This window comes from Cetorhinus maximus, chromosome 1, assembly GCF_964194155.1.
Source record: "Cetorhinus maximus chromosome 1, sCetMax3.hap1.1, whole genome shotgun sequence".
Taxonomy (NCBI): domain Eukaryota; kingdom Metazoa; phylum Chordata; class Chondrichthyes; order Lamniformes; family Cetorhinidae; genus Cetorhinus; species Cetorhinus maximus.
This window is the reverse complement of record NC_135879.1, coordinates 231888934-231961022: the sequence shown is the minus strand read 5'-3', so window position 1 is coordinate 231961022 and position 72089 is coordinate 231888934. Positions and strand designations below refer to the sequence as shown.

Here is a 72089-nt window from a genome sequence, read left to right as displayed (position 1 = left end):
TCTGCCTTGCGTTCCACTCTGTCGAGGGCCTCTGACACCTCTGCCTGATATTCCCCCGCCTCTTGCTGACTCTCCAGCAGCATTTGGAAGGCTGATTCCAGAGGTCTGTCATCGGACTTAAACCTTGTAGATGCCTCTTCTCCAGCACTCCTCTAAGTGCCAGTGAGCTCGGCTGACCCTGCCTCCTCCTGCTGTGGACACGTGGCCTTGCGGTGACCACCAGATTGTGAGACCCTTCCTACACTAGAGCTAATACCCACCGAGGACTGTGTCTCTGGGCCGGTGGAGGGTGAAGGTGCCTGTTGTGATGCCTCTGCAGTTGCACTTCACTCTTCTGTCATGGCCTCACTCCTCCCCGGGCTTGGGCTTGTGTTGGAGCTTCTTGTGGCTAGGCCTTTTGTCCTCTTCCTGGTGTCACCTGTAAATGAGAGAGGAGAGAGTGGGTGACAGCATGAGCTGCCTCCAACATGGAGGCACCCTTGGCCATCAGGTTTCTATGACATGCATGGATCTTCACTGGTCGGAGGCTGAAATCCAGGCTCCCCATCTCCAATGGCCTGGTCCCGCCCCACTCCTGTCAGCTGGGCTGCCCACTCCTCGAATTCTGTTGTTTCTTTCAAATGTAGCCGACCCCCTCCCGTCTTCTCCCTCTCTTGGTGGCTATGGCTTAACTGCTGCTGCTCAAAGAGAAGAGAGGAGATGGGCTTGAGAAGAATTGTATTTAGAATCCATTTGTACACAGCAATTTCACGTTCATTCCACGTGCTTCCAGTCTTAGAGATAACCCACTGGATTGTGTGGCATGTGAGTGATGCACTACATATTGTCCAGAAGGGTTCTGGGCCAGCACCCTCCAGAGTGGTGAACCCATCCACATACAAGGATGAGGCTCGGCGGGGGGGGGGCATGTCATTTGCGGAGCTTGCTCGTGCTCTCAGCACCTGAGCCCCTTCCCCCCTCCCCCTTCCAGACAGCATGTGACTGACCTCTCTGTGTGGAAGGGCAAAGGAGGCACAGTGGTGTCTCCAGAGTTGATGGACTGCAGTGGGGCTATGAGGCATGCCCATATGGCTTTACCCCTGAGGCCCATGTCCCCTGCACCATTCGCTGTGGTTAGTGTGAGCAGCTGAGGGCTCACTTACCCTGGCGATGTGGATGAGGTTGTTCATTCTCTTCCGGCATTGGAGGGCTGACCTGTGCTGGAGGCTCTGGGTACTGACTGCGGTGGTGGCCTGCTCCCTTACAGGGTTGGCTTCCCTGCTCAGCTTCCTCCTCCCAGCAGCTGGTTCCTGGCCTCCACCTGGTTGAAGACGATGCCCAGGGATGAGTCACTAATCTTTGGCGTCGGAGGTCCGTGTCCCCTTCTTGCCATCTCAGTTGGCGCGGCTAGTAAGTTTCTCTCTGGGTGCCTTTTAAATATGGCGCCCAGATACGTTTGGGGGGGGGGGGTGTGGGTGGGGTGCACGCCATCCAGCCTGCCCCGCCGTGCGATACGTGGGAAATCCCCGATTGCATAATTAATTAGATGGGGGTCGCACAATACTGGCCGAATTCCCATCAGCCTCCGCGGCGGGAAGCACTCCCCTTCCCTGGCCCCGCCACAGGGCTTAGTCCCAGTTGTAACCATCGGACCATAGAAAACCTACAGCACAGAAAGAGGCCGTTCAGCCCATTGTGTCTGCACCGGCCGACGAGAGAATTCCGCCCACAGTTTCCCTCTACCCCCTTTAACAAAATCATCCATAGCTTTGAATATCTCGGGAAAACAAGAGCACAAGAACTAGGAGCAGGAGTAGCCCACATGGCCTGTCAATTAAATACGATCATGGCTGATCGTGGGTTTCAACTCTACTTCTCTGCCCATTCCCCAGATTCCTTGATACCCTGAGAGGACAAAAATCCAAAAATCCTTAAATGTATTCAACAACGGAGCGTTCAAAATTCCTCTGGGGTGGAGAATGCCAAAAATTCACCACCCTTTGAGTGAAGCGATTTCTCCCCATCCTCAATTTGCTCCTTTTCTGGCACGCTGTGATATGTTGGCTACTTAAAAACCCCAAAACTCTCCTAGGGACTCTTGGATCTCCTAAACCTTCCCTCCTTACAGAAATGGAATCTGCTGTTGGGTGAATGGGGTGCGTCCTTACAAGGCAAGGAGTGTGACCTCCATACTTGCATGTATTTCTCAATGCTTTGGCTTGGAGACTCGTCAGCATGGAGATAGATTTCACCTTATGTCAGGCACCCAGCCGACCAGAGCAGAAGTACGCAACTTAAATTGAGGCACCAGCAATCTTCCCCTCTGCAGTTTGCACTGTGTTGAAACGTTTCACCTTATTACTCAATTTGGAGATTCGCTATCAGTTGGACATTGCCTCTTTTTGCAACTCATGCAACAAGTTCAATAATCAGTAACGAATCACACTTACGCACACAATTTTGATCCTATTTACTGTCTTAGCTGGATCAAATGACTCAACACAGAGTGAGGAACAAACCTGGGGCCTCCTCATCTGTATAACTTAGTCGCGCGTTGGTTAATCCCCATTACTTATTAAGTCATCAAAGGAGATTGCGAGCAAAAGCGCAATTACATTATTGAAAAGAAAGAAGTTTAATTTATGTTTAAGTTGAAGCAAAATACAGCAGATTCTGGAAATCTAAAATAAAAAACAGAAAATGCCGAAAAACCTCAACAGGTCTAACAGCGTCTGTGGAGGGAGAAACAGAGTTAACATTTTGAGTCTGTATGACTCTTCTTCAGAGCTGTTCTGATAGTGGCACTAAAGTGTCAGTCTAAATATTTGTGCTCAGGTCCCTGGAGTGGGAACCATGATCTTCTGCCTCAGAGGTGTGTGTGCTACCAACTGAGGCACACTTGCAGCTCATAGTCCACTGTAATAGTGAAGTGTTTTAAGTTTCTTGTGTCAATATCTATCTAACTTAATGACTGCCCATCTGAGTTCTTAGACTTATTCTGGCTTTAATATCTCAGCCTCAAGCCTGAGCAGACTTTTTATTGCGACATTAACATCGGGTGTTCCAAGCTGACTTTATAGGTAAGTTCCACGTTATCCCAAAGATTGCATGTTGGCACGGATAGAAGATTGGACAGGAAACAGAGAGTTGGCATAAATGGGTCTTTTTCTGGTTGGCAGGTTGTGATGAGCGGTGTGCCACAGGGATCAGTGCTGGGGCCTCAACTTTTTACAATTTATGTAAATGACTTGGATGAAGGGATCAAAGGTATGGTGGCAAAATTTGCTGGTGACACAAAGATTGGTGGGAAAGTAAATTGTGAAAAAGAAATAAGGAGGCTACAAGGGGCATAGGTAGGCTAAGTGAGTGGGCAAAGATCTTGGAAATCAACTATAATGTGGGCAAATGTGAAATGGTCCATTTTAGCAGAAATAATAAAAAAGAAATGTATTATCTAAATGGTGAGAGATTGCAGAGCTCTGAGATTCAGAGTGTTCTGGGTGTCCTAGTGCATGAATCACAAAAGGCTAGGATGCAGGTACAGCAAGTAATTAGGAAAGCACAATGGGCACCTTCCCATACAATCGCAGAAGGTGCAACACCTGCCCCTTAACCTTCTCCCTTCTCACCATCCAAGGGCCCAAACACTCCTTTCAAGTGAAGCAGCATTTCACTTGCACTTCCCTCAATTTGGTCTACTGCATACGCTGCCCCCAATGTGGTCTCCTCTACATTGGAGAGACCAAACGCAGACTGGGTGACCGCTTTGTCCGCAAGCATGACCCAGACATTCCTGTTGCTTGTCATTTCAACACACCACCTTGCTCTCATGCCCACATGTCCGTCCTTGGCCTGCTGCATTGTTCCAGTGAAGCTCAACGCAAACTGGAGGAACAGCACCTCATCTTCCGACTAGGCACTTTACAGCCTTCCGGACTTAACATTGAGTTCAACAACTTCAGATCATCAACTCTCTCCTCCATCCTCACCCCTTTTTGATCCCCTTTTTTCAAATATTTATTTTTTAATTTATATATATATATTTTTCCCCACGTATTTCTATTATTATTATTTTTAAAATCTATTTCCATTCAATGTTTTATCCCCACCTTTTAGCCTATTTTGATCTTTCCTCCCACACTGTCCCCTCCCCCACCCCTCCCCCACTATGGCCATCTGTCACTTGCTCATTCTACTTTCTACTCTTAATGTCACCATTAGCCAGTATCACCACCATCAACACCCCTTCAACCTTTTGTTTATGACATATTTTGCAATCTCTCCTTTGCCTTCACCTATCACTAGCCTTCCATCCAACTTCACCCATCTCAACCCCTTAAACAGTATATATTTCACCACATTTTTACTTCTCTTTAGTTCTAAAGAAGAGTCATACGGGCTCGAAATGTTAACTCTGTCTTTCTCTCCACAAATGCTGTCAGACCTGCTGAGTTTTTCCAGCAATTTTTGTTTTTGTTACAAAGGTAGGGAGGTTATGCTTCAGTTGTATAGCGCATTGGTGAGACCACATCTGGACTATTGTGTACCTCAAATGCAAGCAGATCCTTTACGAAATGTGGAGACCAAAACTGCACACAGTACTCCAGGGCAATCATCTCAGTCCCAGGGTTCCTCAGGATAGTGTCCTAGGCCCAAAAATCTTCAGCCGCACCATCAATGACCTTCCTTCCATCATAAGGTCAGAAGTGAGGATGTACGCTGATGACTGCACAATGTTCAGCACCATTCATGACTCCTCAGAGACTTGGTCTGACAAGTGGCAAGTAACACTTACGCCACACAACTGGGGGGCGATGACCATTTCCATGAAGATAGAATCTAACTATCGTCCCTTGACATTCAATGGTATTACCATTGCTGAATCCCCCACTATAAACATCCTGGAGGTTACCGTTGACCAAAACTGAACTGGACCAGCTATATAAATTTTGTGGCTACGGAGCAGGTCAGAGGCTGGGAATTCTGAGGCACTTAACTCACCTCCTGACTCCCCAAAGCTTGTCCATTATATACAAGGCTTAAATCAGCAGTGTGATGGAATATTCTCCACTTGCCTGGATAAGTGCAGCTTCAACAACACTTCAACCCAGTATTCAATAGCTTGTTAATTACGATCATTAAGTATCACACAACAACTTGCATTTATATAATGTCTTTAATATAATAACTGAACAAACAACACGCATCAACTCAGCCGCATGGAAAACAATTTTCTTGTTCCATCCTCTTTTTTAAAAGAGGAGTTCTGTCTTAGAACTATTTAACTTCAGGTAGAATAAGTTGACACAACAATTATTGAATCCGTGGCACGAGGTATCTCTCATTATCTGAGCAACTAGATAAACCCAAAGGATCACTGATCTTGTCCAAGGAACTAAGTTTGATTTTCTTGTTATCTGATAGAAATGGATGTTACACCTGAATCAGCGTTATTTGGTGTTAATTTCAGTATCTTACTACCACTGAAGGAGGTCAATATAATTTTGGTCTGTGTATTTGTGGCTCAGGGTCAGAAAGATTAATAATCCAAGGTCATTATTCTCATCTTCAGTCCTCAAAATAAATATGATATAATATGCCTTCAAGTGATATCAGCATATGTCCTGTGATCTAGTCTTAGTTTCACTTTTGCTTTGTGCAGAGCACACACACACACAGCTCTGCTGCCTTCAGGCTTTATACCTATTTTTAACTTTTCTCAGGAGCCTAGTTTAAATAAATCAACCCAAAATGTGTTTACCCAATTCCTTATGAGTGAATGGTGCCCAGATCATTATAATAATGTGACATGGTGCTCAGTGGAGGTCAAATAGCATGGCAGCAAGATTAAGCACAGGGACTGCATGGTGAACAGTCTTAGATCCTTGGTATGAGAAGACCATCAGCGTTTTGGTCAGACCGAGGGTAATGTATGAGAGGCTTTATGATTTGTGTGTCCTCAGGCGACTCAGCAGGCCAATCCTGGAGCCACAGCTCTTTGGGCAGAGAAGACAAGAGTTGCCCTCAGAAAAGGGGGTTCAGGAGCCAGAGTTCTGCTCTTTCTCCTTCCGCTTTCATCGCTTCTCCACAGCTAGGTCTATGTGGTCAGTTTTTCACTGTGTTGCGGCTTGTTGGATGAGGTGCCAGCACATGGCATGGTTGGTGGAAAGTTCCTCCCATGCACAGTGTCAGTTTGTTCCTTTCTCAATGAGACCTTTGATCTTTGTTGCTCGACAAACCCAAGAAAAGTATCTGGAACAACACAGAGTGTGACACGGCTTTTATTGATCTGCCAAAGGCCTTTCACTCCATCAACCATGAAGCCCTTTGCAAAGTCCTCCAGAGTCTTGGAGGTTCAGTAAAATTTGTTCCTAGCCTGCGATTCTTGCATGTTGGTATGACAGGAACCATCCTTTGCAATGGAATGGATTGGAATAATGTAACATTTACAATTGTAAAGGGAGTGCAGGGGCAGAAGGACCTGGATTTATATGTGAATAAATCACTGAAGGTGGTAAGATAGGTTGAGAGAGCAGTGAATAAAGCATTCAGTGTCCCAGGCTTCATTAATAGGGTCATAGAATACAAGAGCAAAGAGGTTAGGTTAAACTTATATAAAACACTAGTTCAGCCTCAGCTAGAGTATTGCATCCAGTTCTGGGTGCCACCTTTAAGAAAGATGTGAAGGCATTAGAGAGGGTGCAGAAAAGATTCACAAGGATTATTCCAGGGGTGAGGAACTTCAGTTACGCAGGTAGATTGAAGAAACTTGGACTGTTTTCCTTGGAGAAGAGGAGGTTTAGAGGAGATCTGAGAGACGTATTCAAAATCATGAGGAGTTTGGACAGATAGATCAGAGAAACTATTCCCATTGGTGGAAGGATCGAGAACGAGAGGCCACAGATTTAAGGTAAAAGAGGCAATGGAGACAGGAGGAGAAACTTCTTCACTCAGCAAGTGGTTAAGACCTTGCATGCGCTGCCTGAGAGTGTAATGGAGGCAGGTTCAATCGAGGCAAAAAGAATGGGATTATTTTCTGAAAAGGAAGAATGTGCAGGGTTACAGGGAGAAGGCGGGAGAATGGAACTAGGTGATTGATCATTCTGAGAGCTGGGGCAGACATGATGGGTCAAATGGCCTCCTTCTGTTCTGTAAAAGTTCTGTGATTCTGTGATAAGGAGATTTTCGGACAGATAGAAGCTTGGACTAAGAGTTAGGGTTAGGAAGCATCTTAATGAAGGAGATAAAGTTAGCCGGATGAAGAGGTTTAGAGAGGGATTTCAAGAGCTTAAGAACTAAGCAATTGAAGGCACGACTGCCAGTGGTGGATTGGTTATAATCAGGGATGGACAAGTGGCCATAATCAGAGGAGCGCAAAGATCTTGGAAGGTTGTCAGACTGGAGGAGGTTACAGAGACAGTGAGGTAGGTGATCGAATATTAATTGCCGCTCATATCTTCCCAGTTCTCTAGGGATTCCTTCACTTAACTTCTACTCTTCTCTGTTAACCTTTATGGCGCTCCTTATCTCTTTAACATACGAACATACAAATTAGGAGCAGGAGTAGACCACTTGGCTCTTTGAGCGTCCTTTGCCATTCAATAAGGTCATTGTTGCTCTGATTGTAACTTCAACTTCACATTCCTGCCTACACCCGATAACCTTTCACCCCCTTGCTTATCAAGAATCTATCCACCTCTGCTTTAAGAATATTCAACTGTCTTTTGAGGAGTGGGGTTGCAAAGACTCACAACCCTCTGAGAGAAAAAGTTTCTCCTCATCTCTGTTTTAAATGAGTGACCCTTATTTTTAAACAGTGACCCCTAGTTCCAGATTCTCCCACAAGAGGAAACATCCTCTTCACATCCACCCTGTCAAGACCCCTCAGGATCTTACATGTTTCAATCAAGTTGCCTCTTAATCTTTTAAGCTCCGGCAGCTGGAGGGGAGGTGGTGGCATAGTGGTAGGACTAGTATTCCAAAAGCCCAGGGTAATGCTCTGGGGACCTGGGTTTGAATCCCAGCTTGGAAGATGGTGGACAATGATGGTCAGGTAAATGGTGAACAAGGTGGGGGTGATCACACAACCTTATTTGACCCCAGTCTGGATGTGAAAGGTACCCATTCCAGATCCTCCACTCAGGACGGTGGCGGCCATGTTGTCATGCAGGGGTGTCAGGATGGTGACAAACTTCAACGGGTAACCAAAGCATTGGAGGGCGACCCATAGATCTTCATGATTTAAAGAACCAAACACCTTGGTCAGGTCGATGGAGGCGAGGAACAATTCTTGATTTTGCTCCCCACATTTTTCCTGGATCTGTCTGGCCACAAAGACAATGTCCACAGAATCCCGGGATGGTCGGAAGCCACACTGGGTTTTCGGAGGGGATCTCCTCAGTGACCGGGCGAAGGTGGTCAGGAGGATGTGGGCAAGGATCTTACCCGTGATGGACAGGAGGGAAATCCCCCAGTAGTTTTCACCATCAGGTTTGTCCCCCTTCTGGTGGATAGTAATGACGTTACCCAATCCAGTTCTTGAGATCCCGGGGGAAGTCCTCTTCATCCCAGAGGCAGAGGGTGAACTGGTGGAGTCGTGACGTGAGTTGACAGCTGCTGGCATGGTAGACCTCTGCGGGTAGACCGCCTGGCACACCAGCTTTGTTGGTTTTCATCTGTTGGATGACCCGCTTAACCTCATTGGTGGCTGGTGGATCGCTGAGGGAATCCTCCATAGGGTGTTGTGTGACTTCTCCTCCGATACGATGGAGTCCCGATTGAGGAGTAGTTTGAAATGCTCCTTCCAACACTGACGGATGATGTTATTGTCCTTGAGGAGCCGGGAGTAATTGGAGGGGGTTTTGTCCGGTCAAGTGGAGTCTATAGGTCATCTTGGTTGCCTGGAAGAAGTTGCGCATGTCATGCTGGTCAGCGTAGACCTGAATCACATGGCCTTCTCCACCCACCAATTGTTCTTCATGTCTTGAATGCGTCGCTGGACCTCAGTCATCAGTTGGTGGGACACTGCCGTTGTTCACCGGGTATGTGGGAGACTTTGCCAGGAGATGAAGGCTGCTCACTTCTTCTCAAGATCTTGTATCGCGGTGACATTGGCATCAAACCAGTCCTGGCTCCATCGTGCTGCAAACTTGATAGTCTGTGTACAGGTGTCTAGGACAGCGGACTGGGTGGAAATGGCATCAGTGGTGGGATCTTGCTCTCATGCACTGAGCACCTGGGCCTGGAACTCTTCCTGCAGTCCTGGATCCTTCAATGTTGCAACATTCAGATTTCTCCGGGCGGATTTTTGGGTCCTCTGGGCAGATGCTCATCACCGAGCACCGAGCATCATCGATGGTCCGTGGTCTCTGCCTCGGACAATGATGTAGTCCAGGAGATGTCAATGCCCCAACCTCAGGTTCCTCCACATGGCCTTGAGCTGGTTCTTCTGGCGAAGTCTGTGCTCGTCACGATCAGGCCTTATTGCTGCACTTGGTCAAGAGTAGGATGCCGTTGGCCTTCCCCACGACATTCTTGCTAATAGTTCCACCCCAGATTTCATTGTCACGTCCAGTTTGGGCACTAAAGTCACTAGGAGGATGACCTTAGACTTGTAAATCTTCTCTGAACTGCCTCCAATGCACTTACATCCTTCCTTAAATAAGGAGACCAAAACTGAACACAATACTCCAGATGTGGTCTCATCAGTGTCACCAGGTCTTAATCAAGCTATTGGTATTCTGTCCGAGTATCTTACATGGTTCAGTGCCACATTTTGACTGATTCCAATGCTATGAAGTATCTTGTGACATTTTGCTACATGTTGCTATGTTTAGGGGGAGGTGATGGGTAATGGTATTGTCACTGGATTGATAATCCAGAGACCAGCATAATGCTCTGGGGACCTGGGTTTGAAACCTGCCATGGCAGATGGTGGAATTAAAAGGCTGCTGATGACCATGAAATCATTGCTGATTGAATTTTTAGTGATTTGGTACGACTGAGTGGCATTAAAAATTCAATGCAAAGGAATGAAATCGGATGGATGACCCAGCATTGACCTAGGCACCGGAAATGCCAAACGTAAACCCAGCCCTGTCGACCCTGGAAAGTCCTCCTTACTAACATCTGGGTGCTAGTGCCAAAATTGGGAGAGCTGACTCACAGACTAGGCAAGCAACAGCCTGGCATAGTCATCTTCACAGAATCATACCTTACAGATAATGACACCACCATCACCATCCCTGGGTATGTCCTGTCCCACTGGCAGGACAGACCCAGCAGAGGTGGTGGCACAGTGGCATACAGTCAGGAGGGAGATCCCTGGTAGTCCTCAGAATTGACTCTGGCCCCAGGAAGTCTCATAGCATCAGGTCAAACATGGGCAAGGAAACCTCCAGTTGATTACCAAGCACCCGCCCTCCCTCAGCTGATGAATCAGTGCTCCTCCATGTTGAACACCACTTGGAGGAAGCACTGAGGGTGACAAGGGCACAGAAAGTACTCTGGGTGGGGGACTTCAACGTCCATCACCAAAACTGGCTTGGTAACACCACTACTGACCGAGCTGGCCGAGTCCTAAATGACATAGCTGCTAGACTGGGTCTGCAGCAGGTGGTGAGGGAACCAACAAGTGGGAAAAACATACTTGACCTCATCCTCACCAACCTGCCTGCTGCAGATGCATCTGTCCATGACATTATCGGTAGGAGTAACCACCGCACAGTCCTTCTGGAGACGAAGACCCGTCTTCACATTGAAGATACTCTCCATCGTGTAGTGTGGCACTACCACCATGCTAAATGGGATAGATTTTGAACAAATCTAGCAACTCAAGACTGGAAATCCACGAGGAGCTGTGGGCCACCAGGAGCAGCAGAATTATACTCAAACACAATGTGTAACCTCATGGCCTGGCATATCCCTCACTCTACCATTACTATCAAGCCCAAGGGATCAAGCCTGGTTCAATAAAGAGTGCAGGAGGGCATGACAGGTGCAGCACTAGGCATACCTAAAAATGAGGAGTTTACCAAAGCCAAACCACAGGACTACTTGTGTGCCAAACAGCAAGCAAGTGACAGACAGGGCTAAGCAATTCCACAACCAACCAATCAGATCAAAGCTCTGCAGTCCTGCCACATCCAGTCATGAATGGTGGTGGACAATTAAACAACTTACTGGAGAAGGAGAATCCGCAAATATCCTCATCCTCATATGATGGGGGACCCCAGCACATCAGTGGAAAAGATAAGGCTGAAGTATTTTCAACAATCTTCAGCCAGAACTGCTGAGTGGAGGATCCATCTCGGCCTCCTCCGGAGGTCCCCAGCATCACAGATGCCAGTCTTCACTCCACCTGCTATCAAGAAATGGCTGAAGGCACTGGATAGTGCAAAGGCAATGGGCCCTGACAATATTCTGGCAATAATACTGAAGACTTGTGCTCCAGAACTTGCCGTGCCCATAGCCAAGCTGTTCCAGTACAGCTACAACACTGGCATCTACCCGGCAATGTGGAAAATTGCCCAGGTATGTCCTGTACACCAAAAGCAGGAAAAATCCAACCTGACCAATTACCGTCCCATCAGTCTTCTCTCCATCATCAGCAAAGTGATTGAAGGGGTCATTAACAGTGCTACCAAACGGCACTTGTTCAGCAAGAACCTGCTCACTGATGCCCAGTTTCGGTTCTGCCAGGGCCACTCAGCTCCTGACCGCATTAGGGCCTTGGTTCAAACATGGACAAAAGAGCTGAACTCCAGAGGTGAGGTGAGAGTGACTGCCCTTGACATCAAGACAGCATTTGACCGAGTGTGGCATCAAGGAGCCCTAGCAAAACTGGAGTCAATGGGAATCAGGGGGAAAACTCTCCGCTGGTTGGATTCTTACCTAGCACAAAGTTGTGGTTGTTGGAGGTCAATCATCTTAATTCCAGAACATCACTGCAGGAGTTCCTCAGGGTAGTGTCCGAGGCCCAACTATCTTCAGCTGCTTCATCAGTGACCTTCTTTCCATCATAAGGTCAGAAGTGGGGATGTTCGCTGATGATTGCACAATGTTCAGCACCATTCACGACTCCTCAGATACTGAAGCAGTCCATGTCCAAATGCAGCAAGTTCTGGGCAATATCTGGGCTTGGGCTGACAAGTGGCAAGTAACATTTGCGTCAGACAAGTGCCAGGGAAGACCATTTCCAACAGGAGAGAATCTAACCATCACCCCTTGACGTTTAATAGCATTGCCATCGCAAAATCCCCCACTATCAATATCCTGGGGGTTACCATTGACCATAAACTAAACTGGGCCAGCCATATAAATACTGTGGCTACAACAGTAGGTTAGAGGCTAGGAATCCTGCATGAGTAACTCACCCCCTGACTCCCCAAAGCCTGTCCACCATCCACAAGGCATATGTCAGGAGTGTGATGGAATACTCTCCACTTGCCTGGATGAGTGCAGCTCCCACAACACTCAAGAAGCTTGACACCGTCCAGGATAAAGCAGCCCGCTTGATTGGTACCCCTTCCACAAACATTCACTCCCTCCACCACCGACGACCAGTGGCAGTATTATGTGCCATCTTCAACATGCACTGCAGAAACTCACCAATGCCCTTTAGGCAGCACCTTCCAAACCCACAAACACTACCATGTAGAAGGACAAGGGCAACAGATACATGGGAACACCACCGCCTGGAAGTTCCCCTCCAAGCCACTCACCATCCTCACTTGGAAATATATCACCATTCCTTCACTGTGGCTGGGTCAAATTCTTGGAACTTTCTCCCTAACAGCACATTAGGTTTACCTACACCGCATGGACTGCAATAGTTCAAGAAGGCAGTTCCACACCACCTTCTCAAGGGCAATTAGGAATGGGCAATAAATGTTGGCCTATCCAAACAAATTTGAAAAATTAAACCCACCATATAAAGGTAATATTTTGTTGTTGTTTTTCTAACTTCTCTAGTGTTGCTAGTGGGCTGAGAAGGAAGGAATATGTTGTGGGTTCAAGTCCCAGTCCAAAGGCGTAAGCACCAGGCTGTCACTCCAATGCTGTACTCAGGGAGTGCTGCATTGTTGGAGGTGTCATCTTTTGGAGACGTTAAGCAGAGGCCCCATCTGACCTCTCAGGTGGCTGTAAAATATCCCATAACACTGTTCACAGACAAACAGGGGACGTCTCCCTGGTGTCCTTGCTAACATTTCTCCTGAAACCACATCACTAAAATAAAGATGACCAGGTTCTTGCAGTTTGTGCAACCTTGCTGTGTGCAAATTGGCTGCCATGCTTCCTGCATAACGAGTGTAGCTATGCATCAAAAGTATGCTTCATCAGGTTGTAAAGAGCTTTGGGATGCTTTGAGGTTGTGAGAGGCGTTATATAAATGCAAGGGAAGGCGATGGCATAGTGGTATAGCTGCTGGATTAATAATCCAGAGACACAGAGTTTAAATCCCACCTTGGCAGAAGGTGGAACTTAAATTCAATAAAAACCTGGAATTAAAAGTTTGATGATGACCATGAAACCATTGTTGGTTGCTGTAAAAACCCCTCTGTTTCACTTATGTCCTTTAGGGAAGGAAATCTGCTGTGTGGTTGACGCTTAAATGCCCAATGAAGAAGGGCAATAAATGCAGGCCTAGCCAGCAAAGCCCACATCATTAGGTGCAAGTGAATGAGAAATATTTTCCCCCTCACCAAACAAACCACCACCTTCATCACATACCTAGTAGGGTGTTGATTATTTCCTGTGTGATGAAGTCCTGCCTGACCACATTGGTATAAGAGCACACACCAACCCCCATGGCCCCTCATAATCTCCATGCCAACCTATGCCCCTCCACCCAACCCTATTTCCTTTATAGGCTCTGTGCCAGCTAAGTGCCAACTCACACCAACCCATGGACTTTCACCAGTTTGAAACTGTGCCTCAATGTTTTATTTCGCTGGAGACAGAGCTCCGAGTTTGCCTTCTCGTATCACTCATTCATTAAGCAGATTAATTTAATCCAGTGATAATAAGTTGATTGTGCCTGTGAAACAATGTTCAAAGGGAGGGGGGAAAATTGTTGGGTGATAAGGTGGTGGGTGCAGATAGAAAAATCTTCACATTGAGGTCTGGCAATGGTTTGTAGATTGAGGAGGAGTAAATGCATTAAATCCAAATAGTCTTATCACGTTTATTATTATCAGGTTACATAAAAGCCTGAAATGTAATTGCAAAGCTTTGTTATTAAGGTGAAAGGTACACAGAGTTGAGCAAACCAAAGTACAATCCAGAGCACTTTGCCTCTGATGGGGAGATGTGCATGTGGCAAATTGGTATTTTGTGTTAAATAAGCAAAATCTCAAGGCAGCTTTCCATGAGAGGACAGAGATGAAATGATTTAGTTTGATACAGTTCATTATGAGAAGCTTTTACAGGCTGTCTCTTTTAAATGGAGTGGGGTATAAAAGTAGGGAAGTCTTGCTACAACTGTAGAGGACATTGGAGGGACTGCACCCATAGTACTGCATAGTTTTGGTCTCCTTATTTAAGGAGTGATATACTTGCATTGGAACCAATTCCAAAAAGGTTCACTAGGTTGATTCCTGGGACGAAGGGGATTGTCTTATGAGGAACGGTTATGCAGGTTGGATTTATACTCATTGGAGTCTAGAAGAATAAGAGGTGATCATGTTGAAACATAAGATTGTAAGGTGGGTTAACAGGGTAGGTGCTGAGACGATGTTTCCCCTCATGCAGGAGTCTAGAACTGGGGGGCACTCTTTCAATATTAGGGTCTCCCATTTAACACAGAGATGATTTTATGATCCAACTGATGTTACTACTGGACAAGCCAAGTCCCAGGTATATAACTTTTATATCTTGGTTAGAAACATGGAGGGCAGCTACGGAACAGGATCACAGGAGACTGGTGGTGAACATTTAACAAAAGAGTAAAACATTTATTAAACAAGAAACGGCTAACTATATTACAATACTCCTTCGCCCACCACTATACCTTTACAGATTTATTCAGATTCAAAAGCTACCTCATACTCTCACGTTCACAGGAATTACACAGTCCATGTAAACCAATAGGTGACCTGTGGTCAGACATACCACACACTGAAACCAAGTGACAGACGTCACCCCAAACAGATGCTATGGATCTCTCATCAACTCTGCCCCAGATACTTGTCACATCGTGAGTCAACCGGTCTCACTGAACTCCCTAATTGCCCCGAGGGTTTCCAATCTTTGCTTTCAAGGACTTGGTTTGGAATCTTTCTCTTGGCCATCTTCCACAAGGGCCCACCTCCAGCATTTTGAACATTACCATCACTGCATCCCCCCACTATCAACATCCTGGTGGTTACCATTGGCCAGAAACTGAACTGGACTAGCCATATAAATACTGGGGCTACAAGAGCAGCTCAAAGGCTAGGAATCCTGCGACTGTTAACTCACCTCCTGACTCGCCAAAGCCTGTCCACCAACTACAAGGCACAAGTCAGGAGCGCGATGGAATACTCCCAACTTCCCTGGATGAGTGCAGCTCCCACAACACTCAAGAAGCTTGACACCGTCTAGAACAAAGCAGCCCTGCTTGATTGGCACCACATCCACAAACATTCACTCCCTCCACCACCGACGCATTGTAGCAGCAGTGTGTACCATCTACAAGATGCACTGCAGGAATCCACCAAGGCTCCTTAGACAGCACCTTCCAAACCCACAACCACTACCATGTAGAAGGACAAGAGCAGCAGATAGATGGGAACACCACCACCTGGAAGTTCCCCTCCAAGCCACTCACCATCCTGACTTGGAAATATATCGCCGTTCCTTCACTGTCATTGGGTGAAAATCCTGTAATTCCCTTCTTAACAGCACTGTGGGTGTACCTACATCACATGGACTGCGGCGTTTGAAGAAGGCAGCTCACCACCACCTTCTCAAGGGCAACTAGGGATGGGCAATAAATGCTGACCCAGCCAGCGAAGCCTCCATCCCATGAATGAAAAAAAAACAAGGCTTCAGTACTACGGCCAGAATATTCTCGGGGTCCATAGCCTTTGCAGTGTTCAGTGCCTTCAGCCGTTTCTTGATATCACGTGGACTGAATTGGATTGGCTGAAATCTGGCATCTTTGATGCTGGGGACCTCAGGAGGAGGCCGAGATGGATCATTCACTTGACACTTCTGGAGATGATTGTTGCAAATGCTTCAGACTCATCTTTTGCACTGATGTGCTGGGCTCCCCCATCATTGAGAATAGGGACATTTGTGGAGCCTCCTCCTCCAGTGAGTTGTTTAATTGTCCACAACCATTCATGACTGGATGTGGCAGGACTGCAGGACTTGGATCTGATCCATTGGATGTGGAATTGCTTATCTCTGTCTATCACTTGCTGCTAATGCTGTTTGGCATGCAAGTGGTCCTGTGTTGAAGCTTCACCAGGTTGACACCTCATTTTTACATATGCCTGGTGTTGCTCCTGGCATGCCTTCCTGCACTCTTCATTAAACCACAGTTGGTCCCCTGGCTTGATGGTAATAGCAGAGTTGGGGATATGCTGGGTCATGAGGTTACAGATTGTGTTTGAGTACAATTCTGCTGCTGCTGATGGCCCACACTTCCTGATAAATCCCCAGTTTTGAGTTTTTAGATCTGTTCAAAATCTATCTCATTTAGCACGATGATCGTGCCACACATCACGATGGAGGGCATCTTCAGTGTGAAGACTGGTCTTCGTCTCCACAAGGACTATGTGGTGGTCACGCTTACCAATACTGTCATGGATAGATGCAATTGCGACTGGTAGGCTGGTGAGGATGAAGTCAAGTAGGTATTTCCCTCTTGTTGGTTGCCTCATCACCCGTCGCAGACCCAGTCTAGCAGCTATGTCCTTTAGGACTCGACCAGCTCGGTCTGCAGTGGTGCTACCGAGCCACTCTTGGTGATGAACATTGAAGTCCCCCACCCAGAGTACATTCTGTGCCCTTGCCACTCACAGTGCTTCCTCCAAGTGGTGTTCAACATGGAGGAGCACTGATTCATCAGCTGAGGGGGGATGCATTATGTGGTGATCAGCACGAGGTTTCCTTGCCCATATTTGACCCTGTCTCATTAAACTTCATGGGGTCCAGAGTCAATGTTGAAGACTCCCAGGGCAACTCCCTCCTGACTGTATACCACTGTGCCGCCACCTCTGGTGGGTCTGTCCTGCTGGTGGGACAGGACATACCCAGGGATGCTGCTGGTGGTGTCTGGAACATTGTCTGTAAGGTTTGATTCCATGAGGATGACTATGTCAGGCAGTTGCTTGACTAGTCTATGAGACACCTCTCCCAATTTTGACAGGAATCCCCTGCTGTTAGTAAGGAGGACTTTGCAGGGTCAACAGGGCTGTGTTTGCTGTTGTCATTCCCAGGTGATCCATCCCGTTTCATTCCTTTTTGTATACTTTGTCATAGTTTTGATACAACTGATTGGCTGGCTAGGCCATTTCAGAGGGCATTTAAGGATCAACCACATTGCTGTGAGTCTGGATTCATGTATAGGCTAGACTAGGTAAGATGGCAGATTTCCTTCCCTAAAGTACATTAGTGAACCAGATGGGTTTTTACAACAATAGGCAATGATTTCATGGTCATTATCACTGAGGCTAGCTTTTTAATTCCAGATTTATTAATTGAATATAAATTCCACCATCTTCCGGGGTGGGTTTCGAACCCATGTCACCAGAGCACTGGCCTGGGTCTCTGGAAGGAATTTGCATTCCCGAACCTGGTAGTCCATATATTGTGAATGTGGATGGCATAATGTCTCCAAAGCTTGCACAATTACATTCAACTCTTAATGCCTCATGTCTAATTGCCTTAATGTCTATTGTTAACATTTTATTAATGTCATCCATCGCCCAGGCACACCTCTCGTAAAAATAAATTATCATGTCACCGTTGCCATTGACGACCAGCAAATCAGCCAAAATTACTTTAATCACATAGTCTTCTAGGGGCTGTTGGTTCTGTTATGTTCATTTCTATTTGTTAGGTGGTAATCACCGAGGAGACTGGGAAGCCCATGAATAACAAGAAGTAGCATTTGATGATAAGAACATAAAACCATAAGAAATAGGAGCAGGAGTAGACCATTCGGCCCCTCGGGCCTGCTTTGCCATTCAATAAGATCATGGCTGATCTTCTTGCGTTTCGATTTTCACATTCCCATCTACTCCCGCTAATCTTTTATTCCCTTGCCTAACAAGAACCTATCTACCTCTGCCCTAAAAATATTTATTGACTCTGTCTCCACTGCCTTCTGAGGCAGAGAATTCCAAAGTCGCACAACCATCTGAGAGTAAAAAATTCTCCTCATCTCTGTCCTAAAAGGGCGACCCCCAATTTTAAAACAGTGCCTCCTAGTTCTGGATTCACCCACAAGAGGAAACATCCTTTTGACGTCCACCTTCTCAAGGCTGTTCGGGATCTTGTATACTTCAATCAAATCACCCCTCACTCTTCCAAACTCCAGTGGAAACAAGCCCAGTCTGTCCAACCTTTCCTCATAAGACAACCCACTCATCCCAGGTATCAATCTAGTAAACCTCCTCTGAACCACCTCCAATGCATCTACATCCTTCCTTAAATAAGGAGACAAAAACTGCACACAGTATTCGAGGTGCAGTCTCAACAATCCCCTGTATAATTGAAGCATAACATCCTTACTTTTATATTCAATCCCTCTCATAATAAAGAATAGCATTCCATTAGCCTTCTAGGCATCTGTAATCAAACAAAAGTGTAGCATTTTCTCTTTCATAGTCTTTAACTGATTAATTACCACTTTCTATCTTTGCTCCTCTTTTCTTTCCTTTTTCAATTTGTGCCAGGTCTACAGCTGGGTTTAACTTGTCTATGATGGGAAATGGACCCTTCCACACATTTCCTTTTTGCTGTAATTCAGCGCCGTGATTAAATCTCCAGTCTTATATTCGCAAGGTCTTATTTTTATTCCAAAATACATTTTAATTTTATTTTTTCGAAACTCCCAAATTCAATGCCACATATTGATTTAGCAGGGCTGTTTGTTCCACCATTTGCTCCAACCATTTAGAACTTGCATGGCTTCTGTGTCATTTAACCTGTTGCTGTCAGTTTTAAATGTCCTGGAGTTCTCGTGACTCCCTGTCATTGCCTGGTAAGGAGAAATTCCTGTCGTTCTATGAGGTGTTGATCTCATAACCATGAGGCACAATTGTAACATGTTAATCCATTGAGTAGGGTGATCTGTACACAACATTTTCAACATTGCTTTTGAAATCCTGCTCCCTCTTTCCACCATTCCAGAAGACTGTGGATGGTGACTGATGTGTAATATGTGTGCAATTCCCAATAATTTTTGCATTTGAACAAAGATTTCTCCTGTAAAATGTGAACAGACACAAAGTAATCATTTAGCTTCTCTGCCTTTTCTCTATTTCCCATTATGAATTCTTCTGACTTTGCCTGTAATGGACCCACATTTGTCTTAGCCAAGTGTTTCTTTATTACGTACCAATAGAAGCTTTTACGCTCCATTTTTAAGTTTTTTGCTAGTTTACATTCATATTCTGTTCTCCTTTTATCAATTTCTTGGTCCTCCTTTGCTATATTCTCCAATCCTCAGGTTTACTGCGATATCTGGAAACTTTATCGGCCTTTTGTTTTAATCTTAATCTTCTTAGCCATGGTTGACTGACTTTCCTTTTGGGTTTTTTGTGCCTTGAAGGAAGGAACTTAACTCTGTGGACTTAAAGATCTTCCATCTGTCTCTTTATCTGTAGCCAACTTGTGGATAGTTATTATTAAGTATTATTTCTCCCAGGTTCTTAATTGTCTCAATCAAAATTTTATCTAATTTACTTTTTTGAATTCTTTCATGGGATGTGGGCTTCACTGGCTGGGCCAGCATTAATTGCCCCTCCTTAGCTGTCCTCGAGAAGGTGGTGGTGAGCTACCTTCTTGAATAATACTCACTCTGACCATTACCAATTTGTTTAATTTTACGAACATACGAAATAAGAGCAGAAGTAGGCCATTCGGCCCCTTAAGCCAGCTCTGCCATTCAATAAGATCATGGCTGATCTGTTTGTGTTTTGAGTTCCATATTCTCATCTACCCCCAATAACCTTTCATTCCCTTTCCTAGCAAGAATCTATCTACAAAGATAAAAGCAAAATACTGAGGATGCTGGAAATATGAAACAAAAACAGAAAATGTTGGAAAAACTCAGCAAGTCTAACAGCATCTGTGGAGAAAGAAACAGGATTAATGTTTCGAATCCACTTGACTCTTCTTCAGAGCTTTGAAGAAGAGTTGTGCACTCTTGAAATGTTAACTCTGTTTCTCTCTCCACAGATGCTGTCAGACCTGTTGAGTTTTTCCAGCATTTTCTGTTTTTATTTCAAGAATCTATCTACCTCCACCTTAAATTATTCAGTGACCCCGCCTCCACTGAGGCAGAGAGTTCCAAAGTCGCACAACACACTGAGAGAAAAAAATTCTCCTCATCTCCGCTCTCTAAGGGCAACCTCTAATTTTAAAACAGTGCCCCCTAATTCTGGACTCACCCACAAGAGGAAACATCCTTTCCATGTCCACCTTGTCAAGACCATTCAGAATCTTATTTACTTCAATCAAATCACCCCTCACTCTTGTAAACTCCAGTGGAAACAAGCCCAGTCTGTCCAACCTTTCCTCATAAGACAACCCATTCATTCCCGGTATCAATCTAGTGAACCTCCTCTGAACCGCCTCCAACGCATTTACATCCTTCCTTAATTAAGAAGGTCAAAACTGCACAGAGTATTCGAGATGCAGTCTCACAAATGCCCTGTTTAACTGAAGCATAACATCCTTACTTTTATGTTCAATTCTTTTCATAGTAAAGGACAGCATCTCATTAGCCTTCTTGATTACTTCCTGGACCTGTTCACTAACTTTTTGTGACTCGTGAATGAGAAAACCTAGATCCCTCTGCACCTCAGAATTCTTCAGTTGCTCTCCATTAAAGTAATACTCTGCTTTTCTATTCTTCCTACCAAAGTGAACAACTTCACATTTTCCCACTTTATACTTCATCTGCCAGGTTTTTGCCTACTCACTCAACTTATCTATATCCACCTGCCAACTGCTCATGTCTATTTAATTCTGTCCTGATTGTTTTAAAGTCTGTTTCTTTATGGAGTATATGTATATGCCTTTATGATTTAAAAATGTTGTCCACTCTACTGTCCACATTAACCATTTCATCCGATGCTGTTTGTCAGGTAGTTGCACATGCCTGAGATCTGTTTCTCGGAGCATTTCACCAAGTATTTCTGCATGTTAGTTACTTTGCATGTAAGAATCTGCATAATCAGAACAAGTCAACATGGTTTACATGTCCTGTTTGACAAATTTATTAAAGTTTTTTGAGGATGTCACTGGTTGGGTAGATAAAGGGGAATCAGTAGATGTTGTATACCTGGATTTCCAAAAGGCATTCAAAAACGCGCTACACAGAAGGTTAATAGGCAAGAAAATGGCTCATGGAGCTGGGGGTAGTATATTGGCATTGGTAGAGGATTGGTTAACAGAGAAAAAGCATAACAAGTCTTTTTCAAGTTGGCAGGTGGTGAATAATGTAGTATACAAGGACCAGTGCTGGGGCCTCAGCTATTTACAATCAATCTATATTCATGATTTAGATGAAGAGACGGACAGTATTTTATCTAAGTTTGCTGATGATACCAAGCTAGGTGGGATGATAAGCTGTGGGGAGGACACAGAGAGGATGCAAAGAGATATAGCCAGGCCAAGTGAGTGGGCAACAAGATGGCAGGTATAAAGTAGGGAAGTATGAAGTTATTCACTTTGGTCAAAAGAATTGAAAAGCAGAATATTTTTTAAAAGGTGTGAAACTTGTAAATGTTAATGTTCAAAGAGACTTGGGTGTGCTCGCACAAGGAATGTAGAAAGTTAGCAAGCAGGTGCAGCAAGCAATTAGGGAGGCAAACGGCCTGCTGGCCTTTATTGCGAGGAGTTTGGAGTACAAGAATAAAGAAATCTTGCTGCAATTGTACAGGGTTTTGGTGAGACCACATATGGAGTACTGTGTGCAGTTTTGGTCTCCACATTTAAGAAAGGATATACTTGCATTGGAGGTGTTACAGCGAAAGTTCACTAAATTGTTCCCTGGGATGAGGAGGTTGTCCTATGATGAGAGGCTGAGTAAATTGGGCTTATATTCTCTGGGGTTTCGAAGAATATGAGGCAATCTCATTTAAACATACAAAGTTCAGATGGGGCTTGATAGAGTGGACACTGAGAGATTTTTCCTGCTGGTTGGGGAACCTAAAACATGGGGGCACAGTCTCAGGATAAGGGACCAATCATTTAGGACAAGGATGAGGTGAAATTACTTTGCTCAAAGAGTTGTGAATCTTTGGAATTCTCTACCCCAGTGTGTTGTGGATGCTCCTTCTTTGAATATATTTAAAGCTGGGACAGACAGATTTTTGGCCTCTCAGGGAATTAAGGGATATGGGGAGTGGTTGGGAAAAGACAAAATGATCTTGAATCCCAAGATCAGCCATGATCATATTGAAAGACAGGGCAGGCTCAACAGGCCATGTGGTCTACTCCTGCTTCTATTTCTTGTGTTCTTGTGTTCTTACATGGTATGTCAATATCATGCCACACATTCTTCACTCTCATGTGATCTTATTAAATGATGAAAAAAAGGAAAAGTGGGGTAGTGGGTGGTGTCCGTCTAAAAACCTCTGCTTATTTCTCTCTGTATGGTCCTGATGCCTTGGATCATGGTCAAACTGTCAAATTCAGTTGTCTTAAAAAGCACATAGACAGGGAGACAAATATCTCCAGGAGGAAGTGATGATCTTACTAGTCTCATCTATGCTTTCCTTTCACCAGAATGTACATCAATACAGATTTATATATTCCATTGAATTACATCCAAGGTAAATCATTCAAGTTCCCATTTTGTGCTATGTTTTTCCTGCCTCTATTTTCCATCTGAACAGGGCATCCCATTAATTACCATTCTATCTCATTCATGAGCCCAGGAGAAATGTTACAGTCCAATATGTTGGTATTTTGTTTAAAACAGAAATCGAGCATTCCCATTTGATTCTAAGCTTTAACCTATTTTACTTGTAGTTATTTGGTAGTACAGAACGGGAGTGTTGCTGAGAAAAGACACATTCTGTTGAAACTTTTCATCTTTCACTCAAAAGGACAATTTGCAGGAAAATTAATACTGCACGAGAAGAGAGTGCTGATTGGTTGGTAATAGACTCTAATTGGTTGAGGCATTGTCATGGAGGCATATTAACTGATGGCTGACAGTTAACTGCCAATATTTGTTTAAAATATAACCAGGCAGGTTGACTCTGATTGGTCAAGGCATTGCCCTGGGGAATGAACCAGGGAATGGCTGTAACTATTTTGCATAGTTGAGAAACATACATGTTCCTTTTGTCTGCAAAGGACACGGTCCTGCGTGTGAATCTATGCAGCTTCTAGCATGTGTAAGTGAGCCAGACTGTGAGCCTGACTGATAATCTTAAATTGGTTGTCAGTGTAATTCTTACCAAACTCAGGATTGTTTAGCAAACGTTGTTCAATCGCGGAATCACATCTAATGTTGGACACGATGTTTTGAGTTTTGCAAGCAAGGGCTGGTTGGTTACGGTCAGTACTTTCCCTGTTGCAAACAGCCAAAGGGACAAGCTGCTGATATGATCCGCCAGTTTTTGGGACATATGTTCCATATACCTAGCATCACATTGACACTGAAATTCAGATACCGCATTACTCATTTGTGTGATGGGCAGGACATCCTTTTGGCTTGACGGCAGCATCCTGTTACTAGCCAATACCACTCGTGTTCCCATTGGATAGTAGCAGCATGAAGCCTGTTGTTCACATTTTTGAGATACCTTACTCTTTCAGGGTAATCTGAGATAGGCTTTAATTTTCAGGACCAAAAGTGATGGCCTTAGTCCCGTTCATGAGTTTGCGCAATATATAGTGAGGAACGATCTGATCAGGGTAGCTATTATCCTGCAGGATGCCTTTGATGCGCCCTATTTCAGCATCAAGCTTGCAAATCACTCAGGCCCTATTTACGAGGTTGCCAATAAGACCAAACTTATATCACATCGAACTGCAGGAATCCCAATGTGTATATTGACCAGTGAAGGTAGGCTTTCGGTAGACAGCAGTAGAGAACCCACTGGCAGATTTCTCAACCAGCACGCCAAGGAAAGGGAGCTTATTTGACTGCTCCCTTTCAAAGGTGAATTTGAGCGAAGAATGGAGCCCATTAAGACATGGAAGGAAATTCTAACATGAAGCTGCAGATTCAAATATAGTAAATGTATCATCCACATATAGATCCCATCCCATCGAAGACGCGTTTCTCGTGGAAGCCAACAAAGATGTTTGTGTGAGCTGGGCTGGAAGGGATCCCAAGGCAACACCATTTATTTGGGCATACATGGGTATAAAACTAAACTCAATTGTGTTAGTTGCTGAGTTCTTAAGTTCAATGAATACTGGTTCAGACAATGCTGGAGGGTCTAGATCGCCATGATATAGTGCCATGGTGCAAATGTCTATGGCTTCCTTGAGCTAGGAATGTCAAATGAGCACATGGACATGGTATTGCTGTCGATATGCAAATTCTGTATGGTCTTCACAAAACTGAATGAATCCTTCGCTGTGTATGTAGAAAACTTGCTCTGAACTGGTTGTAGCAACTCACCGAACCATTTGGCCAATTCATGCTGTGCAGAGCCTGTCATAGTTAAGATAGGGCGTAAAGAGACATCACCTTTGTGTGTCTTGGGCAGCCCATACATACGTGAATGCAGTGAGCTGTGAGGACGAGTCCTATCATATATATCACCTGGCAGCTCATTGCTCTTACACATGTCCAACAAACGTTTTTGTAACTTGCTTTCAAGCAGGGCTATCTGGTCATGTTGAGCGGCAGGTCCAATGGATATGAATTTGGACACATCATTAAGAATGGCATGCATTTTGTTGATATAGTCACACTTGTTAAGGATAACTATTCCAGCTTCTTTGTCGGCTTTACAGAAATATATGTCTTGGTGGTGTTGAGGCTTCGCAATGCTACCAGACATTCATATTGCATGTGAAAACCGGCCAAGTCATTCAGAGTCCCGCAATATACGTGTGCTAGATCAGCTAGGCGCGCTTTCAAGAATTCAGCGTCTTCAGTGGATGCTAGTTTGTGGGGTGGGATAGCTGGGAGTAGAGGAATTCAATCTCAGCAAGTACCTCTCCCTGTTTGACGCCGGATGAAGGCACACCAAAATTGAAGCCATGAGCAAGAACAAACTCTTTGCTTTCAGGTAGTACATGGTCAGAAAGATTTACTATATGTTTGATGGCATCGTTAATTGTGTTGCAGCCAACTGCCCCTTAAGTGAGTTTACAGTGCAGGCGTGTTTCTAGCAGTTATTGTTTATGGTGCTCTCATCCCTTGAGGAAATACAGTGGCACAAACGGATCAAATCGAAAAAAGGAAGGAAATTTGCACAACTCAGACCAGGCACAGTGTAGCGCACAGTGTAAATTAGTAACCCTATTACTAATCTGTTCCATCTCATCTTTCATTAACACTCACTCAACCGTAGGACTGTGTCTCATTTTAGCATTATCAATAAGGTTGGAAATGAACACCGGCACAACCTTGGGTCTAATAAACTTTCAGAGCAATTCAATAGGTAGCTTACCTGTTCTTAACTTACCTGTGAATCAAACTATGTTGTTGGTGTCCCAAATTTGGTCTTTGTTGTAGCTCTGCCTCAGGTATACAAATATTCATTTGGTCGTACAAAATTTGAGTACTGCTGAAGAAAGACACATGTGATGTCTTGTTTTTTTACTTGTTTGTTCCTTATTTTAAATAGCATTTTTATTTCTCAAAAGTAACTTGCGAAATTACACTGGACTTTATACCTAAAATAAACTTTATTCCTTTAGATATAAGAACAAGTTTGAGTGTGTGTGTGTCTCTGTGTGTGTGTGTCTGTGTGTGTGTGTGTGTCTGTGTGTGTATCTCTGTGTGTGTCTGTGTGTGTGTGTGTGTGTCTGTGTGTGTGTGTGTGTCTCTGTGTGTGTGTGTCTGTGTGTGTCTGTGTGTGTATCTCTGTGTGTGTGTGTGTGTGTGTCTGTGTGTGTGTGTGTCTGTGTATGTGTGTGTGTGTGTCTGTGTGTGTGTGTGTGTGTGTCTGTATGTGTATCTTTTCATTAGCTCCTTTTTGAAAATTTAAAGAGCTTGCATATGTTCACCTCTTGTTTTTCATGTTTTTATTTATTATTCATGTGGCCTTCGCTGGCTGGGCCAGCATTTATAGTTGAGGTGAGTTGAGATCCATTGTCAACTGTTCTAAAAGAGAAAACAAAACAAAAATCTATTTTGATTCTAGTTAGGAGCCCAATGGGTTAATATGTTTGACCATGTTTAAGACAAAACTGTCAGCTGAAAGGGTTAACCTTTCCGCTTTGTTTTCCAAGGGGCAGAGCAAATATACATTGTGTAACCTTATGTTTCAATTGGAAAAGAAACAAACTCCAACACGTTTTCCTGGTACGATCAGATAATTAATCCTTAGTGGTCAAATCTCAATTCACATGATTGAACATTTAAAATTTAAAACTGCCAAGCTTTAGATGTGAGTCTTATTATTTGAATTTAAATACTCCCACACACACCTTGACATTATAACTAGAATGTCAGTGTATTAAAAACCCCGTGTCTGTCTGCACCATCTGTTAATCTATGTAATATTATAAATTCCTATGTCTTCCATTTGTAATAGACATTTACTATGCTGTAATTGTACCCCACTGCCAGATGTGGGGCTGCTGGAAAGAGGTAGGGACAGGATTGAAGGGCACAGCAGATCCTTACAGCCAATAGCCTTCTCTGCAGCCTAATGCTGCACCTTGACTGCAGATATTCTAGCCACAGATAACACCAGCTCTGCAACTGGCTACCCTCTGACTTGAATTACTTGCAAGAACCCATTTCCAGAGGTAGGTTTAGCCCTGCCTGTAAATATGGAGCAAAGGATTCAGACAGTTTGCACTGTCACGATTGGCCAAACTTCCTTTCCTTCTTTCTCGAAAAAAAAAAGATGTGAACAAACTTGCACCAAGTCCCTTTCACCCAAATCCCCTCCACACAACAGCCTATATTAGCTCCTCATGCAGACAGTATTAGTAAATGTGCACTGTTACTGAAAAGCACAGCCAAGGTTTGGGAGGGTTGCATTGCCATTTCAGAGTGTGATCCAAAAGCCTGTTGAGGCTTTCCTGTGTAGAGGGTGCTGTGCGGGGAGTTTGAACTATCAATAGAGCTTGGCGCTCTTGTTTCCAGCTGTCATTAACATTGGTGTCAGGCAAAGTCTGAAGAGCATCTGTTGTGTTACCATCTGCTGAAAGTGAGTATAAAAGGAGTTATGGAAGGAAAATTATAACCAGTGATTTAAACACTGTCAAAGCGGGGAGTGAATTGTGAGCTCAGCCTAGGATCACTGACACTTTCCACCATTATAATTCCATCTGAACAATCTCCATGTTACAGATCAGAGTGACCAGTAAGAAATGTTTAAACAGCCTGTGCTGTCGAACTCTTGTGTGACATATTAACATATTTATACAGGCCTGTCAGCTCTGAAGGTGACATTCACTGCTGTCTGCCACTGTCACCGCGTTGGTTTGACATCTGTGCTTTGCTGAGGTTGGCAACTGACTGTCACTGAAGGTTATCATTTTCATGGCTGACCTGGGTATGACAGAGCTAAGATTGAAACTCAAGCGTGAAGTCGCACACTTCTGTTACATTGCTAACCTGAGCATCTAACCATGCAAATTTAATATTGTTAAGGACTTTGGCAGGATTGTCTATAGGGGCCATAAATATAAGAAAGTTGCTAATAAATGCAAAAGGAATTCAGGATAAAATCATTACTGTTGAGAAAAGAGATATGTTAAAGCTTTTTGTTTTGCACTCATCAGGATACTTCACAAGAATAGCAATATAAGGGGAAAGCAACCATTTATACTGTATGTGAAAAGAGTGCTGATTGATTGACAAGTGGACTCTGATTGGTCGAGGCATTGCCATAGCGAATGCATCAGTGATGGTGACTGACAGTTAACTGCCAAGCATTGTTTAAAATTTAAACCAAACAGCTTAACCCTGATTGGTCAAGGTATTGCCCTGAGGAATGCATCAGCGAATGGCTGCCACTTATTTTGTTTAGCTGAAACAGGCGCAATGGATGTACATGTTCTTTCTCTCTGCAAAGAACAGGGCCCTGTGTATTAATATATGTAGCTTCCAGTACACACAAATGCACCACACTGCGAGCTCAACTGACAATCTTAAATTGGTTGTTAGCATAATTCTTAGACACTGAGGAGTATTTAGCAAATGTTGTTCAATCGTGGAATCACATCTCATGTTGGGCACTGGGTTTTGAGTTTTGCAAACATGGGCTGGTAGGGTAGGGAACCTTGTCTGTTGCGAACAGCGGATGGGACATGCTGTTTGATGCGATCCGCCAGTCTTTGGGACATACGGCCTACATACTGGGCATCACACTGGCACTGAAATTCATATACCACATTACTCATTTATGCGACGGCAGAACATCTTTTTGGCTTGACGGTAGCATCCTGATAGTGATGAATACCATTCATGTTGCTACTGCATAGTAGCAGTGTGAAATAGCTAGCTTCACCTGTTTTTCAAGATTTTGAGACAACTTACCCTTCCAGGTAATCTGAGGTAGACTGGGCGCTTTTTGGGGCTGAAAGTGATGGCCTTAGGCCTGTTCATGAGTTTGCGGGATATACAGCGTGAAATGATTTTGATCAGGGCAGCCATTATCCTGCAGGATGCCTTTGATGCCCCTATTTCAGCATCAAGCGTGCATGGTGAGCAAATGACTCGGGTCCTATTTACAAGGTTGCCAATAAGACCAATCTTATAGCGTGCGGAACTGTAAGAATCCCAACGCAGAACTTGACCAATGAAGGTAGTCTTGTGGTAAACCATGGCAGAAATACCTCTGGCAGATTTCTCAACTAGGACCTCAAGGAAGGGGGCTTCATTTAACTGTTCCATTTCATAGGTGAACCTGAGCGTAGGATGGAGCCCATTAAGACATGTAAAGAAATTGTTACATGCAGCTGTGGATTTAAATATAGCAAACGTATCATCCACATATCGGAAATATGCAAGGGGTAGGAGGTTAGGTCTCTTTCCATCGAAGACGCGTTTCTCATGGAACCCAACAAAGATATTTGTGAGAGCTGGGCAAGAAGGGATCCCATGGCAACACCATCTATTTGGGCATACGTGATGTCATTGAAGCTGAACTCAACTGCGCAAGTTGCCGAGTTCATAAGTTCAATGAATATTGATTCACGCAATGATGGCGGGTCTAGATCATCATGATATAGTGCTGCAGCGCAAATATCTATGGCTTCCTTAAGTGGAACATTGGTGTATAGGCTAGCAATGTCAAATGAGTACATGCACACAGCATTGGTATTGATATGCAAGTCCTGTACGGTCGTCGCAAATGTGAATCACAAGGAGAGCACCTGTAGAGAATTGGAAGATGTTACCAAGGGAGGATAAGTGGTAGTTCTAGTATTTGCTGCATTACCACACAATGCTACAACATGTTTACAGGCCAGAGAATATGAATGGTAGCGTAGTGGTAATGTTACTGAACAAGTAATCCTGAGATCCAGGCTAGTGCTCTGAAGACATGAGTTCAAATTCCACCACAGCAGCTGCAACCTAATATTGATTAATAAACCTGGAATAAAAAGCAAATCTCAGTGATGATGAGCACGGAACCATCAGATTGTTGTAAAAACCCATCTGGTTCACTTATGTCCTTTAAGGGAGGAACTCTGCCGTCCTTACCCAGTCTGGACTATAGGTGACTCCAGGCCCACAGTATTGTGGTTGACTCTTACCGGCCCAATGAAATGTCTGAGCAAGCCTTTCAACTGTATCAAACCACTACAGAAAAATTGAAAAAGAATAAAACTGGACAGACTACCCGGCATTGACCTAAGCATGGGAAATGATGACGGCACACCCTGCCAGGATTGACTGGTCCTATAAAGTCCTCCACAGCAACATCTGGAGTCTTGTGCCAAAATTGGGAGAGCTATTGGACAATAAACACTGGCCTTGCCAGCATTGTTCCTGTCTCATGAATGAATACAAAGAAAACAGAAAACTTACCAAATCTTCCCCGAATGTACTGTGGTCTACATGCTCACCCTCTTTCCCTCCTCTCATAATGTACATCGCACTTCACACTAGAACCTTCACTTAGTGTCCTTTCGTGTACAGCCTGACATGTGATCATCTTATTAATAACTTAACGTGGAATATAAGAATATACTTTCCATTCCCACTGATGGGAGTGAATGAAGGGGCAGAAGCCAATCTCCTGAAATGTAGTGATGACCCAGATCCTGGTGTTTTCTCATCAGGCAGCATCTGGGAGCAGTAGGCTGCTGCTCCAGTGTACCAGCCTCAATAGAGCTTTGAAATTTTACACATTCAGGGAGGGGCTTCCTTCTGCCATACTCGCTTTTCCACCCCCTTTCTACCTGCTTATATCCTTATCCAATATCTCTGCTGCAACACACACTTCAACCTGTTGTTTTGAGAAGACAGATGTAACATTTTCCAAGTGATGCCAACTGATGCAAAGTGCCCTCGGCCTGCACAGGCAGGTTTCCTTTCTCATTCTTACTTTTCCCTTTTTAACTCTTGTCACGCAGGTGGAGCAAAATGAAATACACGAGTACACGAGGTGAATTGACCGACGTGAGCTTTGAGGAGGTCATTTTTTCTGGCTATGCCCCAGATGGTGGCCTTTTCATGCCTGAAGAAATCCCAAGCCTTACCTTGGCCACACTGAGGACATGGAGCGCTTACAGTTACCCCCAGCTGGTCGAGGAGATTTGCTCACTCTTCATTTCCAGAGAAGACTTGCCAAGGGAATATTTAAGCGGTAAGCTTTACTTTGTCTTATTTTTACTGTTTCCTCCCTCCTTCTCGTAAGGCCATGATGGGGCGCAGGTTCATTGCTGCCAGGCAGTCTGGAGTGACTTGCCCTTGTGCCCATTCTTCCTGCATCAGTGATATGGTGGTTCACAGAATCATGGAATAGGACAAAACTAAAGGAGGCCATTTGGCCCATTGTGCACGCACTAGCTCTTTCGAAGAGCAATCAAGCTAGTCCCATTCTCCATATTCCCTATATCCCTGAAATTTTCTCTCCTGCAAGTATTTTTCCAATTCCCTTTTGAAGGCTACTATTGAATCAGCATCCATCGCCCTTTCATGCACTACATTCCAAATCCTAACCATATGTTGAATAGAAAGAAATCCTCAAATCTCCCCTGGTGCTTTTGCCGAACATTTTAAATCTGTGACCTTTGACCCTTCCACAACTGGAAACAGTTTCTCAGTATTTACTTTGTTTAAACCCTTCGTAATTTTAAACACATTCATTAAATCTCCTCTCAGCTTCTCCTTGTATCTATAACTCCCTCATTCCTGGAATCTCCTCTGTACCCACCCCATAGCTTCACAATCCTTCCTAAGGTGTTGCACCTTGAATTGGACACAATATTCCAGCTGGGGTCAAACATTTTATGAAGGTTTAGCATAACTTGCTGCCCTTTTGTGTTCTGGATAGGCAGATTAATCTATGGAAAGGGAATAGCTTCTTGGGTCTCTTGACATTACCACTAGGACATAGGTATCCAGGATTTTGTCTTTGTTTGCTGCATGATTGTTCCATACCATGTCAGAAAGAACTCTCATTGTTATAGAGCCTCATTAGGTCCCAATGAATGATATAAAACTGTAGCCACTGATGCAATGTCGGCAGAATTTAACAGATGGTTTGAGCACAGCAAAGTCTGGAAAACAGGACATAGGAACAAAGGAGCGGGAGCAGCCATTCAGCCCATCAAGCCTGCTCCGCCATTCAATATGATCATGGATGATCATCCACTTCAGCGCTTTTTTTCCACACTATCCGCATATCCTTTTATGTCATTGCTATTTAGAAATCGGTCAATCTCTACTTTGAACATGACTCAGTGATTGAGCTTCCACGGCCCTCTGGGGTAGAGAATTCCAAAGATTCACAACCCTCTGAGTAAAAAAAGTTTCTCCTCATCTCAGTCCTAAGTGGCCTCCCCCTTATTTTGAAATTGCGTCCCCTGGTTCTAGGCTCTCCAGTCAGGGGAAACATCTCACCTGCATCTACCCTGTCTACCTCTTTAAGTATTTTATAGGTTTCAATGAGATCACTTCTCATTCGTCAAAACTCTAGAGAATACAGGCCCCGTTTCCCCAATCTCTCTTCACAGGACAGTCCTGCCATCCCGGGAAAAAGTCTGGTGAACTTTCGTTGCACACGCTCTATGGCAATAATGGGTGGGAGTTTCCGGCCCCGCCCCACCCGCTACAGGGATCGGTCACTCCCACCGAAAGCCAGTGAACTCCTGGCTGGGCTGCCGAATCTCCTGGGGCAGGTACTGCCACGATGAGACCGGAAAATCCCGGCCAATGTCCTCCCTAAGGTAAGGGGACCAAAACTGCACACAGTATTCCAGGTGCGGTCTAACCAAGGGTCTATACAATTGAAACAAGCCTTCGCTACTCCCCTCCTCAAATCATCCTGCGATAAAGGTTAACACTGCATTAGTCTTCCTGATTGACTGCTACACCTGCATGTTAACCTTCAGTGACATATGGACAAGGACATCCAGGTCCCTTTGTACATCTACACTTTCTAATCTCTTAACATTTAGGAAATACTCTGTACATCTGTTCCTTCTACCAAAGTGGATAACCTCACATTTCTCCACATTATATTCCATCTGCCATGTTCTTGCCTACTCACTAAGTCCATCCAAATACTCTTGAAGCTGCTTTACATCTTTCTCAACCACATTCCCATCTAGCTTTGTGTCATCTGTGAACTTGGATATATTACATTTGTTCCCAACATCCAAATCATTAACCTATATTGTGAACAGCTGGGGCCCAATTATTGATTCCTGTGGTACCCCACTAGTCACAGCCCGCCAACGCGAGAATGACCCATTTATTTCCCACTCCCGGTTTTCTGCCTGTTAGCCAATCCTTAATCCATGCCACAACAACTTTTATTTATGGAGCACCTTGAACCTAATAAAAGGTCCCAAGGTGCTTCACAGGAGCATTTTCAAATAAAGTATAACACCAAGACACCATGAGGAGATGTTAGGCCATATGACCAAAAGCTTGGTCAAAGAGATAGAGTTTAAGCATTGTCTTAAAGGAAGAAAAATGAGGTAGAGAGACAAAGAGATATGGGAAGGGAATTCCAGAGCTCAGGGCCTAGGCAACTGAAGGCACGGCCACCAATGGTGGAGCAAATATAATTGGGAATGCACAAAAGGCTAGAATTAGAGGATTGCAGATACCTCAGAGGGTTATGGGTTTGGAGGAGAATACAGACATAGGGAAGGGAAAGGCGATGGCAGGAATTGAAAACAAGGATGAGAATTTTTAAATTAAGGTGTCGCTTGATTGGGAACGAACGTAGGTCATTGAGCACAATGGGTGAATCGGAGAACAGGGCTTGCTGCCAGTTAAGACACGGGCAGCAGAGTTTTGGATGACCTCAAGTTTACGGCTGGTAGAGTAGCCACTCCTGGCTTTGGAATAGTCAAGTCTAGAGGTAACGAAGGCATGGATAAGGGTTTCAGCAGCAGGTGATTTGGGACAGGCATGAAGTCAAGCAATGGTATGGAGGTGGAAATGGGAGGTCTTAGAGATGGCAGGAATATGAGTGTGGAAGAAAATGCTGTACTTCCTAAGCATTGCAGTTGTCAGCCTTGATTCCCAGCTCAAAAATGATGTTTGAGGCCACAAACATCTGACACAGTGACATGAACACTACCATTGACCCAAACTTGCACAGGGACCAAATATAAGAGTGAATTTTCTCAGGCCATTTAGCATGTGACCTCTCAAAATTTATTCTGTACATTTTAAACCCATGTTCCAATTGTTTGCACCTTTCTCACCTTGTTGATACCAATATTTCTTGGCGTTGTGATTTAGAATTTTTCCACTGAAAAGGCACCAACATTTGCCAGCTTTACAGGCCTACATAGCCTCGAGGTGAGGAATGTGTAGCTGAAGGAGTTCAGGGATCAAGCGAAGTGAGCATGTGCATCAGGGGACAAGGTAAAAAAACTAAAAGTATTGTCAGCATGAATGAAGCCAGTATAACAGTAAGTGCATTAATAAGAGAATTAGTACAGAGTATGTCTAGAGGCATTAGATAAAATTAATAGTTTCAACAAGATAATAGCAAATTCCAAAGGAGAGACTAGAGATTTTTTTAGATCATGGATGGACATCTGAGACCTGTTGCTTGCAATTCCTGTGCCACGTGGGAACTTCAAGATGCTTCAGGGGAATTTTATGGAGTCAGCTGGTGTCTGGGCCGTCAGCTGAGGAGCTGGCGAGAGACCTGAGCTGCCTCCTGCTGGAAAAGTTACTACTGTACAATTGGTCCTGATAAAAGGTCATCTCGACCTGAAACATTAACTCTGTTTCTCTCCACAGATGCTGCCTGACCTGCTGAGCATTTCCAACATTTTTTATTTTTAATCCCCCCTGATCGCCATCACAGAGATGTGGCTGCAGGATGACAAGGATTGGATCCTGAATATTGAGGGGTATATGACATTCAAGAAGAATAGGAAGCTAGGTAAAGGTGGACCGGTAGCACTGTTAATCAAGGATGGCACTGGTACAATAGTTAGAGATGACCTTGGTTCGGGGGATCACGATGTCGAATCAGTTTAGGTGGAGATGAGGAATAGTAGGGGAAAGAAGCCACTAGTGGGAGTGGTCTACAGGCCCCCGAAAAGTAATCAAATGTAGGATAAAGTATACAAGAAGCAATATTGCGTGCTTGTGATAAAGGGATGGCAATAATCAGGGGTGACTTTAATCTACACATAAATTGGAAAAATCAGTTTGGCAGTCGTAGACCATGAGACCCATAACACGTTGGAGCAGAAGTAGGCCATTTGGTCCATCGATTCTGTTCTGCCATTCAATGAGATCATGGCTGATCTGATAATCCTCAACTCCAATTTCCTGTCTTTTCCCCGTAACCCTTGATTCCCTTACTCATTAAACATCTATCCATCTCCACCTTGAATATGCTTAATGACCCAGCATCTACAGCCCTCTGCGGTAAAGAATTCCACAGATTGACTACCCTCTGAGAGAAGAAATTCCTCCTCATCTCTGTCTTAAATGGGTGACCCCTTACTCTGTGATTATGCCCTCTGGCCTTCCCACAAGGGAAATAACCTCACAGCATCTACCTTGTCAAGCCCCCTAAGTATCTTATATGATTCAATAAAGTCACCTCTCACGAGTACAGACCCAACCTACTCAATCTTTCCTCTTAAGAAAATCCCTCTTTACCTGGGATCAGCCTAGCGAATCTTCTCTGGACTGCCTCCAATCCCAGTATATCTTTCCTTAGATAAAAGGATCAAAACTGTTCACAGTATTCTAGGTGTGGTCTAATTAGTGCCTTGTATAGCTTTAGCAAGACTTCCCTATTTTTATACTCCACTCCCTTTGAAATAAAGGCCAACATTCCATTTGCCTTCCCTATTACCTGCTGAACTTACCTGTGATTCATGCACGAGGACCCCCAAATCCCTCTGTGCTTCAGCTTTCTGCAGTCTTTCTCCATTTAAATAATATTCAGCTTTTCTATTCTTCCTGTCAAAGTGCATAACCTCACACTTTCCCACATGAAAGCTGAGCTATCCAAAACGATCTGGGACACTAGGCTAGGGGATAGGTCAACAGAGAAGCAGTGACAGATAGTTAAGGGGATATTTCAGGATCCTCAGAATAAGTATATTCCTACTCTAAAGAAAAATTCTAAAGGAAGGACCAATCATCTGTGGTTAACTAAAGAAGTTAGGAGAAGCATAAAACTGAAGGAGAAAGCATCCAACTCTGCAAAGATGAGCGGCAGGTCAGATGATTGGACAGGATATAAAGAATGGCAGAGAATGACTAAAAGATTAATCAGAAGAAAGAAATTAGAGTAACTAGAAATGTAAAACTGGATCGCAAGAATTTCTACAGGTGTTTAAAAAGGAAAAGAGTAGGCAAAGTGAGTGTTGGTCCTCTTGAGAGTGAGAATGGGGAGTTAATAGTAGATAATAAAGAAATGAACAAATTTTTGCTTCTGTCTTCACTTTCGAGGATACAAAAAATGTTTCAGTAATAGCTGCAAATCAAGAGGTGGAAGGGAGAGAGGAACTTGGTGAAATTGAAATCACTAGGGTAACGGTACTGAGCAAATTAATGGAGCTGCGGGCTGACAAGTCTCCGGGTCCCGATGGGTTACATCCTAGGGTCTTAAAAGAGGTGGTTAATGAGGTAGTCGATGCACTGGTGTTAATTTTCCAAAATTCACTAGATTCAGGAAAGGTTCCATCAGACTGGAAAGTAGCAAATATAACCCGTCTATTCAAGAAGGGAGGGAGGCAGTAAACAGCAAACTACGGATCAGTTAGCCTGATGTCTGTTGTGGGGAAGGTGTTAGGATCGATCAGTAAAGAGGTTATAGCTGGGCACTTAGAAAAATTCAAGGTAATCGGGAAGAGTCAGCGTGGTTTTGTGAAAGGGAAATTATGCTTAAACAATTTATTAAAGTTCTTTGAAGGAGCAACATGTGCTGTGGATAAAGGGGAGTCTGTAGATGTACTGTAGTTTGGATTCCCAGAAAGCATTTGACAAGGTTTAAAGTTATTGCGGAAAATAACAGCTTATGGTGTATGGGATAACATACTAGCATGGATAGAAGATTAGCTGGCTGGCAGAAAACAGAGAGCACGCACAAATGGGTCTTTATCAGACTGGCAGGATGTGACGAGTGTAGCCCCGCAGGGGCCTGTACTGGGGTCCCAGCTTTTTACAATTTACATTAATGACGTGGATGAGGCGGGTGAAGACATGGTAGCTAAATTTGCAGACAACTCAAGGATAGGTAGGAAAGTATGTTGTGAAGAGGACATAAGGAGTTTGCAGCCGGATATTGCTAGGTTGGGTGAGTGGGCAAAAATCTGGCAGATGGAGTGTAACGTGGGATCATGTGAGGTTGTTGACTTTGGCAGGAAGAATAAAATAAACAAAGTATTACTTAAACAGAGAATGACTGCAGAATTCCAAGGTGCAGAGGGATCTAGGTGTTCTCGTGCATGAGTCACAAAAAGTTAGCATGCGGGTACAGCACCTTATCAAGAAGGCTAATGGAATGCTACCCTTTAATATGAGACAAATTGAACATAAAAGTAAGGATGTTATGCTTCAGTTATTCAAGGCATTGGTGAGACCACATCTTGAATACTGTGTGCGGTTTTGGCCTCCTTATTTAAGGAAGGATGAAAATATGTTGGAGGAGGTTCTGAGGAGGTTTACTAGGTTGATACCTGGAATGAGCGGGTTGTCTTATGAGGAAAGGTTGGACAGACTGGGCTTGTTTCCACTGGAGTTTAGAAGAGTGAGGGATGATTTGATTGAAGTATATAATGCCTTGGCAAGGTGAATGTTGAAAGGATGTTTCCTCTCCTGGGTGAGTCCAAAACTAGGGGGCACTGTTTTAAAATTAGGGGTCGCCCTTATAGGACAGAGGTGAGGAGAAATGTTTTCTCTCAGAGGGTTGTGCAACTTTGGAACTCTCTGCCTCAGAAGGCAGTGGAGGCAGGGTCAATGAATATTTTTAAGGCAGAGGTAGATAGACCTTGATAAGCAAGGGAATCAGAGGTTATTGGGGGTAGATGGGAATGTGGAACTCGAAACAGAAACAGATCAGCCATGATCTTCTTGAAAGGCAGAGCAGGCTCGAGGGGCCGAATGGCCTACTTCTGCTCCTATTTCATGGTTAACGTAGCTGGTTTTGCAATTTTCAGACCTGATCAGCCAGGCATTCCAGAGATTTCGACACAAGGACATTGTGGAATTAGCCAGACTGAAAAACGGGCTGAACGTTCTGGAGCTATGGCACGGTGTTACCTATGCCTTTAAGGACCTCGCAATGTCATGCGTTGGACAGCTGCTCCAGTATTTCCTGAGGAAGAGGAAGAAACGCATCACCATTGTAGTAGGTAAGTGGAATATGAAGAGAGAGATTCTTCTGCCTGAAAACCTTAGAGGTTGGCTTATTTCCCTTCTCAAATCAATTTATAAATCACTGCTTGGGCTTCAGCTGCAGTATTGTGTCCAACATTGGGAACTTTAGGAAGCCTTGGAGAGGGTGCAGGGGAGATTTATTTTGAGTGGTACCAGCGATGCTGGGAGTCAATGGTTATGGGAGGCACGCGGCAGAGTGTAGTTGACCACAACCAGATCAATCATGGGCCAGAACATTCCCGTTGGCGATTTGGGGGCGGGGCCTGCTCGCCGACGGGAAAATGATGCGGGATGATGTCGGGAGGAACCCATGACGTCATCCCGCCCCATTTAAATATTCAGGAAGGCGGGCGGACAGCAAAATCAGCTGTCTGCCCGCCGACCTGTCAATGGCCAATTGAGGTCATTGACAGGATCATTAAAATAATTAAATACCTGCCCGTCCAAGCTTAAGGTTGGCGGGCAGGCCAGGAGCCCCAGCAGGAAGGAGAAAAAACATGAAACCTCATCCACTGGCAGGATTAGGTTTCACGTTTAAAAAATCTTTAATAAAGTTTATGTAATATTCATTAACATGTCCCATCTCATGTGACATTGTCACATGAGGGGGACATGTTAATAATTTTTTTATTTTGCTATTTTTGATGTTTTTTAAACTTTCACCGATATCCCTGAGGCAGCACTTAGTCTCAGGGAGCAGTGCGCTCTTTTGCGCGCATGTGTGAAACAGCGCACTGTGACAGTTGGGGAATCCCTCCCCCCCCGCCCCGCACAGGAAGCGCATAGCACTTCCCATTGGCCTGCCCACTCAAAATGGCCTGTTTCGGCAGCGGAGTTCGGCTGCCCGCCCACCGCCGAGCCGGTGGGGCCCGCCTGCCCATCGAGGGCTAAATTCTGCCCATGATCTTATTACATGGCAGAGCAGACTCAAAGGGCTGAATGGCCTACTCCTGTTCCCTAAGTCCTATGTTTAGTCAGAGACTTAGAGCAGAGTAGGTTAAGGGGAGATTAATAGAAGTATTGAAAATGATGAGAGGTTCAGATAAGAGTTGATAGGAAGAAACTGTTTCCATTGGAAGGTTTTCAATTTTCAACCCTTCAAGTGTCTAAATTACCTCCTCTTTCACCGTGACCTCTTCAAGGTCTTCTTCCTTGGTAAAGACACATGCAAGATATTCACCTGATACCTCAGCCATGCCCCTGCCTCCATGCATAAATCTACTTTTTGGTCCCTAATTGGTCCCACTCTAGACTCAGAGACGTTTACAGCACAGAAGAAAGCCTTTCAGCCCATCGGGTCTGCTCCGGTCACAAAGATCTGACTACACTAGTCCCATTTTCCAGTTCTTGGCCCATAGCCCTGGAGGCTATGGCAATGCAAGTGAGTATCTAAATACTTCTTAAATGTTACAAGAGTTTCTGACTCAACCACCCTTTCAGGTTGTGAGTTCCAGATTCCAACCACCCTCTGGGTGAAAAAAATTTCTCCTCAACTCCCCTCTTAGCCTTCTACCTCTTACCTTAAATCTCTGCCCCCTGGTTATTGCCCCCTCTACTAATGGAAAAAGTGCCTTCCTATCCACCCTTTCTATGCCCCTCATAATCTTATATATAATCTCAGGTCCCCTCTCAACATTCGCTGCTCCAAGGAAAACAACCCCAGCCTATCCAATCTCTCCTCATAGCTCAGACCCTCCAGCCCAGGCAGCATCCTGGTAAATTTCCTCTGCACCCTCTCCAGTACAATCACATCCTTCTTATTACACTCCTCCTCTTACCACCCATTTACTCTTTATCGGCCTGTAGAATTCTTCTGAATTCCCTTTTTGTTAGCTGCCAGTCTCTTCTCTCAAGCTGAATTTCCTGTGGGGGGGGTGGTTCTGGAGGGGGGGAGTGAAAGGGCTCAGCGCCTTAGCCGAAATGGCACTGGAGCCCCGAATCCTTAAGTCCAGCCCCTGAGAAGAGCATCCATCAATTTTGTCAGGGGTGAAGGATGAGGGAAAACCAGGGAAACTTGGGAAATGTCTGGTATGGGCCCAGACTGGTCTGGTATACCTTAAAATGGAACTCCAGTTTGGACCCGTTCCAGTCATTTCCAAGTTTGATTGCTTTTTCATTCTGGGAGGGGCGGGTTGTACTTTGCACATGCGTGTTTCATGGAGGCATCGGCAAATTTAGAAGTGCAGCTGCCTCCACTCAGAAGCGATTTTCATCCCTCAGGTTTCTGAATCATGGCGCGTGGGCTTTACACATTAGAGGAGAAGGTCTAAACTTACGGGAATCTTTTGGAGAGCTTTAGAAACATTCACCAAGTGCCACAGACCTCCACAAGTTCAATCACAGGTGTGCGGCTGACACCCAAGGGAGGGTGGGGCCTGTGGCCTTGGAAGGGCAGATATTTTTCCCCTCCCATGACTCGGGCACCTCGGTGGCAGGAAGGAGAGTGTGTAGGAGAAGGGGAGAGTGTGTAGGAGAAGGGGAGAGTGTGTAGGAGGAGGGAAGAGTGTGTAGGAGAGGGGAGAGTGTGTAGGAGAAGGGGAGAGTGTGTAGGAGAAGGGGAGAGTGTGTAGGAGAAGGGGAGAGTGTGTAGGAGAAGGGGAGAGTGTGTAGGAGAAGGGGAGAGTGTGTAGGAGAAGGGGAGAGTGTGTAGGAGAAGGGGAGAGTGTGTAGGAGGAGGGAAGAGTGTGTAGGAGAGGGGAGAGTGTGTAGGAGAAGGGGAGAGTGTGTAGGAGAAGGGGAGAGTGTGTAGGAGGAGGGAAGAGTGTGTAGGAGAGGGGAGAGTGTATAGGAGAAGGGGAGAGTGTGTAGGAGAAGGGGAGAGTGTGCAGGAAAAGGGGAGAGTGTGTAGGAGAAGGGAAGAGTGTGTAGGAGAAGGGGAGAGTGTGTAGGAGAAGGGGAGAGTGTGTAGGAGAAGGGGAGAGTGTGTAGGAGAAGGGGAGAGTGTGTAGGAGAAGGGGAGAGTGTGTAGGAGAAGGGGAGAGTGTGTAGGAGAAGGGGAGAATGTGTAGGAGGAGGGAAGAGTGTGTAGGAGAGGGGAGAGTGTGTAGGAGAAGGGGAGAGTGTGTAGGAGAAGGGGAGAGTGTGTAGGAGAAGGGGAGAGTGTGTAGGAGAAGGGAAGAGTGTGTAGGAGAAGGGGAGAGTGTGTAGGAGAAGGGAAGAGTGTGTAGGAGAAGGGGAGAGTGTGTAGGAGAAGGGGAGAGTGTGTAGGAGAAGGGGAGAGTGTGTAGGAGAAGGGGAGAGTGTAGGAGAAGGGGAGAGTGTGAAGGAGAAGGGGAGAGTCTGTAGGAGAAGGGGAGAGTGTGTAGGAGAAGGGGAGAGTGTGTAGGAGAAGGGGGAGTCTGTAGGAGAAGGGAAGAGTGTGTAGGAGAAGGGAAGAGTGTGTAGGAGAAGGGGAGAGTGTGTAGGAGAAGGGGAAAGTGTGTAGGAAAAGGGAAGAGTGTGTAGGAGAAGGGGAGAGTTGTAGAAGAGGGGGAAAGTGTGTAGGAGAAGGGGAGAGTGTGAAGGAGAAGGGGAGAGTGTGTAAGAGAAGGGGAGAGTGTGTAGAAGAAGGGAAGAGTGTGAAGGAGCTTAGGTCTGATCCGTTGGTTGTGGAATTGCTTAGCCCTGTCTGTCACTTGCTGCATATGCTGTTTGGCACACAAGTATTCCTGCATTGTAGCTTCACCAGGTTGATACCTCATTTTAGGTATGCTTGGTGCTGCTCCTGGCATGCCATCCTGCACTCTTCATTGAACCGGGTTTGATTGCCTCGCTTGATGGTAGTGGCAGAGTGGGGGATATGTTGGGCCATAAGTCTGAAGATTGTGGTTGAGTACAGTTCAGCTACTGCTGATGGCTCACAGTGCTTCATGGATGCCCAGTCTTGAGTTGTTAGATAAAAACAAAAAACTACTGCGGATGCTGGAAATCCAAAACAAAAACAGAATTACCTGGAAAAACTCAGCAGGTCTGGCAGCATCGGTGGACATTCTGTTTTTGTCTTGAGTTGTTAGATCTGTTCGAAATCTATCCCACTTAGCACAGTGGTCGTGCCACACAACACGATGGAGGGTATCCTCAATGTGAAGACAGGACTTTATCTCCACAAGGGCTGTGCGGTGGTCACACCTACTGATACTGTCATGGACAGACACATCTGCAGCAGGCAGGTTGGTGAGGATAAAGTCAAGTATATTTTTCCCTCTTGTTGGTTCCTCACCACCTGCCGCAGACCCAGTCTAGCAGCTATGTCATTTAGGACTCAGCCAGCTCGGTCATTAGTGGTACTATCGATCCACTCTTGGTGATGGACTTTAAGTCCCCAACCCAGAGTACATTTGCACCTTTGCCACCCTCAGTGCTTCCTCCAAGTGGTGTTCAACATGGAGGAGCACAGATCCGTCAGCTGAGGAAGGGCGGTACGTGTTAATCAGCAGGAGGTTTCCTTGCCCATGCTTGACCTGATACCATGATACTTCATGGGGCCCAGAGTCAATGTTGAAGGCAACTCCCTCCCAGCTGTATACCACTGTACCGCCACCTCTGCTGGATCTGTCCTGCTGGTGGGACAGGACATGCCCAGGGATGGTGATGGTGGAGTCTAGGACATTATCTGTAAGGTATGATTCCCTAAGGATGACTATGTCAGGCTGTTGCTTGACTAGTCTGTGAGACAGCTCTCCTAAATTTGGCACAAGCCCCCAGATGTTAGTAAGGAGGACTTTGAGCTTGCCATTGTTGTTTCCAGTGCCTAGATCGGCGCCGGGTGGCCTGTCCGGTTTCTTTCATTTTTACAGACTTTTTAACACTTGGATACAACTGAGTGGTTTGCTAGGCCATTCAGTGGTTTGCTAGGCTAAGCATGCAGGTGCAGCAGGCGGTAAAGAAGGCAAATGGTATTTTGGCCTTCATAGCGAGAGGATTCAAGTACAGGAGCAGGGATGTCTTGCTGCAATTATACAGGGCCTTGGTGAGACCATACTTGGAATATTGTGTGCAGTTTTGGTCTCCTTACCTGATGAAGGATGTCCTTGCCTCAGAGGGAGTGTAGCAAAGGCTAACCAGACCGATTCCTGGGATGGCGGGACTGACATATGAGGAGAGATTGAGTCGTTTCGGATTATTCGCTGGAGTTCAGAAGAATGAGGGGGGATCTCATAGAAACCTATAAAATTCTAACAGGACTAGACAGGGTAGATGCAGGAAGAATGTTCCCGATGGTGGGGGAGTCCAGACCCAGGGGTCACAGTCTGAGGATACGGGTAGACCATTTAGGACTGAGATGAGGAGAAATTTCTTCACCCAGAGAGTGGTGAGCCTGTGGAATTTGTTACCACAGAAAGTAGTTGAGGCCAAATCATTGTATGTTTTCAAGAAGGAGTTAGATATAGCTCTTGGGGTGAAAGGGATCAAAGGATATGGGGAGAATGCGGGAGCAGGCTATTGAGTTGGATGATCAGCCATGATCGTAATGAATGAGGAGCAGACTCGAAGGGCCGAATGGCCTACTCCTGCTCCTATTTTCTATGTTTCTATATTTCAGAGGGCATTACCGATCTGGAGTCACATGTAGGCCAGGCCAGGTGAGGACAGCAGATTTCCTTCCCTAAGGACATTAGTGAACCAGATGGGTTTTCATGACAATCGACAATGATTTCATGGTCATCATTAGACTTATAAATCCAGATGTTTATTGAATTCAAATTCCACCATCTGCCATGGTGGGACCCAAACCTGGGTCCCCAGGGCATTACCTTGGGTCTCTGGATTACCAGTTCAGTGACTTCTGTCCCCTAAATGTTCCCCTACTGAATCATGATCCTCTTGGCCTACCTCATTCCTGAGAACCAGGCCCAGCAATGTTTCCGTTCTCATTGGATTGAAAACATAATCTGTTGTTGACAGGTTGTCTTACGAGACATTGGTTTCTTACTCTAGAAGAGATCTTAAAGGGGGCAATGGTCTTCCCTTCAAAATACCTTTATTTACATTACTAACTGTATGCAGTGTTGTTGGACATCAGGTTGGACATTAGCTACAGCTTCTCTCTAAGGTGCTTCTCGCTCATTTTCTCTCAGTGAGTGACATCACTATGACATAGATCCTTAGCTACATGCTCAGTTGCTATTATTAGAGTTAATCCTTTACACATACTGTTGTAGAAAGTTCTACTGAACACACTCCAGGAACCCTTGCCTCTATCTTCCCTTTGCACTTCTACAATCCCAATCTGTTTTTGCATAATTAATATCTCCCATTATAACTACTCTACAATTCTAGCTTTGGGTCCTGACAATATTCCGGCAATAGTACTGAAGACTTGTGCTCCAGGAATTGCTGTGCACCTAGCCAAGCTGTCCCAGTACAGCTCCAACTCTGGCATCTAACCAGCTATGTGCAAAATTGCCTAGGTGTGTCCTGTACACAAAAAGCAGGACAAATCCAACCCGGCCACTTACCACCCCATCATCTACTCTCCATCATCAGCAGAGTAATGGAAGGGGTCATCAACAGTGCTATCAAGTGGCACTTGCTTAGCAATAACCTGCTCACTGACATCCAGTTTGGGTTCTGCAAAGGCCAGTCAGCTCCTGACCTCAGTACAGTCTTGGTTCAAACATGAACAAAAGAGCTGAACTCCCAAGGTGAGGTGAGAGTGACTGCCCTTGACATCTAGGCAGCATTTGATTGATTATGGCATCAAGGAACCCTAGCAAAACTGGAGTCAATGGGAATCTGTTGAAAAACTCTCTGCTGGTTGGAGTCATACCTAGCACAAAGGAAGATGGTTGTGGTTGTTGGAGGTCAGTCATCTCAGCTCCAGGACATCACTGCAGGAGTTCTTCAGGGTAGTGTCCTAGGCCCAACCATCTTCAGCTGCTTCATCAATGACTTTCCTTCCATCATAAGGTCAGAAGTGGGGATGTTTGCTGATGATTGCACGATGTTCAGCACCATTCACAACTCCCCAGCTACTGAAGTAGTCCATGTCCAAATGCAGCAAGATCTGGACAATATCCAGGCTTGGGTTGACAGGTGGTAAGTAACATACCCGCCACACAAGTGTCAGGGAATGACCATTTCCAACAAGAGAGAATCCAACTATCGTGCCTTGATGTTCAATGGCAATATTATCACTGAATCCCCCACTATCAACAACCTGGGGGTTACCATTGACCAGAAACTGTATTGGACTAGCCATATAAATACTGTGGCTACAAGAGTAGGTCAGAGGCTAGGAATCCTGCGATGAGTAACCCACTTCCTGACTCCCCAAAGCCATCTACAAGACACAAGTCAGGAATGTGATGGAAGACTCCCCACTTGCCTGGATGAGTGCAGCTCCCACAACACTCAAGATGCTCGACACTATCCAGGACAAAGCAGCCTGTTTTATTGGCACCACATCCACAAACAGAGGAGGTTTACCAGGATGCTGCCTGGTCTGGAGGTTATTAGCTATGAGGAGAGGTTGGAGAAACTCAGATTATTCTCACTAGAGCGACGGAGATTGAGGGGCGACTTGATAGAAGTTTACAAAATTATGAGTGGCATGGACAGAGTAGATAGTCAGAAGCTTTTTCCCAGGGTGGAATTACTAGGGGACATAGATTTAAGGTGAGAGGAGAAAACTTTAGAGGAGATGTGGGGGAAAGTTTTTTACACAGAGGGTAGTGAGTGTCTGGAATTCGCTGCCAAAGGAGGTGGTGGAAGCAGGTACGATAGTGGTGTTTAAGAGGCAGCTTGACAAATACATGAATAGGATGGGAATAGAGGGATACGGACCCCGGAAGTGCAAAATGTTTTAGTTTGACAGGCAATATGATCGGCGCAGGCTTGGAGGGCCGAAGGGCCTGTTCCTGTGCTGTACTTTTCTTTGTTCTTTGTTCTATTCACTCTCTCCACCACTAACGCACAGTAGCTGCAGTGTGTACCATCTACAAGATGGAATGCACCAAGGCTCCTTTAACAGCACCTTCCAAATCTATGAGCACCACCATCTAGAAGGTCAGATAGATGGGAACACCACCACCTGGAAGTTCCCCTCCAAGTCACTCACCATCCTAACTTGGAAATATATCGCTGTTCCTTCACTGTCATTGGGTGAAAATCCTGTAACTCCCTTCCTAACAGCACTGTGGGTGTACCTACACCACATGGACTGCAGCGGTTCAAGAAGGCAGCTCACCACCACCTTCTCAAGGGGCAATTAGGAATGAGCAATAAATGCTGGCCCAACTAGTGAAGCCCACATCCCATGAATGAATTAAAGAAAACCTGGCACTTCCCTGTAATTTCCTTGCAGATTTGTTCCTCTACACCTTTCCTACAAGTTGTTGGTCTATAGACTACACTGAGCAATGACTTTGCACCTTTTTTGTTCGTTCGCTCTAGCTAAATTGATTCTCTCCTTGGCTTCTCTGGGTCATCCTCTTCCTCCAGCACTGCAATGTTCTCCTTAATCAATACTGCCACCCTTCCTCCTTTTCTTCCTTTCATATCTTTCTTGAATACCTTCTATCCAACAATATTTTATATCCTTCTTTAAGCCAGGTCTCTGTTATCACCACAGCAGCATGTTTCCATGTAGCTATCTATGTTTGCAACCTTACAATCTTATTTACCACACTTCACACATTCACACGGGGCATTCCACATGATTCTACAAGCTTAAGATGGCATTAAATTCAAGTAGCAGTATCCGACTGGTAGGGCAAGTGCTAAAAAGTTTACAGACTAGCATGTAAGGAATCACTCGGATTGGTACTGCAGATACTAGTTGATGTCTGCATGGCCACCAATTGCATTTATGCACAAACAACCCAAAATATAAGTTAAACATATCATCTGGTTTTACCACTTGCAAATACTGACTAATATAGCTAATTTTATTAATTAGTTTTTGAGTAGATCTGACTGCGTGGTTGCATCTCACTAGGTGGTTAGCCACAAGGAAAGCATCTTTCTGTAATAGTGACTAATCATTAATAAGGACCACATTCCAAGCATTTTTTATTTCTAATAGCCACCACTGTCCTGTGCAATCTTTTTACTTCTTCTGAAGCATTCAATACAAGGTCCTACATACACTTTCTTTATTCTGTATGCATATTGCAATGACATTAAGGGAAGAATTTTCTCCCCGTCGGGGGTGGGGGAAGGTTGGGTGGGAGTGGGTGGGTGTGTAGCCGATCGCCGATCGCCGCCCACGATTGGCTGCACGCCGCCATTTTACGTGGGTGGGCGAATTAAGGCCCTCCCAGCATGACGCGCACCGGGAAGCGCTCAGCGCTACCTGTACGGGCGGGGGGAGTAGGCTGAGTCAAGGCACAGAGCTGCCTCAGGGAGATTAGTTTGATTTTTAAAAATTTAAATAAAGGAAAAAAAAAATTTAGGACATGACAGTGTCACATGAGCTGGGACATGTCTATGAATTTTATTCAAAATTTTTATTTGAAGTTTAAAAACCTTCATGAAACCTCATCCCGCCCTTGGATGGGGTTTAATGATAAATGCAAAAGCCGCCTGGGGTCTTCGCCCGACCACCGCCAACCTTAAGGTTGGACAAGCAACTCAGTTAATTCTTTTACTTGGAAGTTAAATGGCCTTAATAAGCCTTTGACGGTTCAGCAGGCGTGCAGCAGGCTCCAGTGTGCGCCCGCCAAACTGAAGATCTGAATGACGCGCGGTGACCGCGTGCGATTTTACTCCTTGGCAAGTGGGGCCTGCCCCCACTCACTGACCCGAAGACTCTGGCCTAAGATTTGTCTCTCACTCTCCTACACTCATTAACTCTTTCTTAGGTATTTAAATTATTAATTACTCATCAGTAATGACTTGCACTTACATAGCACCATTAATGTAGTATAGCGTCCGATGGCGCTTTCCAGGAATGTAATCAGATTCAGACAAAAAAGAATGGACATCGAGCCAAGGAAGGGGACTTGACCAAAAACTTGGTCAAAGAGACTTAAGGAGAACCTTGAAAGAGGAGATAAGGAGGGAATCCCAGGGCTTTGGGTCTAGACAGCTGAAGGCATGGCCACCATTGTGGAGCACAGGAAGTGAGGGCTGCTCAAAAGACCAGAATTGGAGGAATGCAGATCTCTTGGAGAGCTGCAAGAGATGGGAAGGGTGAGACCAGGGAGGGATTTGAACACGTTATTGAGGATTTTAAGTTTGTGTCATTGGTAGCGTCGGAGCCAATGTAGGTTAGAAAGCACAACGTTAATGAGTGAACTAGATTTTTTTAAAATTATTCTTTCATGGGACGTGGCTGTCACTATCAAGGCCAGTATTTGTTGCCCACCCCTAACTGTCCTACTGTCCTTGAACTGCGTGCCTTGTTAGACCATTTCAGAGGACAGTTAAGAGTCAACCGCTTTACTGTGGATCTGGAATCACATGTAGGCCAGACCAAGTAGGGATGGTTGATTTCCTTCCCTAAAGGACATTAGAGTATGAACAGCAGATTACAATGCACTGAGTTTTTGAAACATAATCATGGTCCTTGATTTACGATGTTTTCTTTCTATTCTGATTGCTGCCCGGCTCCATGAAGGTGTTACATTTTGGAAGGTCAAACCAAGGTAGGACATACACAGTAAATGGTAGGACATTGAGGAGTGTGGAGGAACAAAGGGGTCTGGGAGTTCAGATACATAATTCCCTGAAAGTGGCGTCACAGGTAGACAACGTTGTAAAGAAAGCTTTTGGCACACTGGCCTTCATCAATCAAAGTATTGAGTATAGGAGTTGGGATGTTATGGTGAGGTTGTATAAGACATTGGTGAGGCCAACTTTGGAGTATTGTGTGCAGTTCTGGTCGCCTAACTACAGGAAGGATATCAGTAAGATTGAGAGAGTGCAGAGAAGATTTACTAGGATGTTGCCGGGTCTTAAGGAGTTGAGTTACAGGGAAAGATTAAACAGGTTAGGACTTTATTCCTTGGAGCGTAGAAGAATGAGGGGAGATTTGATAGAAGTTTATAAAATTGTGAAGGGTATAGACAGAGTAAATGCGAGTAGGCTCTTTCCACTTAGATTAGGAGAGATAAACACGAGAGGACATGGCTTTAGGGTGAAAGGGGAAAGGTTTAGGGGGAACATTAGGGGGAGTGGTGAGAGTGTGGAAGGAGCTACCATCTGACGTGGTAAATGCAGGCTCACTCTTAAGTTTTAAGAATAAATTAGATAGATACATGGATGGGAGAGGTCTGGAGGGTTATGGACTAGGTGCAGGTCAATGGGACTAGCGGAATAATATTATGACACAGACTAGAAGGGCCGAATGGCCTGTTTTCTGTGCTGTAGTGTTCTATGGTTCTATGAAGCTTGGGCCATTAACTCCAATAAAGCAAAAAGTAATCAACTTCATCTCAACCACAGGAACATCAGGAGACACTGGCAGCTCTGCCATCGAGAGTATCCGGGGCATGGACAACATGAACATCATCGTGTTGCTGCCACATGGTCGCTGTAGTCTAATTCAAGAGTTGCAGATGACGACCATTATTGAAGATAATGTCCATGTGTTTGCAGGTTCGTGAATGTTTCCCATTCCTCACATTGACATTGTAAGGTGAATTTAGGAAGTCCTTTTACATTGGCAATAGCTTGCACAGTCACCACATACTGGATAATCGTGTGCTGCCCATTGAGAGATTGACAGATGGAAAATCAGAGGCAAGCAGACCTGGATTTTCCGACGTGCCTTGGCTATTTGTGAAGTCCTGCCAATGGCATGGGGCCACACTATATCCAATATTTTTATTGGACATATAAAGGAGAAAGCAGGAATTTTCATTTAGATAGAATCTCTGGCAAACTCCGACACCCCAAAGCACTTTACAGCCAATTAAGTATTTGAAATATTTGCATTGCTAATGGGGAAAAGAACAGGGGCGTGGGAATAATTGCTGGCCCAGGCCCAATGGGCCAAAGGGCCCCCTTCTGTGCTTTATAATTCTATGGGGATAAAATTGGGCTGTGCCAGCAATGCTACAAGGACTCCTAGCGAATCAGCAGCCACCCCGCCAATATTTATTTTCCATTGACTTGGAAAATATCGCCATGATTTTTAATTTCAAACTCTGACAGTGAGACTCGGAAACAAATATCCAAGAAGAGACCGGACTGCAGTTCTGTGGTCTTCCGTGGAAACAAAATCTGGTGCAATGGAAAACTCAACATATATTTAACATATAGCCTGCATTTTGCTGCTGGTGTCACCCAGTTTCTCCCCTTTCTATCCTGTTGATCTGCGCTGTATTCAGGGCAGTGGCAATAGCAAAGGGCAAGATCCTGTATTTCACCTGCTGTGATGTAACATGTGGGTTAATCAAACTTGTTACATTGAACAGTAGCTAGGATTCTATATTCATTTTCCTTTAGTTGGAGACGCAGACCAATCACACCATACATTTTACCTCATTATGAAGCAGTGTTAGCATTGCACAATCGCAAACTACTGTAGAATCCCAGTTGAAGTTAGTGGCATAAAGGTAATGTCACTGGGCTAATAATACAGAGACCTGGGACCTCTGAGGACATGGGTTCAAATCCCAACATGGCAGTTGGTGGAATTTAAATTCAGTTAATAAATCTGGAATATAATCTGGAAATTATAAAGCTAGTCTCAGTAATGGTGACCATGAAACTATCATCGATTGTTGTAAAAACCCATCTGGTTCACAGAAGTCCTTGAGAGTAGGAAATCTGCTATCCTTACCTGGTCAGGCCTACATGTGACTCTTAAATACCCTCTGAAATGGCCTGGCAAGTTATTGATGGGCAACAAATACTGACCTTGACACCCACATCCCAGGAAAGAATTTTTAAAAACTCAGACAGGAAATTATTCAGTTGAGGAAGATTGTGTAAATTTGCAGGAGAAAAAGGTGCATAAAAGAATTACCAGAATGATACCTGAACATAGAAGTTACCAAGGATTGAACAGGCTGGAGCTCCTTTCTCTAGAAAAGAGTGGTGGCCTGATAGAGATCTTTAAGACAGTGAAGGAGTTTGATAGGTGTTGTGAGTTGTGGCCGAGCTGGTACTATTGTTAGAGTTGATCAGCAAACACTCCTTTGGTGGAAACTTTTAGTTTATTTACAAAGGCACTCAGCAACAACTACACAACTTCAAACTCTATCTTTACACTACTAACTACTAACTACAGAGGTAGCCTGCGCTATTCTCGTTTTGGACACTAAAGGCCATGTGCTCTTCCTTAACAAGCATTATTCTTAAAGGTATATTGCAGGGTAAATAAAACCATAATTACCATATCCCTCCCCTTTTACTCAGGTATACATTTTATATTTACAAGTACAATTTTCTCAAGACAACAAAATATTTACACTGGTAAGTAATTTACAAGTTCAGTCTTTCTGTGGTTTCCTTATGCGTGTAGAACGTCTCAGTTCTACAACTTCAGATGCTTTGTCAGGAACCTCCTTTTTCAGAGTTGCCTGAACATCAGGTGCTTCAGTATCCTCAACTCTTACAGGAACATCGGACATATCTGTACTGGGTTGAGTTCTCTCAACAGGAAATGCTGATCCGGTTGTGAATACTGGTGGAATCAATTCTTGGTGATTTGTTTCTCTCTTCCTTAGATTGTCCACATGTCTCCATATGACTCCGCCTTCTACCTTCATGTGGTAAGATAGAGGCCCACAGTCACTGCACTTATTTCACCCAATAACCACTTTGGCCCTTCTCCAAAGTTCTTCACATATACCATCTTTCCCACAGTAAATTTCTTCTCATGACTATGCCAGTCGTGTCTAGTTTTCTGACTTCCCTGACTCCTTTCCACCTTCCCTCCTAAATTCGGCATTATTAAGCTCAGTCTGGTCCTGAGATGGTGTTTCATCAATAACTCCGCAGGTGTGACACCTGTTGTTGTGTGAGGGGTGATCATATAATGGAAAAGAAAGCGTGCTAGCTTGGTTGCTGAGGAATTTCAAGTTAGCTTCTTCAAGCTTGGCTTAAATATTTGAACTTCCCTTTTAGCCAGTCCATTTGAGGATGAGTGGTGCGGTGAAGTTTTTACATGAGTGATACCGTTGAGGCTGATAAACCGTTGAAACTCAGCACACTAATGCTGTGCTGTTATCAGAAACGATTGCTTCTGGTAGTTCATTAATGGCAAAACTTTGATGTAGCTTCTTAATTGTAGCTGTTGACATTGATAGCTTCACCTAATATATATATCCATCCATTTTGAATGGGCATCGACATTGAGCAGAAATATTGTTCTCATGAAAGGTCCCACATAGTCAATGTGTAAACGCACCCATGGTCTTCCTGGCCACTCCCAAGGGTGTAACAGAACTGTTGAAGGCAACTTTTGCAGTTGCTGACATTGCACACAATTCTTCACTAAACTCTCTATTTCAACATCCATCCCAGGCTGGGTGCTATGGTCTTCACTTGGGAAATTCCTGGATGTGCGCTGTGGAGTTCAATTAAAAGTGGCTCTCTTCCCTTTGGAGGAACTATCACTGTTGCTCCCCACAATAAGATGCCTTTCTGGCTGGTTATTTCATGACTTCTGTTAAAATACAGTTTCATTTAATCAGATGCAGGCTCTTGTGAACAACCATGAAGCACTTGTTCTCATACTTGAGATAGGGCTTGGTCTAGTTCCTGGGGAACTGGGACACCCTCATCAATTTCTTGTAAAGGCAAATGACTAAGTGCATTGGAACTTGCTATTTGATTTCCAGGCCAATGTAGGAAAGTGTACTCGTATGCTGCCAGGATTAAAGTCTTATTTGTGTTCCTGTTTCTTCTATCTACATGCTTTCTTCTTTCTAGCACTGGCTTTAATCTCGGCCTTCTTCAACTTTCATATTGGCTAGCCTTCTTTCAGATGTGAGCTTGACTTGAGTGAGCTCTGTGGTTGAGTCTCCCAAAGTTTCATAATTGTCTGCTTCTTCGAAAATTCCTCAACTTTTGTATTTGTTTGCTGCCTCCTGGAAATTTGAGCATTGTTGTGTCTTCTGTGACAACTCATCCTTCAGTTTATTCAGAGAAGCGTTGAATTCTTTCTGTTTCTTTTCGTACTTTTCTAGAGGTACAAACTTTGACCTGCCGGAATCTTGTAGTGTGAAAAGCTCGTTTAGCAGGTTTTCTTTTTCCTTTTGGAGGTTGCTCACCTCGTCTAGAACTCTGTACCCAAGTTCCTTCTACTGTTCTTCCATGCTTTGATTTAAGACAGCCTGCACTTCTTCAGGTTGTTGAGTCCTTACACACTCCTTTCCCAAAACAGGAACCCTTCCAGCTTCCTTTTGGAATCTCAGTGGCCACTCAAGATCAATTTCCCTTAGCCAATTTTGTCCGAGGAAGCTGGGTCCTCTGCCTCTCAATACTAACAATGGTAGCTTTACCAATTGATTTCCATAATGGACAGTTACTCTGCTTATGCCTCTGACTTGAATGTCTTCACCCATGTATGTTGTTAATTGGACAGTTATTTCTTCTAAATTTAATTAACGATCCCCATTATTCAGATCTCTGAAGGTATGTTCCCCAATTACTGTAGTGGAAGCTCCTGTATCCACTTCCACTTTAACAGGTCTGCCATTCACTTTCACTGTTACAAATGTTGGTTCTGTCTTTCCAACTTTCAGATTAAACAACATGTGAACATCTGAATTTGTTGTTTTAGGCTCTTCTACATTGTAGATCTCACTGGGTTTTTTTCTTTTGTTTAAAAGCCTGCTTGAATCTTTCCTTTCATTGTCTCATTATTTTTCCACTTCTGTGACAATAATAACATTCAGTTTCATTAAAAGACTGCTTGTTTCCACCTATATTGAAATTATTCTTTGTTTTCACTGCTATGTCATTTAAAAAAATTCTGGCTAGTGGGTCTGTTTCCCTCTTCTCAGCAGAGTCTTGCATTTTCACACCCTTTTTAGCTGGGGTTTCCCACCTGATGTAGAGGACTGCGCCATTTTGCTCTCCCTGCTTTTGAATCCCTCACTGCGCTTTCCATGGCCAGTACTATCTCTAGCACCTTCTTAAAATCCAAATTCAACTCAGACAATAATCTCTTCTGAATCGTGTCCTCATTCACACTACACACGAAACAATCTCTGAGCATGTCGTTTAGCGATGTATCAAACTCACAATGTTCCATTAACTGCTTCAGACTTGCCAAATAGGATGCAACTGTCTCCCCCGGGACTCTATTTCTCGAGTTAAACTTGAATCTTTGCATCATTACTGAGGGCTTGGGTTGATAATGATCATTCACAAGGTCCACCAATTCATCAAAATGTTTTGAATCTGGGGCACTGGGTACCATCAAACTTCAAATCAAGCCATAGGTTTTATTCCCACATGTACTTAAGAGGGTCACTTGCCTCTTCTCTTCCCCCGTAATCTCATTCGCTTGGAAAAAGAATGCAAGGCGTTCAATGTAATGAGACCAATCATCCGTGACTAGATCGAAAGGATCAATTCTTCTGAATTGCAGCATTCTGAAAGGGAATTATTTCTTCGATTCAAATAGAACTTCTACTTACAACTACTGGGTGAGGTACAGTGCTGATTTCATTTCACCTGATTTCTTCTGTTAAACTTGTTATATCCTCGTCGCCAGTTTGTTGTGAGGGGTGGTCGAGTTGGTGCTATTGATACCATTGTATAATAGCTGGTACTATTGAGTTGATCAGAAAATACTTCTTAGGTGGAAAGTTTTAGTTTATTTAGAAAGGTAGTCCGCAGCAAATACATGTGTGCTTTCACTGCAAACTCTATCTCTACACTACTAACTACAGAGGTAGCTCGCGCTACTCTCCTATTGGATACTAAAGATCATGTGATCTTCTTTAACAAGCATTATTCTTGAAGGTATATTACGCACTAAATAAAACCTTAATTACCACAAGAGGGTCGATGTAGAGAGTATGTTTTCACTTGCAGTCAAGACCAGAACAATAAATATAAGATAATCACTAATAAATCTAATAATGAATTCAGGAGAAATTTCTTGACCAGAATGTAGAACTTGCTACCATAAAGAATAACTGAGGTAAATAGCATCGAGGCACTTAAGCAGAAGCTAGATAAGTGCATGAGTGAGAAAGGAATAGAATGATATGTTGATGGGGTTAGATGAAGAAAGGTGGGAGAAGGGTTGTGTAGAGCATGGACCAGTTGGGCTGAATGGCCTGTTTTTGAACTGTAAGTTCTATTTGATGAGATGCACTGCAATGGGTGGAAAGCAAATGTGTTTGAACTTCATTTTTAACATTCTTATTAACACTGAGCAGAGATTTAACCTAGCCCCATATTTCCTTGGGTAAAATGCAATGACGGAATCAAGCCGACTTTCTTACTCTGGTTTCCCTACTCCACACGATTCAGTATAATACCTAAGCATGATGATGTTAAATAGTATAATAAAAACAAAATACTGCAGATGCTAGAAATCTGAAATTAAAACAGAGAAACTCAGCAGGTCTGACATTATCTGTGGAGAGAGAAACAGAGTTAACGTTTTGAGTCCATATGACCCTTCTTCAGAGCTAAAGAGAAGTAGAAATGTGATGGATTTTATACTGTTTAAGGGGGGTGGAGCAGGTGAAGCTGGATAGAAGGCCAGCGATAGTTGGGGGTTAAGGAGAGATTGATAAAGAGGGGATAAAACAATGAATGAATCAATAAAAATAAAAATAAAAATGAGTTGATAAAAATACATTTTTACGAGGGGGATTAAAAAAGGGGTGAAGACAGAGGGAAGAGTTCTTGGTCTGAAGTTGTCGAACTCAATGTTAAGTCCAGAAGGCTGTAAAGTGCCTAATTGGAAGATGAGGTGCTGTTCCTCCAGTTTGTGTTGGGCTTCGCTGGAACATTACAGCAGGCCAAGGACGGACATGTGGGCATGAGAGTAGGGTGAGAGCAGGATGTTCTGATGTTAAATTGAATCTTGCTATTCACCGATAATTTGCTAATGATGGTGTAGAGTGCGACTCTGAGTGTAATTATGTCAGTCAGTGCAAACTGTTCACCCCTAGTAATTGGCTGAGGCAGAAACTGTGTCACCATTGCATATTAAGTTGAATAGGTAGTTGAAGATATATGTCAATGGGGTAGGTATAGTTGCTTGCTCTCTGCTTGTGCGAACGTCCTGTTTCCATGTTCCATTCTCTGTATAATTCTGTGTTTTGATTCTGTCCTGTGCTTTTTATTCAGCTGATGGCACAAGTGATGAGCTGGATGAGCCAATCCGGAATGTGTTTGCTGACACTGAGTTTGTGAAGAGACACAACATAATGAGCTTAAACTCCATCAACTGGGCCCGCGTCATGGTGCAGATCGCACACTATTTCTATGCATACTTCCACTGTAGCCCTTCAATGAAGGAGACTCCACTTCCTTTGGTGGAGATTGTTGTACCAACAGGAGCAGCAGGCAACATCACAGGTAGGAATAAGATGAAATACCCTGGGTCACACAGCAGCTTTGGTTAACTGGACAGTGACAGTGTTTTACATGATGCTGCACCTTTCTCTTCCATCCACCTGCGAAGGCAGAGGATGCCTCGGTTCAATTTCCCATGGGAATGGGGGATCCTCCGGCAGTGCAGCACTCCCTCAGCACAACACTATGTGCTGAAGTGTGGGATCTTCTGCTCTTGCTGGTGGCAAGCTAGGAGGCAGGAAGGGCATGTTAATTAGGCAGGATGGTGGCGTATTCAAACACTACCACCTTTCCGCCTCCACCAGGATTAAGTTCTGGGCGAAAAGGCACATGGTTAACCTGCCCAATTAATTGGCCAATTAATGACCACTTATGGGCCTCATCCTGCCGGTGCTGGTATTAACCCAGCTGCAGGGAGCCTGGCACCATGTGGCATGCACAGCAGCCAAAAGCACGTGGCCAGCTTGTCACTTCCGGGGTGTGTGGTGGGGTCGGGGTGGGGGGAGGGAGGTGTCCGTTGATCAAAAGCTTTCAATGCCTGATCAAGGGACTGGATACTGAGGAGGCGTGGCTTGCTGTTAGCCACCCCTCTTGCCTTGCTGCTGACCCCCCAGCATTCCACTTCCTGCAACACCAGCCACCCTTCCGCCCCCCCACCCCAACTCAATGGTGTTTATATAACTATAGTAGGATAATATTGGGATTGCTTTAGGAAACAGCTAGCACAAACCCGATGGGCCAAATGGGCTCTTCCTGTTCACTTCTATGGCTATGCGGAGCCATCCTATAATTGCCGTGTTGCTATGCTCCCAGTATTTTGTCAGGCGTGCTAGGCCTAAAGTTGCACTGAGACTTGTGCATTTCTGGCTGTTATAAACTGCGGGAAGCCAAGTTCTCATTGAAATGATGATTTGCTGAGGATGCCACCCAAGTTCTATGTTCCTTTTAAGTTTCTGTGATTGTGTTTTTTTAATCGCTTGAACCTCCATCCCTGTCTTTCCCAGCTGGATACATTGCTCAGATGATGGGTCTCCCAATTCAATTAGTCGCAGTCGTCAACGAAAATGACATAATTCACAGAACCATTCAGAATGGTGACTTCTCATTGGCCGATTCAATTAAGCCTTCCTTGGCACCGTCCATTGACATCCAGGTATGCTAATGCTGAGGTTAATTCCTGGGCTGTTGCACTAGTGTAAAACTGCTTTGATTGATTCTTGACGGCAGTGTCCATTTGTACCGGTACATGTGAACATATCCTTTAATCTTGAGAATGTAAGCCTGCTCAGTAGAGGCATTAGGTGACTTGACAACAGATAGGAACCTCCCATCCCTGTCCCTGCGTAAGAGTTGAGGGGCTACCGAACACCTCTTGCTCAGCAAGGCAAGTGGAAAGAGGAAAGAAAGACTTGCATTTACACATAGTCTTTCACAATGTTCCAAAGAACTTCACAGACAATGAAGTACTTTTGAACTCTAGTCACTGTCATAATCTGGGAAATTTGGAAATTTGTGCCCAGCAAGCAGTGCACAAACAGCAATTTGATAATGACCAGATAATCTGCTTTTGTGCTGTTGATTCAGGGATAAATATTGGCCAGGGCACTAGGGATAACTTCCCTGCTGTTCTTCAAAATGGTGCCATGGGATCTTTTACATCCACCCGAGTGGGCAGACAGGGCCCCTGTTTAACTTCCCAACTGAAAGACAGCACCTCCGACAATGCGACACTCACTGGAATGTCAGCTTTGATTTTTGTACTCGAGTCCTGGAGTGGGACTTGAATCCACAACCCTCTGACTCAGAGGTGAGGGTGCTCCTAGTTGACATGAACAAATTTTTCTTACTTCTGCAGGAACCATACAACTTGGAGAGAATATTCTGGCTGTTGTCGGAAAAGGATAGCACCTTGATAAAAATGATAATGGGAGAATTCCAGAAACTGGGCAAAGCCAGTGTGCCAGAAGCCTTGTCCACAAAGGTCTGTATTTCTTTGTTTTTTGACAATTGATTAGGCGTTGGTGCGGATTTTGCACTCAGTGGCCAAGGAACGGTGCTGGTCATTCACCTCACCGACAACTGCCCACAGGCTATATGTGAGCTTGTCAGTGGAGGTTTCCATTTTTCCCACATGATGCCCTCTACCACAGATGTGTGGCATTTATGAACAGGGCAAACAACAGTGAGGCTCCATAACTAATCACTGAAGTATCCTCACTGAGGCATGGAAAGCCCAAACTAGGAAATATACAGCATGAAATACAATTTAGATTTAAACGATGTAGAGAAGGTCAAATAAAGATTGTGAAATATGAGGGGGATTAAGGGAGAGAAATAAAAGAAGAGACAGAAAAAAAACAGAATAAACAATTTTTCATCTTGCACTCATCAGGATAGTTTGCAAGAATACCAATGGTAAAGGGAACAACAATTTATACTGCAGGAGAAGAGAGTGCTGATTGGCTGGCAAGTGGACTCTGATTGGTAGCAGCGTTGCCATGGAGGATGCATGAGAACAGTTAACCGCCAAGATTTTGTTCAAATTCAAACCAGGCAGGTCAACTCTGATTGGTCATGGGGAATGAACCAGGGAATGGCTGACCCCAAGGTTTTGTTTAGTTGAAAAAGGTGTAATGCATGGACATGCTCCTTCTGTCTGCAAAGAACAGGGCTGTGTGTGTGAATATATCTAGCGTCTAGAATGTGTAAGTGAGTCACACTGCTCTATTTGTTAACACTTGTAAAATTAATTTTTCAGGGCCAAAGAGATTGTTCATCTGTAATTATGACTTATTACTCCATTTAAAAGTTAAATTATGTCTAAACATAAGGTCATAACATCAGTGAGGTCAGCAAAGTGGAGAGACAGCAATTTCTGGATTCCCACATTTAACTGCGCATGTGCGGACACCAGAAGTTGCGACCGTATAATGTGTTGTGAAAATGTCTTAATTTCATGATTCATATGTTTTGGGAGCATAACTTTTAGTTTGTGGGGGTGGAGTTTTAAGTGTAAGGTAATAGAAGCACCTGGTATGAAGCTGGTAAACAGAGCTGAAGTAGTTGCCATTCAAAGGGTGGCCTGTATTTATTTAATAAGATCAGAATTGCACATGGGAAAACATTAAAGAATGGATAGCCCCTTTTTGAGTTTCTTCATGAAGGTGAGGTGTCTACAGTTGTCTTCATAAGGGGTTTAAATTATTTATATGGTTTCCCAGAACAAAGGGAATGTTTTAAAAGGTGAAGTTAATTAGCTGAAATCTCTATCTGGGACATCCAGGTGTGCCATGTTGCTGTGGGGATATGTTGCAAGGAGGTACCCTTTTGTTTTGTGTTTATGTATGCGATTTGTCACAGAAAACAGGCAGTTTTATATCTGGAGCTGGAACAATTTGGAAACAGGCAAAGAGAGAAAGCTGCTAGCAGTTGCAGTTGGTGCCTGGAAGTAGCATTGAGATGAGGAGAGGGAGAAATCTGTCAGGAGCTGCAGACCAAATGCAAAAGGGCAATCAGAAACAAAGGGTGTTGTCTGATTTTTGGAGTCACTGAGCAAGAAAGCAGTGAGGCCCTGCTTGAGCTGAGATGTCCACAGCCATGAAGTGCTTAATGAGAGTTGGAGGGTCGCCTAGCTGGATGTTTGAGGAAGGAGGCCAAGAAATCTCATACCTCAGAAAATAGTAGGAAGACTGAGGAGAATCAAAGTGAATTCCTGAGAGTTGTGGCACACTTTGGTTTGGCTCCAAGAGAAGTGAAAGAACTCTCAAGATCTTGTAAAGGATAGGGGAACTGTTGAGTGGAAAAAAAGTAGAACAGGAAGTGGTCTATTGAGGTTTTCAGGTTTAACATAGTATTAATATAGTGTTGAATATAGTACTTGAATATTGCTGAAAATGTGATTCTGTGATTGGGTAGCACTTACTGACCAATTCTGAGTATGCTAATAGCTACACTGACAACCAATTTAAAATAATCATTCGAGCTCATAATGTGGCTCATTTACCCTTGTTAGAAGTATCCTACATTCATACACAGGGACCCTATTCTTTGCAAACAAAAGGAATATGCTCAAGCCTTGCCCTGTTTTAAAAATTATCCAGTAGCTCGGGGAGTTTATTGTTCCCTGTTGATTTCCCCATGGTAATGCCTCTGCCAATCACAGTGGACTTGCCAACCAGTTAGCATCCTTTTCTTCTATAGTATAAACTGCTGTAATCATTTGAAATTTGGCATTCTTGCATTTGTCCAGATGAGTGCAAGATGGAAAGCTTTGGCAACATGTTTCTCTTTTCAGCAGTATTCAAGTTTTGTGTGAACAAGTGACCACTAGTAGTACTGTTTTGTTTAGCTCTTGTACAGAAACAGTTTGCATTTAAAATGTGGTGTAATTCTTTCAGTTACTGACTGGGAGTTTGCGTTTATTTATATAAGTTAATGGTCTACCTCGCGATCATAACAACTGACAATGAGCACTGATAACCTCGCCATTATTATTGCAGCAAAGTCCTGGCCATTATACTTTAGGAATAGGGTAATCTATTGAACATTGATCTGAACTTATCAGCAGTACTGTCACCATATCCATGGAAAGCAATGTTTTACTTTATGAAGTGATCAACTCATTTGATACCCAAGTTATGAGGAAAGGTTAGGCAAGTATGAGCTTGTTTCATTAGGGACTAGGAGACCATGGTGACCCGTTGAACCCTTGATCAGTAGTTAGGGCCATCATAGCTAAGTCCAAGTATTATTTAATATAGCTAAGTCCAATATTGTTTTCACCCAACATTCACACATGAAAAAACAGAACTTGCATTTATATAGCATCTTTCACAACTTCATGAATGTCCGAAGTGCTTTACAGCCAACATAGCACTTTTGAAGTATAGTCCTTGTTGTAATGTAGGACATCAAGCTCACAAGGCCCCAAGCCGCAATGTAATATTGAGCAGATAATCTGTTTCTTCGGTAATGAGGGATAAATATTAGCCAGGACATAATTCTGTCATTAAGGTGTTTGGAATAACTTGGGGGAGAATTTCTTCACTGTTCTCAGTGTAATTTCAATGCAGAATCAGCGCTGAATTTCGTCATATTTTTAGGTGCATCCTGCAATTTGATTGTATTATAATAAGGCTCACTGATCCTGCAGCTCCTAGTTCCCTGTTTTTTACATTCACAAACTGCCTGGGTTAACTTAGGCTAAGATTTCTAAGGTACACCAGTTGCCAAATTCATCTGTAAGGAGTTAACACTCACGATTTCTGCAGTTAAGAAACATGATTCAAATTTGCCTTCACAGACCTGGACTTTCTTCTCGCTGCTTGTGACTGGTTAAGGCCACCAAGAGATTTTCACTCACCATCCCAATCCTACCCATCCAGAGTGAGGGCTTATCAGGGTGACATTCCCAATGGAGCATCAGAGCATGATGTGACCAAGAGTCAGGCAGCATTGAATGAGGATCCGCCCCATCAGGTATTATTCCCATAGGATATACAAACAACACAGGTTATGTAGGGACACTGGTGAAGTGTATAGGAAGAACATACTCCTGCAAAGAGGCAGTCGGATGAAACTCCTGTCTACAGCACAAGGATCTGCAGTCATGCTCCTCTGCCTGCAATATTCTCGCAGTGGCTATGAAGGCAACCACAGAATTTAACTTTGAGGAACAGGCTCATTTAAGGCATCCATGGCAGATCTCTGGAATCTCAGTAAGATGGCGGCTGAAGGTCAGGCTCCACCATGACGCTGCCATGATCAGAGAACCTGCCAGCTGTACATTGTCCAGACTCACACCTGGACAGCCCCAACACCCCTCCCCCCCCACCCCCTAACCAAAAGAGTGAACTGTGAAGCAGGGCTATACGGTTCAAGAAAGCAGCTCTTCTCAAGGGATGGGCAATAAATGCTGGCCTAGCCAGCGAAGCCCACATCCCCTGAATGAATTCAAAAAATAAGAAGTATGCTGAAGGCCACAGTTGAAGCGAGGAGCGTTCGAGGTTACTAAAACGATTGCTGGGCCACTGAGATGACCTCTAACCTGTTGCCTTTTTTGTTTTGACATACAGCTGTCACAAGCTTTCAGTTCATTCGCTGTGAATGATGAGAATGTGATTGAAACGATGTTCCGCTGTTGGAATGAGAATCAGTATCTGCTGTGTCCTCATTCTGCTGTCGCTGTCACCTACCATTATCAGCAATCAGACCCGGGCACAGACAGGTAATGGCACTGGTCAACCTTTCACTCATTGAACAACTAAACTTTAAATGGTGCACTGAACATGCAGGAGTGTTCAGGCTATAAAGCAAGGCGTTGTATTAATACCAATTTATCTACAGATAAATAACTTTCAATTAGCCGTTTGTTAGTACAGAACTTGAGTATAGCTGAAAAAAGAGGCATGCCTAAACTTTTCGTCTTACACTCATCAGGACACTCGCAAGAACACCAATATAAGGGGAAAACAACAATTTATACCACATGTGAAGAGAGTGCTAATTGGTTGGCAAATGGCATTGCCATGGAGAATGCAACAGTATTGGTGACTGACAGTTAACTGCCAAGCATTGTTTGAAATTTAAACCAGGAGCTTGACACTGATTGGTCGAGGAATTGTCCTGAGGAATGAGTCAGCGATTGGCTGTCACTTATTTTGTTTAGCTGAAACAGGCACAATGTGTGTACATGTTCTTTCTGTCTGCAAAGAACAGGGTCCTGTGTATTAATATACTTAATTCTTCCAGTACACGCAATGCACTGACTGACAATCTTAAATTGGTTGTCAGTGTAATTCTTAGCGCATTGAGGATTATGTCAGTCACCATCACTGGTACATTCTCCATGGCAATTCCACTTGCCAACCAATCAGCATTCTCTTCACATACAGTATAAATTGTTGCTTTCCCCTTATTTTGGTATTCTTGTGAGTGCCCTGATGAGTACAAGATGAAAAGCTTATACATGTCTCTTTTCTCAGTAATACATAGTTGTAAATGTGTGAATACTCGGGCATCCACCTCTACACACATGGAACATAGGAACAGGAGAAGGCCATTCAGCCCGTTGAGTCTGCTCCACAATTCAATGTGATCATGGCTGATCGAACACTTCAATGCCTTTTACCCACACTATCCCCCTATCATTCACAGAATCACAGAACCTTTACAGTGCAGAAGGAGGCCATTTGGCCCATGTTCTGAAAGAGCATGCCACCTAGTCCCACTCCCCTGCCTTATTCCCATAACTTGCACATTCTATCTTTTCAGGTAGCAATCCAATTCCCTTTTGAACACCTCGATCAAGCCTGCATCCACCACCCTCTCAGGAAGTTTGTTCCAGGCTCCAGCCACCTTCTGGGTGAAAAGTTTTCCCTCACATCGCATTTATTCCCACTGCCAATTATTTTGAATCCATGCCCTCTAGTTCTTGATGCTCTCTTGAGTGGAAACAGTTTCTCACTATTTACCCTGTCCATACCCCTCAGGATCTTGAATACCTCTATCAAGTCTCCTCGCAGCCTTCTTTTCCCCAGGGAATAGAGTCCCAAACTCTACAATCAATCCTCATAGGTACCGTTCTTTATCCCTGGAATCATTCTTGTGAACCTCCTCTGTATTCTCTCCAAAGCCTTCACATCCTTCCACAATTATGACACCCAGAACTGGATGCAGTACTCCATATGAGGCCCAACTAGTGTTTTATACAAGTTCAACATGGCCTCCTTACTCTTGTACTCAATGCCCCTATTAATAAAGCCTAAGATACTATGTGTTTTATTAACTGTTCTCTCAACATGCTCTGCCATCTTCAGTGACCTTTGTACATATACACCGAGGTCCCTTTGTTCCTGCACCTCCTTTAGAGTCGCTCCTTTTATTTTATACTGTCTCACCATATTCTTCCTCCAAAATGAATCACCTCACACTCCTCTTCATTGAACTTCATCTGCCACTTGTTTACCTAATCCACCAACATGTCTGTGCCCTTTTGAAGTTTGAGACTATCCCCATCACAGTTGACAACATTTCCAATCTTCGTATCATCTACAAATTTTGAAATTATGCCTTACACACCACAGGCTAGGTCCTAACACTGACCCCTGGGGAACTCCATTACAGACCTTCCTCAAATCTGAAATACAACCACTTATCACTACTCTCTGTTTCCTGTCACTCAGCCAATTTCTCATCCAAGTGCTTACTTTCACTTATATGCCATAACCTAGAATTTTGCTCACAAGTCTATTGTGTGGCACTGTATCAAATGCCTTTTGCAAATCCATATATACTACATCAACAGCATTGCCCTTATCAACCTTCTCTGTTACCTCCTCAAAAAATTCTAGCGAGTTAGTTAAACATGATTTTCCCTTAATGAATCCATCCTTAATTATCTTGCACTTGTCTAAGTGACTATTGATTTTATCCTGAACTATAATTTCCAGAAGTTTCCCTACCACTGAGGTCAAACTGACTGGTCTTTAGTTTCCAGTTTTACCCATGCACCTCTTTTTGAACAAAGGTGTAACATTTCTCCAGTCCTCTGCCACCTCCCTTGTGTCTAAGGAAGATGGGAAGATGATCACTCTGCAATTTCCACACTCACTTCCCTCAGTAACCTTAGATGAATGTCATCTGGTCCTGGTACCTTATCCATTTTAAGTAAAGATAGCCTTTCCAACACCTCCTTCCTCTCAATTGTAAATTCTCCTAGTGTATCAGTTACCTCCTCTCTCACCTCCGCCTGGGCAGCATCTTCTTTCTTTATAAAGACAGATGCAAAGTATTCATTCAATACCTCCGCTACTTCTCCAGCCTCTTTTTTGTCCCAAATCAGCCCTAATCTTTCTTTTACCTCCTTAGCTCTGAAGAAGAGTTAAAATGACTCAAAATGTTAACTCTGTTTCTCTCCCCACAGATGCTGCCAGACCTGCTGAGTTTTACCAGCATTTCCTGTTTTTGTTTCAGATTTTCAACATCCGCAGTACTTTGTTTTTATCTTTCTTTTACTACCCTTTTATTATTTATATGATTATAGAAGACCTTGGGATTCCTTTTTATGTTTGTTGCCAGCCTCTTTTCATGCTCTCTCCTTGCTTTTCTTATTAGTTTCTTCACTTCCGCTTTGGTCCACCTATATTCAGCCTGATTCTCGATTGTATTTTCTACCTAACATCTGTTATACTTCTTCCTTTTCATCTTTACCTCTATCTCTCTCATCATCCAGGGCACTCTGGATTCATTTGTCCTATCTTTCCCCTTCAAGGCAATATACCTTGACATTGCCTGCAATACCTTTTCTTTGAAGGTGGCCAATTGTTCAGCCATCGTCCTTTCTACCAACGTTTGATTCCAACTCACTTGACTCAGATGCATTGTCATCACATCAAAGTTGGCTTTCCCCCAATTAATTATCTCTGCTCTCGATTGTGCCCTGTCCTTTTCCATGACCAACCTAAACCTTGTGATACAATGATCACTGTCCCTTAAAGGCTCTCCCACTGATATGAAATCCACTTGGGCCAACTCATTCCCCAGAACCATGTCCAAAAGTGCATGTCCTCTCGTTGGACCGGAAACATACTGCTGCAGAAAATTATCTTGAACGCATTTCAGAAACTCTTGCCGCTCTTGCCCCTTTGCACTATTCCTATCCCAGTCTATATTTGGATAATTGAAGTCCCCCATTATGATTACTCCACAAATCTTGCACCTCTCTGTAATTTTTTTGCAAATTTGTTTCTTCACATCCCTTCCGCTAGTTGGTGGTCTATATACTACGCTGATCAAAGTTATTGCACCTTTTTCATTCCTTACCTCTAGCCAGAGACCCCTCTGGAACATCCTCTCTCTCCAGTACTCTAATGCCATCTTTAATCAATGTTGCCAATCTCCCCACCCCTCCCACTTTTCTTCCTTTCCTGTCTCTCCTAAACACCTTGGACCCAGGAATATTTAACGTCCAGTCCTGCCCTTCTTTGAGCCAGGTCTCTGTTATAGCAATAAGTCCATTTGTCAGCCTGTGACTGCAGTTCCCCAATCTTATTAATCATACTCTTCATTCACATACATGCATATTGGCCGTGATTTAAGCTTTTTTACTTTCCTGTTTATTCTGACTTACTCTTGCCTACTCTAATTGTATCAAGCTCTCCAAATATTCGGTCTACCTTGATACTACTCTCTGATATATCTTCATTATCACTTGATACTTTCCTACTTCCCACTGCCAGTTTTTCTCTTCCCCACTTTGAATTTCCCCTCAGGTTCTCACCCCCCCTGCCAATCTAGATTAAACCCTCCCCAACAACACTAGCAAACCTCCCCATGAGGACAATAGTCCCAGTCCTGTTAAGGTGTACAGGTCCCACCTGCCCCAGAATCGGTCCCAATGCCTCAGAAATCTAAAACCCTCCCTCCTACTCAATTTTTCCAGCCCCATTTTTAGCTGTTCAATCTTCCTATTCTTATGCTCAATTGTATGTGGCACTGGGAGTAATCCTGAGATTACTGCTCTTGACGTCCTACTTTTTAATTCCTTACCTGACTCCATGAAATCTGTTTTCAGGGCCTCATCCTTTTTCCTACCTATGTCATTGGTCACAATATGGCCAACAACCTCTGGCTGCTCACTTACCTCCAAAAGAATGCCCTGCAGGTGCTCTGTGACATCCTTGACCCTGGCACCAGGGAGGCAACATCCCATCCTGGAGTCATGCCTATGGCCACAGAAATGCCTGTCTGCTCCCCTAACTATGGAATCCCATCTACTATAGCACTTCCACTCTTCATCCTCTCCTCCTCTGCAGCTGAGCCACCTGTGGTGCCACGATCTTGACTCTTGCTACAGTCCTCTGAGGAACCATTTCATTCACCAGTATCCAAAATGGAAAAGCGGTTAGCAAGTGAAATAATCTAAGGGGATTCCTGCACTACCTGCCTCTTTATCTTAGATACTCTGGCAGTCACCCATTCCCTCTCTGTCTATGTACTCCTTAGCTGCAGTGTGACCACCTCTGAATGTGCTATCCATGTAATTGTCAGCCTGGCGGATGCACTGCAGTGACTTCAGCTGCCACTTGAGTTCTGCAACTCAAAGCTCAAGCTTCTGCAGCTGGTGACACTTCCTGCAGGTGTAGTCATCGAGGGCACTTTGTGCCTGCATGACTTCCCACATCCCGCAGGATACACATTCCATATGGCCAAGCTACACTGACATACCTTAAACTTTGTATAAAACATTTCGTGCAGTATTTATTTACTAATTTATTTTACACATTTTCTTCATTAATTTAAAATAATTCCTATGTATACTACAATTTACTGTGCTTATTAAATGCTAGTACGACCCACAAATACAACTAAAAGGTATTCCTTTCTTAATTACACAGGTATGTATTGTAGGACTCACACTGTTTTCACAGTCCTGACTGTCTCTCCACTAATTCTCTTTGTCTGGTTGCACGTAGCACCCCTAGATGTTGCCTAGCGACCGCTGCTGCTGCTAAGTTCCCGGAGGCTGTACTGAAGGCTGGACTAACTCCAGAAATTCCACCTGAGATCCGTGCTTTGGAGACCATGGAGACACGCTATATGGACATGAAGAGAGGAGAAGACTGGGAAAAGATTCTCTACCATAAAATTGAGGAAATTAATGTACGCAGAAAAACATGAATGTCTTCCCAGAATCAAACATATAAATAGCCTTGGTTTCACCACACTGGTCTTTTGTACCTGGATAATGGAAGGCCAAATTCTCTGATTCTGCATGTGTGTGTTTATCGTCTGCTGCCCAAATCCCAAGGGTGTTCTCTGCCTCCAATGGGCCTGCTCTTGATTTGTTATTGGATTCAGATGAACTAACCTACTGCATTCATCAATTCAGCCCTTTCCCTCGGTCTTTTGTTACCGATGGTGCTGGACTTTATTGTTCTTGACACCTGCTCTCATGGGATCAGTTAATGCAGAATAGATGCTGACTGACATTGAGGTTGTCAATCAAAGAAAGCTTCCAGGACCAGGACGGAACTACACTCCATCCCAGGAGTACTCCTCCTGGCTGCACATACCTGCAGTAAAGGATGCTGTCAATGTCGGTTTACCCCTCTCCGAATCGCTTTCTTCACACCTACCCCAAGCTCCTACCTGTGGGCTGGGTCTGGTTCAGAGCGGTGTTCTGGATGGGTTTCCTAATGCTCTGAGCTGTCAGCTGTGTTTGTTTTTTTTTGTAGTTCTCTAGTTTTCACCATTCGGAACTCCTCTCCTACTGCAACCTCAGGCTTGACTCTCTCTTAGACAAGCCTACAGTTTGCCTCTGGCCCTCATTTGGCAACCTATTAAGGGCTCCTTACGCACACAATCCCAACTGAGAGGGCTTTACAGGGTAGATACCCGGAGGATGTTTCCACTCATGGCAGAGGCTAGAACTAGGGGACACCATTTAAGAATAAGAGGTCTCACTGTTAAGACTGAGGTGAGGAGAAAATTTTTCTCTCAGAGGGTCGTTAGTATGTGGACTTGTCTTCCCCAGAAAGATATGGAGCCTGGGTCATTGAATTTATTAAAGGCTGAGTTAGACAGATTTTTGATAGACAAGGGAGTCACGGGTTGTGGGAGGCAGGAAAGCGAAGTTGAGATTCCAACCGCATCAGCCATGATCTTATTGAATGGCGGAGCAGGCTCGAAGGGCTGGATGGCCTACTCCTGCTCCTAAGTCCTATGCTCCTAATGCCTTTCCACTGTCATCTAACTGGGTGGGACTGCTCTCCTCTGATTGCAATCTTAACTATTTAATCATAGCCAGAGTATCGCTTACAATGGTTTCTCTTCCTGCTCCTGCATGGTTTCCTCCAGCGTCCCCAAAGGGTCCTTGGTCCCCTCCTATTTCTCATCTACATGCTGTCCTCTCGCCATAGCATTAGTTTTCACATGTATGCTGAAAATATCCCGCTCTACCTCACCACCACCAGGGTCAAAATCCAGGAACTCCCTTCTTAAGAGCCCTGTGGGCCTACCTACAGCACATGGACTGCAGCGGTTCAAGAAGGCAGCTCACCACCACCTTCTCAAGGGCAATTAGGGATGGGCAATAAATGCTGGCCAACCAGCAACGCCCACATCTCATGAATGAATAAAACAAAAGCTTTCTTGACCCCTCCACTGTTTCTAAATTATTAGACTGTTTATCCAACACCCATTACAGGATGAACAGATCCATCTAAGGATTGAGAAGACCAAAGCCATTGTTTTCAGTCCTTGACACAAACTCTGTTGCCTAGCCACTGTTTCCATCTTTCTCTCCCTGGTAACTATCTAATGCTGAAGCAGACTGTTGGAAAACCTTGGTCTTTCATTTGACCCTGACATTTATCCACATCATTGGTAGGACCGCCTAATCCCACCTCTGTAATGTTGCCTGATTCCACCCCACCTCAGCTCACCTGCTGTTGAAACCATCATCTATGCTTTTCTTACCTCCAGACCTGACTATTCCAACACACTCCTACCTGGTCTCATACTTTCTTCCCACTGTAAGCTTAGGATCATCCAAAACTCTGCTGCCTGTCCTGACTTACACCAAGGGCTGGATTTTATGCCTCCTGTCAGTGGGTTTGAAGGCAGGGGCGCACATAAAATCCAGCAGGCGGCCTTCCGACTGCCTATGCTCCCTACCCCGACCTATCTAATATCTTAAAGGGGGCAGGGGGCAGCGTCAGGCTTATAGAGGCCCTTAGATACCGGGATGTAAGCCAACCTTTGAATCCTTGAAAAATCTTTCCAGAAACGGGGTCGACTTACATGCTGAGTGTAAGAGTGAACTGCTGGCATGGGTGTGGGTAGTCGCCACCTTTGTCATCTGCCACGGCAGGAGTTTGAGGGAGGGATCTACTCTGCGTGGGCATGTCTTAAACTTCTGTGCATCTTTGCAACACAGCCCATATTGCCTACTTGATCACTTGCACCCGGTTGTAAAGTTCCAGTAAGTAAATCATCCATTTGTGGGGTGAAAAATTGAGACTCACTGCTAATGCGGGCATAGCATATTGTGACTGAAATGACTTATACACCAGGTCAACTTCTATGCCCCTTCTACAGTAAGCGAAGGTTCCCCAGGCTGATACCAGGGATGGCAGGTCTGTCGTATGAGGAGAGATTGGTTCGACTGCGCCTGTATTCACTGGAGTTTAGAAGAATGAGAGGGGATCTGATTGAAACATATAAAATTCTAACAGGGCTAAACATACTGGATGCAGGGAGGATGTTTCCCCAGTTTGGGGAGTCTAGAACCAGGGGCCACAGTCTCAGGATACGGGGCAGGACATTTAGGACTGAGATGAGGAAAACTTTCTTCACTCAGAGGGTGGTCAACCTGTGGAATTCTCTACCACAGAAGGCTGTGGGGGTCAGGTCACTGAGTATATTCAAGAAAGAAATTGATAAATTTTTGGATGTTAGGGGCATCAAGGAGTATGGAGAGAAAGCGGGAATATGGTGTTGAGATAGAGGATCAGCCATGATCATATTGAATGGCGGAGCAGGCTCGAAGGGCCGAATGGCCTACTCCTGCTCCTAGTTTCTATGTAAGGGATTTATCATGTCCCCACTGTTATTTTACCTGCGGCGGGGTAGGTCCACACCATGTGGAGAGCCTGGCATCTTTAGCTGTGCAGGCTGGTGTCAGACAAGGGGTCCTACTTTGTGGGCACCCCGGCACCAACACCCTCCCCGCCTTTAACCTTCCCCAACTGCCCTCTTGAACCTGACGCCCCCACCCCCTCACTCCACTCGCTGAGAGCCCTGACTCCGGACTTACCTGGGCTCCTCGGGCCTGTAATCCCATCAGTGACCACCACTCCTGGCTGGCGCTGCTGGGACTACAGAGCTGCCTGTCAATTGGACGGCTGGCAGCCCTCTAAGCTGGGGCTTCCTTCCGAGAGAGGGGCAGAAGTCTTGGCTTAAAGCAATTAAAGCTGCTCCCAGCATTAAATTGCTGCAGGACAGCCATCGGGATTGTGGGCAGTCTACCCCTCCATTTTACCCTGGTGTGGGGAGGGGGAGGGGGGTGGTGGGGAGGCGAGCACCCTATAATATCCAGCCCCAATTCCTGTTCATCGATCACTCGTGCTCTCTGACCTATATTGGCTTCCACTTAAGCAGCACTTTGATTTTAAAATTCTCAGCCTTCACTCCGAGTCCCTCCATTGCCTCACCCCTCCCTATCTCTGTAATCTCTTCCAACCCCACAACGATATTACGCTCCTTCAGCTCTGGCCTCCTGCGCATCCTCCATTTTCTTCTCTCCCACACTGGGTGCCTTCGGCTG

The 72089-nt window shown here is 44.4% G+C and overlaps 1 protein-coding gene across 1 annotated transcript; it reads left to right on the top strand.

Moving 5' to 3' along the window:
* Positions 1 to 27394: 27394 nt before the first annotated feature.
* Positions 27395 to 68486, top strand: thnsl2 (threonine synthase-like 2). Its single transcript, XM_078554401.1, has 9 exons — positions 27395 to 27497; positions 30877 to 31109; positions 38122 to 38316; positions 49709 to 49861; positions 56534 to 56764; positions 57766 to 57914; positions 58617 to 58742; positions 62836 to 62987; positions 68236 to 68486. Exons 2-9 carry the CDS (start codon positions 30887 to 30889, stop codon positions 68438 to 68440), a joined length of 1434 nt encoding a protein of 477 aa, XP_078410527.1. The 5' UTR covers positions 27395 to 27497; positions 30877 to 30886; the 3' UTR covers positions 68441 to 68486.
* Positions 68487 to 72089: the final 3603 nt, after the last annotated feature.

Excerpts from the sequence above, each read along its gene's own strand:
- thnsl2 (XM_078554401.1), top strand. The coding sequence starts at position 30,887 with ATGAAATACACGAGTACACGAGGTGAATTGACCGACGTGAGCTTTGAG. Across the intron at positions 57,915-58,616 it reads CACCGTCCATTGACATCCAG|GAACCATACAACTTGGAGAG; the intron begins GTATGCTAATGC and ends TTACTTCTGCAG. Across the intron at positions 58,743-62,835 it reads CAGAAGCCTTGTCCACAAAG|CTGTCACAAGCTTTCAGTTC; the intron begins GTCTGTATTTCT and ends TTTGACATACAG.